Source organism: Olea europaea, chromosome 6 (genome assembly GCF_002742605.1).
Source record: "Olea europaea var. sylvestris chromosome 6, O_europaea_v1, whole genome shotgun sequence".
Taxonomy (NCBI): Eukaryota; Viridiplantae; Streptophyta; class Magnoliopsida; order Lamiales; family Oleaceae; genus Olea; species Olea europaea.
The window spans coordinates 17,457,152-17,522,306 of NC_036242.1; the positions used below are offsets into that span (position 1 = coordinate 17,457,152).

General features: G+C 32.3%; 3 protein-coding genes across 11 annotated transcripts; 2 read left to right on the top strand and 1 right to left on the bottom strand.

The window, feature by feature from the left end:
- Window positions 1-36,103: 36,103 nt before the first annotated feature.
- LOC111396029 lies at window positions 36,104-40,774 on the top strand. Of its 2 annotated transcripts, XM_023022277.1 has the most exons (5): window positions 36,104-36,599; window positions 37,104-37,167; window positions 38,943-39,107; window positions 39,981-40,046; window positions 40,169-40,774. In XM_023022277.1, exons 1-5 carry the CDS (start codon window positions 36,307-36,309, stop codon window positions 40,400-40,402), a joined length of 822 nt encoding a protein of 273 aa, XP_022878045.1. In that variant the 5' UTR covers window positions 36,104-36,306; the 3' UTR covers window positions 40,403-40,774. The 2 variants fall into 2 exon arrangements, with proteins under 2 accessions (XP_022878045.1, XP_022878046.1); XM_023022278.1 differs by lacking the exon at window positions 38,943-39,107.
- Window positions 40,775-49,095: 8,321 nt separating this feature from the next.
- LOC111396031 (equilibrative nucleotide transporter 3-like) lies at window positions 49,096-53,025 on the top strand. Of its 5 annotated transcripts, none has more exons than XM_023022279.1 (10): window positions 49,096-49,392; window positions 49,607-49,676; window positions 49,756-49,860; window positions 50,434-50,589; window positions 50,667-50,810; window positions 50,920-51,025; window positions 51,823-51,998; window positions 52,070-52,242; window positions 52,350-52,608; window positions 52,685-53,025. In XM_023022279.1, exons 2-10 carry the CDS (start codon window positions 49,629-49,631, stop codon window positions 52,793-52,795), a joined length of 1,278 nt encoding a protein of 425 aa, XP_022878047.1. In that variant the 5' UTR covers window positions 49,096-49,392; window positions 49,607-49,628; the 3' UTR covers window positions 52,796-53,025. The 5 variants fall into 5 exon arrangements, with proteins under 5 accessions (XP_022878047.1, XP_022878052.1, XP_022878048.1 ...); XM_023022284.1 differs by having other exon boundaries at window positions 49,097-49,392; window positions 52,088-52,242; XM_023022280.1 differs by lacking the exon at window positions 49,096-49,392 and adding an exon at window positions 49,399-49,502.
- A 753-nt stretch (window positions 53,026-53,778) lies between these two features.
- LOC111396032 (probable serine/threonine-protein kinase abkC) lies at window positions 53,779-59,359 on the bottom strand. Of its 4 annotated transcripts, none has more exons than XM_023022287.1 (6): window positions 59,227-59,359; window positions 58,999-59,096; window positions 56,774-58,109; window positions 55,786-56,055; window positions 55,070-55,225; window positions 53,779-54,143 (listed from the first exon to the last, which is right to left on the bottom strand). In XM_023022287.1, exons 2-6 carry the CDS (start codon window positions 59,004-59,006, stop codon window positions 54,024-54,026), a joined length of 1,890 nt encoding a protein of 629 aa, XP_022878055.1. In that variant the 5' UTR covers window positions 59,007-59,096; window positions 59,227-59,359; the 3' UTR covers window positions 53,779-54,023. The 4 variants fall into 4 exon arrangements, with proteins under 4 accessions (XP_022878055.1, XP_022878054.1, XP_022878053.1 ...); XM_023022286.1 differs by having other exon boundaries at window positions 59,195-59,350; XM_023022285.1 differs by having other exon boundaries at window positions 58,999-59,349.
- Window positions 59,360-65,155: the final 5,796 nt, after the last annotated feature.

The window sequence follows — 65,155 nt, forward strand, 5'->3', positions numbered from 1 at the left end:
CTGCTGCCAGAAATAGGGCAGCAGGTTGCTGCCAAACAAGGCCGCAACCTACTGCCATTTTATTTAATAAAATAAAAAAAATTTCAAAACCAAACAAAACCCAAGCCGACCCGGCTCGGCTCGGGCCGAGCCTAATTTTTTTGCCGAACTTTTGCTCGGCTTGGCTCGACTTGGGCCAGGAAAAAAGTTCGGATATTTTACCCGAGCCGAGCCTGAGCCTAGAATTTTGGCTCGGATCGTTGACATCCCTACCCAAAGGCGATACAAGATTGAGATTTAATGGCAATAATGAAATATTCAAGATCGCACCATGAAAACAAGATTAAAGTAAAATAGAAAAAGAGAAACTAAGCAAAGGAACGGTGAATTTTATTAAACCGACAATATGGAAAGAATAATACAGGAATAATATTGCTTTATCTAAACTGACAAAGGAGTCTCTAATTTATAGGCCACGTCCGTAAATCTAATGAAGTCATAAAAGGTAAGAAAATATACTAAAATTAGGTTAAACCGCGTAAAAGGAAAAAATCTTGGATGTAATTTGATTTCTTTCCAAATTCAAGCCAAATATGATCTTCCAAGATTTCAACCCAATTTTGAGGTATTAAACCTAATAAAAAGTACAAAAAAGATGGGCTCGTGGACATTGAGATAATCTTGATGGTCTCTTTTTTTTAAAGGTGATTTGTACTTGTAATTGTTTCTTGCTGTGCTTACATTGTGGCATTCTTGATAAAATTGTTACACCACCAACCTTGTACTTAGAGCCATTATAGATTGCAAATTCAAGTTTAATGTATCTGGTTGTGCTCAAATTTATTGTATGATTTAGATCCAAATTCTTACCTTGTTTACATTCCAATGTTTAGTCATTTTTCAATAGATTCGGTAAAGAGTTTAATGGACACTAGATGTCTTCAAAAAGTATTTAGCCCTTGTTTGATACCCATTTTTCTCTCTTTTTTTTAACTACACATTCTTCAATAAAATTATATTACACGCAAAACTAAAACTTTTTCTTATTTCTTAACCACACATTTTTCATCAATTAACTATTTCAAAATGTATTCTGACTGAAAAATGGGAAACAAACAGGTTTTAGTCTAATACTATCCAACACAAACAAGTCTTGATTTCAGATTACAAGAAAAAGAATACTAATGAATCAATTTTCTGCAAAGTGCATCATCAAGAATGGAGTTATTAGAGTAGCCTTCACCAGATCAAACAATAAGGGAACTAAAATGGCCATCAAAAAATTGATTGATCAATCATTCCGTACAGGGACCAAAATTCAAAATTAATATAAGATTTGGTTGGGATAAAGAAATAGGACTTGTCCCATCTTGTAAATGTGGAGGCAAAAGATTTTGCTCTCTTTTGCTTCCATTAATTGACTCTGTATTCCTCAACACTAAATAGGTCATGCCAATCCTGGTTGGTGTACATTCTGGTTGGTGTACATTGTTCATGAATCTCCCCATTATGGATTATAGATTCCTAAAATGATGTCTCAGTGGAGTTTTTTACATTCACTATAATGAACAAACAAGATACTAGAATCGATTTGATACCACTTATTATAATCCGAATCAGATCTGAAACCACTTTATAAAAAGTGAAACATCCCTGATACCAATTTGTTTAGAATTTGGCTAAATAATTAAAAAATGAGAAAATATGGGTAATATGAAAATAATAGATCACAAAGAAAACAAAATTTACATGGAAATCCAAATTCGAGAAAAACAAGAGCAAGGACGAGAATTCACTATAATCAATAATAAGGAGTTACAAAAGATCTCTATGGATCAATAATTAATTGAAAAATAGGTCAATGTTAATGTGTTTTACACCACATATTTATAACCAAAGAATTCCTAACATTAGGAATGTCAAAAGAGCCGAGCCGACGACGTGAAAATGGGGCTCGTGGGCGGCTCGGGCTCGTAAAATCACAAGCCAAGCGGGCCTCACCCAGCTCGGCTAGCCTAGCGAGCCTCGCCAGGGCGAGCTGCTCATGGCGGCTCGTGGCTCGTCATGAGCCCTTAATAAAGTGACCAAAACGAACACTTTTTTAAAAAAAAAAGTGACCATTTTTGTCACTTTTTCAGTGACCGTTTGGTCATTGAATTTTTTCGGTGACCATTCCGGTTACTGAAATTATTTTTATTTTATTTAATTCCCCCCCCCCCCCTCTATTATAAATACACCTTAACCCCCCTTTATTTTTTCATATCAATTACTCAATTTATTCCAAGTCTCTAACTCTCTCAACTCTCTTTTATTATATCAATTATAGAGTTTTTGCTCTCTTGTGCTGCAAAATATACAATATCAATTCAATTTTTACAGTTTATTAGTTACAATTTTAATTCATCCAATTCTCAATTCTCATAATCTCACTACATTTATATTCTTCTAGTTAAGATTTCATCATAAACAATCAAACAAATGGATCAATGCTCATTTGTTGAGAGCTTATTCAAACGAGATGTGGGCCACATCATGACGAACAGCCTAGGACACCGCAAAGTCAATTTTCAAATGAATTTGTCGGTCTAAATGACATACCAATAACTAAAGATATTCACATTCACAGTCAGGGAAGTCACAATCCAATTGATTTAGATGATATTAACGTTCTCGAAGCGGAACATGAGGATGAAGATGCTGAATTAAACATCCCAGATACGAGGGCAAAGCGAAAGGCAAAAAAATAAGCAAAATGTTGGGATCACTTTAAGTTGATTTCAACAGGAAAAGTCGTCGATGGCCTTGCAGAATGCAAATACTCTCAATAAAGATTGACATGGCAAAAAGGAATTTGTACCCCCCATCTCAACCGCCACTACAAAGCATGTGCGGCCAGACATGGACTTCTTTCAACTGGTCAAACACAATCGAGGTACGTTAGGGTAAGTCGAAACACTTTTCGTGCCGATATAATACAATATTTCAATAATTCAAAATAACAATTAATTATGAATTTGAAACAATATGGGAGTGTTATATCTTTAACTTCTGATATATAGAAAAGAGTTAATAAAAGAGCATATATAGCTGCAACCGCACACTATATAGACCCACTTTGGTGCATGCATAAGAAAATTATTACTTTTCGAATTATTGAGTTTCCTCACAATGCTAATAATATATATAATGTTATTATCAGTATTGTTAGAGAATATAATTGTGAGACTAAAATTCGGTCTTTTACTTTTGATAATGCTAGTATTAATAAGGTAGTCGTCGATAAATTGTGTAGGACACTCAACCTGATTTTGGTGGGTATTTGTTTCATATTCGTTATGTGTCATATCTTGAATTTAATTGTGCAAGATAGTTTAAAACATATAAAGGATGAACTTCAAAGGTTTAGGAATGCATTAGTATATATTACGATCTCTCCTAATATGAAACAAGCATTTGAAAATTTTTGTGCCGAACTAGGGGTGACGACTGCTAAAACATTTGTTAGCAACGTAGGCCATAGATGGAACTCTACTTACTTGCTATTAAAGTCATGTGAAGGTTTCGAAAATTTAATAACTGACTTTTATAACCATAGGCACGTTAGAAGTGATGACCATGGTATGTTAAATGAATCCGATTGGATTTTAGCTTTGAAAGTTAAATGATTTTTGACATCTTAACCAGCGTTTATTATCTCACAAACTGTATGGTGCTTGAACGTCTTTATATAATTGCAAGAACATTCCATAAATATAAAAATGATCCTGCTTTTAGTGAAATTATAATTGCTATGGAATTAAAGTTTAGAAAATATTGAGAAGAACTGCCTATGTTATTTCCTTTAGTATGCGCAATGGACCCCCGATATAATATTTCGGGAACTAAATACGTAATTGATCAAATCAATAAAGCTTTAATACTTAATAAACCTACTATCTATAAGAATTTAGAGCAAATATTATGTGGAATTTATTATTTATATGCGGAAGGAATATGTGTGAATGTTAGTTGGGTACCCTCTGCACCTACTCCTTCTGCTGAAATTGAAGAAGATGATGCTGAAATAATGAATTTATTTCAAGGCATTAATACATTTAGATATGATACAACTGTAATGTGTTCATCTAGTGTCATGTTATCTACATTTGCATCTCATCAAACATTGGCCAAAACTCAAAATGTGATGCCTGCCAAATTAATTGATTACTTCAATACAGACAAAACAATTAAAAAAAAGTTCAGAAGAAGTAATTGAATTCTAGCGAAAGTATGAAAGACGTTGGCCAATTGTTTCTGCAATTGCGAAAGATCTGCTGACACCTCTAGTTAGCACTGTTACTTCGGAGTCTGCTTTTAGTGCAGGTAAAAGGGTTTTGACCGATATCAGGAGCCGACTGAAAGAAGATATTTTGGAAGCGTTAATGTGCATGAAGGATTGACAGGACGCTCATTTTCGACTATAAGATAAATACGCTAAAATTACATGTCGTCAGGTAAGTGATATTTGATTTAATTATATTAATCAAAATTTCTTTATTTTTTAATTGTTAAATTTAATTTTTCTTTAAAAAATTGTACACGTTACAACAAGTTATTCGTGTACAATTTTTAACTCCACCTACTTAAAATTGATGTAACCGGTCCCAAGCTCGGATAAAGTACTTTAAAAAGAAATCAAAAATATATATTTTTGGTAAATGTATTTCAAAAAATAATTCGTTTTCATTATATAAATATTTTATACTTTATAAAAAATATTACAATATGATATAAATAAAAAATTATTTTCGTTAAATTTTTTGTATTTTTAACACTTTTTATTTTTTTTTAAGTGTTTTCTATTATTTCATTTATTTAACGAGCCACGAGCGCGAGCCGAGCTGCCACTACTACCTAACATACCTTAGAATTAATGCATGAAGAGTTTAATGTAATGTGAAGTCTCAATTTAATGAGTAAAACCAATGATAGAAAATTTGGGATGAAATGAGAGTCAAATTAACCATGGACTCCTTCAAGACATCTTCAAGTCGTCTACTAACTCCAAATATTCATCCAACAGTATTTCCAATCAAATACTCAACAAGAATTCGAGTCACAACCTAATTCTAACAAACTCGTCCTTAACACGAATTCCATTACAAGGAATAAAACTTAACTCATCAACTCCAACAAAATTTTCCAAATAAAAACACTTCATCAAATTATTCTACCTCTTCCACCATGCCCTTCTGGGCATACTTAGCAACTTCAAACAAATTCCAAGCCTTACTTACCAGCAGAATTACCTTGCACGACAAAACTTCTAATTACTCTTGAGTTTTCAAGCATGCTCAAATCATACGAGCAATATGATCAACAAAATCACAACTAACTCTAGCTGAGCTGCTAAAAAGATCTTCAATATCATTGTTCGAATCACCACGAACAACCCAATCACAACCAACTCAATCTAAGTTACTGCTTATCGAACCATAAGTTGCAATTGCATCCAACATGATTGTCGAACCTTCTAAGATATATAACTAATCCTTATATTGCTTCCCCTATAGTATCCAAATAAATATATAAATAATATGCCATAACAAAAAAATTGTTGCGATTCAAAAGCGGAACTCAAATTTCGTACTTATCGTCCCTAAATGAATCAACCTTGTTCAAACCTCGCTATAATAACCAATGTGGCCCTTCCAAGAGCCACAAAAACCTTGTCTTTGATACCACCTGTCATAAACAGATAAGATACCAGAATCACTCTGATACCACTTATTATAATTCAGATCATATCTGAAATCACTTTGTTGAAAGCGGAATATCTCTGATACCAATTTGTTGAGAATCTAGCCAAATAATTGGAAAAAAAAGTGGGCAATATGAAAATAATGAATCACAAAGAAAATAAGATTTACGTGAAAATTCAAATCCTTGTAGAGAAGGAGAATTTACTATAATAAATAATAAGGATTTACAAATGATCTCTTTGAACCAATAACTAATTGGTCAATTTCAATATGTGTTGTACACCACATATTTATAACCAAAGAATTCCTAACATATTAGAAGTAATACGCAGGGGCGGAGCCAAGAATTTTGTCCAGTGTGGACAAAATTTAGTCAATGTCGGACTTTTCAGTTATGGATTTAATGATATTACAATAATGCTAGAAATGACATAGTGACAACACTAATAAGATTATCATCTTCTTCCTTATTTTAGGATCTGTAGCAAGTTGTGCAACATCAAAAATCAATTTTATTCGATATCTCCTCATCAACATTTTCTACGAAATATTTTTTTTTAAAGAATCTCTCCATTGACATTTCACACTAAAATAAACCACAAGTGACAGTTAAATACTAATCGATAAGGAAATAATTACAATTTTTTACAAATTAGTAGAACACCAGAAAATCATAACTAATTGTTTGACTAATTGACAAAAATCAAGATTTTAAAAATCCATCACAAATATTACCAATATTCAATATTCACATAATTATAATCACTAATATTAAATAGAAAAATCACATGATCAAGAAATTTTTTACTGCAAATTTGAGGGCCCAAGGAAACGGGGGTTTTAAGAAAGAAATAAATTTTGAAAATATTTCAAAACGATGGTAGATTAAAGGAAATTTTTTAATTTCTTGTCGAGGGGAAAGAGTTAGAAAATATCACCGTGCACTTGGAGTTGGGGTAAATTAGTGTATCGATTGGACTATAAATAAAAGTAAAACCCAATACTTAAATGGAAAAAAAAAAGATAAAAAATTGGAGCTGGACGCTGAGCGGCTCCGCCACTAGTAATACGTGAAGAGGTTAATATAAGGTGAAGTTCCAATTCAAATAGTAAAACCAATAATGAGGAACTTGGTATGAAATAGGGTTCAAATTCACATTGGATTCCTTCAAGATATTTTTAAGTTTACCACCAACACCCAATACTCCTCCAACAGTACTTTTAATCAAATATTCAAAAAGAATTTGGATCACACGATTCACACCCCAATTCTAAAATTCGGTATATGTACTTTTGTATTAACCCACGAGACTCACGTCAACTATGTTAAGAAAAATGTTCCAAGTCATTTTGAAAATTTGGGGTTGAACGAGTATGATTGTCATAAATGCATTATGCATCTTGGAATTCTAGTCTACATTAGCTAGCCATGAACCTGACTTTTGACTCCCTTTATTCCGTTAGTGTAGTCTAAATCAGCTAGCCACGAATCCTACTTTATCCTCGGTATTTTTCTTACGTTGAAAATATGACCAATTAAACAATCATATAATAGATCATCAACCTGTGCACCTTTCACACGACCACATGATACTGATGCCGAATATATTTATGATTTATTCCAGAAACAATTATGTTGACTTTAATAGCATCTACAAAAAAAAAAGTGAAGAAAAATGTGTACAATAACAGCTCCAGTCTACATGATCTTTTTTGTATTCTAGTAACGAGTTGATTATAATTTATAACATACTTATACAAATCGTTACAAGTAAAATAAGATTAATGTTGAGGGCCCAAGTGGCACAGACAATCAAGAAAAACCAAAATTATTTAGTTTGAAAATTGTATTGGAGGGGGAGAGGAAGATGGACTTTCTTGTGTGGGCACGATCGATGTATTTTTTAAAACTCTCTCAGTATGAAGCGTTACTTTTACTGCTTTCCATATGGACTTGAGCAACATATTATACCAAACAATCCGAGTAAATGTACATCGTACTGCACCTAGAAAGTCAGCTTTGTTACCCTCATGGACCAGTCTTAAACTCTTTTACTTTCATTTTTTTATAGTTTTTCAAAAATAGCATTTTAAAGCAAAAGAATAATACATGAAAAATCTTCACATTGGCCTCGTTATCCAATTTACACCTCTGCATAGACTAATTCCTAGTAGCCTAGACAGCATTGTTGTTGAATATTTGCTTTTTCAAGACTTGATGTCCTAGCCAATATTTACGCAGGCTAACCTCCTTTTTTCTTGGTCCACATTCTGTATAATCTATTTTTGTACTAGAACTGCCCATCAGGGCATAACTCAGTGGTGCAAATGACAGGAGTGAGGTAGTCTCAGTCTAATTGGCAATCACAGTGTGAGGATTCGATTCTTGACTCTTTGTAATCACCAATGAATGGGCAAGCTCTTGTTCCCTGGTCTGCTAGGGTACATCCCATGATTTACCTTCCTCACGATTCTCCAGAAACAGGGTGGTGGTGGCCCTCAAGGTTGGAATTCAAACTTTTTTATTTTTGTACTAGAACTGATTTAGATTCTCCCACTACATGTTACATGTCTGATATACACAATGCTTTCTCTTCGTGTAGGTTAACATATGGACTAAATATTATTCCCATATCCAAAGCATACGAGGAATTTTATCCTATCCTATGGATTTATACATTTCATACTATTAGATATTCTTAACTCACGTTCTTAACACTCACACTTTTCAGCTTAATGCATGTGTACTCCTAATGTCATGGGACACCTTTTTTAAGACTCGTAAACTTCCGCGTTACAAACAACCTTCTATATTAAGCTATTTTTGCGAACTATTAGTGCTTACAATGGCACATAATTTTTAGTTACAAGGACAAAAATAAAATAAAATAAAATAAAAAATATATATATGAGAATGAAATAGAAAATTTTTATTGGTCTCTCGAATTATAGAAATTGATTATGGAGTCAATGTTGGAAATATGATAGTTAAAGGGTTGTTTTGAAATGAATAATAAATAACCAAAATGACAAAGTTTAATCCGCAGGAACATAATTAAATACAATAGAATTATGATATATGTAAACAACAAAAAGAAAGGAAACAAGAATTGAATAAAAAGAATCCAAGGCAAGTGATAATCATTCTTTCCTTGAGACAATATTGCTCCGCAACGGTGCTCAAGGATTATGACACTTGTCTTTCAGAATACAACGGATATAACTTGTGATAGAAGCACTTTAAATCACATATTTGAGCGAACTTTTTGACAGAATTTTCCTCTCCACAAGGAAGATGATATGGATGGTTTGGAGATGAATCTGCAAGAGATTCAATGCAATGCTTAATGCAAGAGTGAAATGGGATATGGACGTACAAAGGGTCCTATTTATAGAGGATGAAGGGTTGTTAGTGAAATGTTGCGTATCAAATCTCGCAACTTTATGAACAGAAGCATCACTTGCTGTTGCTGAGCTCTCGCTCAAGTACTAATGTCAAAATTTTAACAGTACCTTTTTCGCTTACTTATCGCTAGCCTGTCGCTCGAGCGGTAGGCGAGCAACGGAGTTAGACAAAAATCCAAGCCAGTTTTTTCTCTACTTTTCTTTTAATTTTGGATTGCAATTTCTCATTCATCTAGAATTAGTTTCGAGATTCTAAATATACCAAGATGATTTACTTGACGAATAGACCAAGTTAATTTATTTATATTTGTAATTTGACTATCGGATCAAGGTCGAATATTTAGCCGAAGTTGACACTAAAGTCCATTTTTTCCAATTTTGTACTTAATCAAATTTTGTCAAATTTAAACCAATTTTCAACGGTTAACACATTGGATAAACTTTATAATACGATAATAGCTTACTACAGAAGTATTGGAGCACTCACAATTTCCTTAATGATTAAAAGAAAACTCAAGCAGCCCTAGAAGATATGAAAAGGTCGACGAAACATGTCATTTCAAACATCATTCATTTTTGAAACAAAATACCTCACCACTAAACATCTTCAAATTTCTTGAGAGCCAATGCCATATTGATGAACATTGATGTTTGGTTGCAACTCGAGATTCCCACCCTTGATACGTGTTCATGTATTTTCCAACCTTTATCTATAAATAAATAAAATTGTGTTTAATAGGATTGTTGGAATTTTTGGTTCATGGGTGTGAATTGAAAAAGTCTCCAATTGGTGCAATGACTAGTTGCGACTCTTCTATGTAAATGATGCATCTAAAAGAGTTATTTCAAATGGATGCGACCTTCTGATAAGGTACGACCTAAACCATCAATTTTGAAAATGGTGCGATCTAGTGATTGAAATTAATTTATGAAAAAGATATGATCATTCGAAGAAACACATTAAAATCTATAAATAGGACCAACCTAATTCCGTTCTAACACTCCAAATGATTTCTAATTCTTTCTTTCTCTAAATTCTGTCAAAATAATTTCCACATTATAAGTTAAGTTTCGTGTTCAAGTGTTGATTCGCTCGACAAAATTAATTTTGTGTTATATTAATTTTAAAAGAAACGTTGTATCTTGGTCCATTTGATTCTATTAGCACCCATGCAAGGAGCGAAATCTATCTTAAGGAAATTTGCAGTCAAATATTTTACTTCATTTCATCTCCTTCGTATTTCTGCATTTTCTACGTTTGAGTAAATCGTGACATGTTCATTCTGATGTACGTACCATGACTCATATTTTCGATTTGTGGAATATAAATTATGGATTAAATTGTTCAACACTCTTAAGACGAATTTCATTTTACATATCATAAATATTAGTTCATGTGCCTGTAATAATCGAGTATTGTGGAACACGTGGAATTTAATTGAATAATTGTGGATGTATTAATTTCTTTGTGCATAGATGGATTTATCATATTTTAATGCACTAATCAAGTTCACATTTTGAGTTTTGAAATGATCTACAATCTATGTGCTGATTCTAATCTGAGGCATTACTGAATTTGTAATAATCCAGTACTGGAAATTTTAACAAGGCAAACAATTTTACAGTAACACTAAAGTAATGATTGCATTGTATTAATTTCATTCCTGTTCTAAATGATTTATATTACGGCATTCATAACTTTTAGTTTGAGTCTGTTCAATTAAATTTTTTTATATATGCCATATTAACTAGTTGTGTTCCTTCATGTTATAATTGCTCCAATTCAAATTGGTCAACTGTTGTGCTTTGCTTAAATTGGGACTCCAACTTATTGGATTTGTGTATACTTTTTGGTATATTAAATGAAAGTAGGAAAGTTCGTGACTTTTCTTAATAAAGTCTAATTGTATCTATTTGTTTGCTAACATATCTTAGTTTTGCAAGCGTTATGAGAAATTATGCAAATAAATTTCTTTTGAATACGTCAAATTCCAATTCAAAATCCAAGTAAGGAATATAAAGTGGTTGAACATGTGGTTAGGGATGGCAAATTGAACCGTTAAAATCGAAAATCGCGGTTAACCGAACTGAATGGGGTGAAAAAAACCAAACCGATGGCGTAATAGGCGGATATGGTATTTGATTTTAATGAACCAATTCGTGGCGGTGAGTGTATAGTATTTATGCCGTCGAACCAAAACCGAACCGATTACCCGCTTAAAAAAATAAAAATAAAAATAAAAAAATCATTCTTTTATTAGGGACGGTAAGGTTTATTGAGGAGGAAGTTGACAAAGACGTACATTTTTTATTTAAATCTTATTTAAAATCATTCTGGATTAGGTAGTATCGTTGTATTCTCTATTTACATTTCTTATTTACTATATAGGAATCAATTTTGAGTGCTAACCTATGCTAATAAGAGTTGTAGGGAAGAATGAAGATTTTGAGTGCTAACCTATACTAATAAGAGTTGTAGAGAAGAATGAAGATTGAATATGAGTTAAGGTTGAAGTTTTTTAATTATTGAGCATGAATCAAGTAACTGCAATGCACAAGAATCAAGAATAAAGAAAAATCTTAGTATTGTTATATTCATAATATTGTTTGTTAAATTTGTATTTTGCAATTGGAATTTGGGACAATGTTGGCATTTTCGTTTGAATACTGTGTTTTTGTTTTCATTGAATCTCTTTTCATAAATTATTTTATATCAATTTGACGGATGAACCTATAAAAAATAATTTATTTTCGTGATTATTAATCAAACCAAATCGAGTCAAACCAAGATACGAATCGAATCGAACTAAACCGATTTACGTGATTATGGTGCGGTTATGGTATGGCAAAAAATTTGACGGTTCGGTGATGTTTTTGGCCGAACCAATCCGAAACCGAACTGTTGCCATCCCTACATGTGGTCAAGTTCGGTCTCAAAAAGAGATGGCCCCACTTTGGTCAAAGGCCAAATTAGAAGATACGAGTAACATTGTGTTCAAGGGGAAGCATGACCCTAAACAACACGAGTTTTAGTGCCTTAAACGCCACAGGGTAGAGTTCTTCTAGAAGATACCGGTTTCTAAAGTCATGGCTGTACCCATTGGTTGCATTGTATGAGACTATGTTACCTACTTGTTAGCTTCCCAGATGGATTCTTCAGGGCATATGAAATGTCATATTTTAGTCTTGATAAAGAGTAATTCCTCAGCTTGAAAATTGGATCTGGGTCCTCAGCTTGAAAATTGGATTTGGGTCTATGTGATGACTATTATCAAATTTGTTGACCTAATTAAAGTTAGGCCAGTCATGGTACTTAATAGGATTGCAGTATCCTTGAATAGAAGTACATAGTCTTTCGCAAGACATTGACATTCCTAATCAATTTATATGTTGAATAGAGGTGAAATAAAATTGTTTATTTGATAGATAAACATGATTCACGATATATTTTTTGCATAATATTCTTAATTAAAGTTTGATACATCCCAGGTTTGTCAGGAGTGGCATCGTTTTCTTCAAATTAGAATATTGAGGTATTCGAGAACATTTGAAATGATGAACTACATTGTAATGAATCTCTTGTTAAATTTAATATGCACATGATGTTGAAAACTAGATATTCAATGCAGTGATTCAAAATCTATTAGTAAACATGCTTTACTATTGTGAGTGTAGTTGTTTTGTGAAAATCCTCAATACGATATGAGAATAGAAACAAATTTGAGTTTTCAATTAAGTTAGAAGGAAGTATAATTGTTTCAAAGTTAGAAGGAAGTAAAATTGTTTTTTGACTATTTGTGTATGTTATATCATATGGTCGAAATAGCTAGCTACAAATGAAATGGCACATAATGTTGTGTGTAATAGTAGGCCTCAACATACATACCGTAGACATAATACTATTTAGCAATTAGTCTCGAAATACAACAATACTGATTTTATTGAAGAATAACCTATCAAATCCGTTCATAAATGAGTTATTGAGAGAGAATAGACTCTGCATTGAAGGAAATGAATGTAAAGCCCAAACTATTGGGTCTGCTTAATGGAAATGTAACTTGGAGATTGGAGATCCCGTGGACTAGGTCCAATAGAAAAACTAGTTATGATTTGCAGTTTTAACTCCTCCCCATTTTTATGATGCAAATAAGTGGTGCCTACAAAAGACTCGTTAAAATAAGATATGCTTTTAATGATGACTTTATCTTGTAAATAGTGCAAATGGATTATTGTATGGTACTATTAATAAAACATCACCTATGTAAGTGTGAACTTGGATAGTTCTATGAGAATTTTACTTAGGCGAATTCTCTAGGCGCACTTCCAGGACCAAGAAGGTTTAGGGCCGAAATAATGAATATGATAGAGAACCAAAGTTTAATATGAGAGATAATATATTTAATCTATTATCTAGTCTTTCAATAATAGTCGATAGTTCAAAATGTTGCGTTCACTGATTAGCCAAGTGAGTCCGATATATTTTTACTAAGAAATGTTCAAAGCAAAAGCTACCGATTCTAATGCATTATATTTTAGTTGTACTCTTCTTCGTCTTCCTTGTTCTAAGTTGACTTCTTCTATTCATATGGGGATTGTTGGAATTTTTGGGATATTCATAGGTGTGAATTGAAAAGGTCTCGAATTTGTGCGATGATTAGTCTTGACTCTTCGATATAAATGTCACATATAAAAGAGTTATTTCGATTGGATGTGACCTTTTGATAAGGTCTAATCTAGACCATCAATTTTGAAATGATGCGATCTAGTGGTTGAAATTAATTTGTGCCAAAAGATGTGACCATTCGAAGTAACATATAAAAATCTATAAATAGGACCCCTCATAATTTCATTTTAACAGTACTCCAGATCAATTTCAAATAATTGATTTCTATTTTATTCTCTCACTAAATTCCGTCAAAATAATTTCCATATTATTGTTGAGTTTCTTGTTTGATATTATTAGTATTCGATATCTTCCACGCTAAAATAGTGCCTTCATGTGTTGATTCGCTCAATAAAATTAATGTTGTGCTACATTAATTTTGGAAGAACTATTTATATCTTGGGAGATGGACGTCCATTTGATCCTGTTAGCACCTGTGCAAGGGCGAAATCCGTCTTAAGAAGATATGTATTCGCATACCTCGCTTCATTTTGTTTCATTCAAATTTCTGCATTTTCTATGTTTGAGTAATTCATGTTATTTCTTATGTACATACCATGGCTCGTATTTTTGATTTGCGGAATATAAATTATAAATCAAATTATCCAACAAGAATTATTCGTACTTGATCAAGATCGACTATTTAAACAATAAATGTCCCCACTAAATAATTATTTTCACTACAAGAAAAAAATACTTTTTGCAACATATAAACAGCAACATTCACTAATTGCATGTTGTTAAAAGAGGTCTATTGCAACATTCAATAAATGTATGTTGCCATTGGTTGACTAAATTAAGATTTAACAACGTTCTTTGAGTGAATGATGCTAATACACCCTTTTGCAACGTTCAAAGACCGTTGCTTCATTTTTTATTTTTTTGGTAATGTGCGTTGACCGTGGCTATAGATGTTTTAGCAACATTCTCTGAACGTTGTCGTTAATTAATTTTGGCAATGGGCAATTCACGTTGCCATTATAGATTTTAGCAATGTTCGAATGTACGTTGCTGTTAATCAATTTTAGCAACGTTCAAAGAACGTTTGAACGTTGTCGTTAACAAGTTTTTGCAACAGGCAATGCACGTTGCTGTATATGTTTTAGCAACGTTCGTATGAACGTTGCCATTATATGTTTTAGCAACGTTCATATGAATGTTGCGGTTAACTCTCTTTGGCAACGTTCCTTGAATGTTGTCGTTAATTTTTTAGTAGTATTCAACGTTAAATACTAATAAAACATACAAAGCCCAAACCAAAGGGATCTGACCCCACCCGATTAGTTTGGAAAAAACTCAAATACAGCCCTAATTTCTTCCCCCTCTCTCACTCTCACTCCCGCCACCGTGATTTCTTCACCCTCTCTCTCATCTTCGATCTACGAGGCAACAAGCACGGCATTCTCTTGCTCTCGCCACCAGAATTCCTCTTTCTCTTGTCTCTTTGAGCCGTTGCTGCGGTGCCACCTTCCTTCTATCGACACAATCAACAATGCAACCGAAACGAGACCACAATAGGTAGTAGGGGAATCTTTTAAGAAGGCGTAGACCACTTAGCACTGAATCGTGAGCTCTTTGAACTAGTGAAGTTGATTTGACAATCGGTAAAAGAAGAAGTTGATTTGACCGGCAGAAGAAGGTGAATCCCTTTCATTTCTCATTTTTATTTATTTATTTAGCACGAATATGATAGACCCTGAAGGAACAGGAGGCCAAACCCTAGATACTTAGCTATGATGACTACAGAATGTGGAAGACCAATGGGTGCTTGACTTTTGGCTCACAAGTGGGCGAGTTGCTGTTGAGTTTGTTTAGGAGTTTGCTAAGTTTATTTAGGAAGTAACCGTTGGTTTGACGACTATAAATAAGTTTGCAGACATGTAGATTAGGAGTAACTAAAAATTGATTGTGTTTGTGGTGATATCTCCTACACAAATTGGAGACTTCATTGCAATTTAAATATTTTCAGCTTGAGTTTTTTCTTTTGTAGCTTTGATTTCTGATCATCAAAACTGGTTCTGGAGTCATTTATAATAAGGTGTCTGGCAGATGTTTTTATACCTACTGAGGTTTGGTGGCAGAGTCATTTATAATAAGGTTTAGATACAAATAAACAAGCATAGAGAGGAGACAGAGTAGCAGTTTAAACAAGAACTGAGATTTGGTGGTAGCATGGTAGAGTTAACAACTAACAAATCAAAAGTTCATTCTCAGAAGACATTCACAACCACTAAAATAGAACCAACTAGCAAGTATGGAAATAATAGTGCCATTAAAATAGAACCAAAAAATACATCTTTAAGCAGATTGCGCATGCTCGTATCAAAAGGAAATAGTACACGAACACATCGAACTCCTAGAGAATACAAGCTACTAATATGGAATATTATGAAGGTGCAAAAACAATGACACTCTAAGTGACAACTTAACCAATATCCCAGATTACTAAACTTCTTTAACTCTTAGATAATTATAATTTAGCACAATCTGGTCTTGAATAAATTTACTTGGGCCAGAGTTGCACTACTTTTAATAATTAAAGATAAAGAAATCAACCAGACAAATAGGAAGATTTCTCCATCCAGTAAGCTTAAACTAATCTAATTTTCATAGATATTACTCATTCTAGACTTTAGAAAAGAACAAAAATCAAAATTATGTGCAAGGATATTTTACACCATTTCACTATTTCTGTTCTATTAATGGATTCAAATTAGGAACCTTGGTTCCATATCTTTAGCTATGCCATACCAGACATGGGATATTCAACAGAAATTCCACCCATATATTCCCAAGTGAATTCTGTTCTATTCAAAATCACTTACTAGATTATTAACATTATTGTTTCTGCTTTTCCTAATCCCCTGAAGGTCTCACTCATCAATTGCTGCTATATTCTTTCTTTCTTGCAATTACATGAAGCCGAACTGAGTTCTAAAATAGAGTTCTCTTGTGCCTGTGTCTTCTTGGATCTCGTCTATGTATAAGGATTGGGCTGGAACTCGTTTGAAGCTTTGGTTATAAAATCATTTACACAACTTTTGGACATTTTGATAGTTCTTTTTGTTGTAAACCATTTTTCTTTGGTTAGATAGTGTATATCTTTGATTTGGATTACTTATTATGTTTTGATGAAGTAATAGTATATGGGATCATGCTTATTGACTTAAATGAAGTACTTTTAATTTTTTGTTGTCTTAAAGCACTTGTGTGTAGATTGTTGTAAATAGGTTTTTAATTCATAGGTTTGAAATGAAAGAAAAAATGTGAAAAAATTGATCACAAAAATAAAAATGACATTTGTTGTCAAAAATTCGTTTGCAACGTTTGTTGCACGTTGCGAAAAGCCTCATTTGCAACGTTCAATGAATGTTGCAAAAGCCTCATTCGCAACGTTCAATGAACGTTGCCAAAATCATCAATTGCAACGTTCAATGAATGCTATCAAAACTCTTTGCCCTACGGCAACGTTGAAACCCACAACAGACGTCTAAACGTTGCAATGGTCTATGACGTTTTCTGACCGTTGCAAAAGGTGATTTTTGGTGTAGTGTTTATTTCCATTTGTGAGTTTGTATCCTCTTAAGCAATATCTAGTTATCTATACCAGGGCATATTTCTGTCCAAGCCTCTTTTATTCAATCCAAAACTTATTTGCCATTGATTGAATGCTAGATTTTCGTTCTAAAATTGGGCAAACTAAAAAGTATTTCTAAATTAGATGTGACTTTGAATATGTTATTTTTTTGTTTCTATACCTTACTTAATATTTGGACAATGAATTTTTTCTTTTTTAATACAGAAATCAAACATGGTAACTTAAAATTGTTACACCATCATCTCACAATTGACACCGCCATGATCTAAGTATTCTCCATAAGTTGTATATTCATGATCCATGATCATTACAATAATTCAATATGATCTTGAGGAATTTGTTGTTATTTTTGCTTGCATATTTTTTTTTTCCAATGATTTGAAGAAATTTGCTGACATATCCCTTTCGAAATGGAGAGTAAAATCTAGACAACATCTTGGCAAAACTGTGATTCCTTCACGATTTTTATGAGCAAAATTATTTTGATATTAATTGAAAAGATGGATTGGTGTACGAAATTCTCTCTTATCATCGCCCTTCAAGCATAGTAAGAGTGACATTGTTAGCAGATTCTGATGTTTTATTGGAAGAGCGAGACCTATTCCACCTCTTCGTAAATTCAGGATTCTGCGGCACTAGTAGGTCAAAGATTTCACAGCTAAGTGTCGACGGAACAGTTGATATGGAGGGTCTATTTACCAAATGTTCTTGAACACGCAACAATCCCATGTGTATGCATCTCATAATATTCTCCAATGAGCTTGGACTTGATATTCTCAGATCAATCAAATCCAGAACATTGTCTTTGTTCCATAATTTCCATGACTGGATAAGATTAAGAAGAATATCAAAGTTAGAAAGGTAGATATTACAGTGGACAATTTTATAAGTGAAGAAAAGTTTGCTTATTACATATCTTACAATCTCCAATACTAATATGCCAAAATTGAAAACATTGGATCTTTTTAAAAAACTAAAACCCATCGCATATTCTGGAGCCATGTATCTATTGTAACAGGATTGTGTCACTAAACAGCACTAGTATTGACAATCCACAATCTAAATTGAATGAAATTAACAAGCACTTACCAATTGTTAGAAACAAACAAGATACCAAAATAAGCCTGATACCAATTTGTTGAAAACAATGCCAAATAATAAAGACGACAAAATAAGAAAAATATAAAAAATAATGGATCACACAAGAACACAAGATTTATGTGGAAGAATGGGAGAATTTCAATATATAAAGAAACTAAAATAATGTTTACAAGATTTGACACTCACAATATAAATCTAAATAATTCTCTCATGTTTCTAATGTGTATAACAATGATATAATTGTTATGTTATGTCATTTAAGAGTCTACACCACATGGAGTATATATAGGAACTCATTACAAGTGTTTTGGATAAAATACAACTCAAAAAACGAGTCAGAATAGAAAAAGGGTTCCTGCCCATATAACACTGCCACTAGGTGGGTGGCAACTCCGTCACTTGAGTGAAACTACTCTCAGCTCTGTTTTTCACCCTCGATGATCAAGTGCCAAAGGTAGCGGCCAACTAGCAAAATTGCAACAACTTTTTCTCCCCCAAGACTTAAAAATCAAGTTTTCAATTATTCAAAATCCTTTTACCAATCAAACTTCCAATTCTTGATGAACTTTGATCCCTTTTCAATCGGAGTTCCAACTTAAGAAGACTACGGATCCTTTTTATTAATTTACCAACCTAATCCTAATCCCAATAAAAATTCAGGTCATACTCTATATGTATAATTAAATGAATCAATAATTTTACCTTTAATTAACCAATCACATAATAGCATATAGACAGATGTTCTAGCACTAGTGATATTAGATAATATTACTCATTTTTAAAAATTAAAACTATTAGTCTTTTGGAATCAAATTTTAAGGGTCAACTCTTCAGAATAAAGAGTATTTAACTTTTAAAAAGTCTTTGAAAGATGCTCTTAATTCTTTACCTATAGAAAGCTTGTTGTCCGTGCCACTTGCAGAAACAAGAAATGGAAGAGGAAGAGCTTGAATTGGTTGTTTTTTATCCAACCTAAACTCAACCCAATATGATCGATTTAATCGAAAATCACACCAATCCAACTCAATTACTAGTTTAAACTCAACCCAACCCAACCCAACCTAAATCGATCGAGCTTGGGTTGGTCTTCTTTCGAAACCTGCAACCCTGTGGATTGTTAACAAGTAATAAATTTAGTGAGTTGAGATTATAGTCCCACCTGGATTAAATTCAATTCAAGTTCACTAGTTTCGCATGGAATTCAAATTAAGTAAACACAAAGGGAATTTAATTTTGTGATTATTCTAAATTAATCTAAGAAAATGGTAAAATTAGAGTTTTTATCAAATATAGATGATTGTATTGGATCTAGAATCCGCCTACTGCTATCTATTTCAATTATTGATTCATAATCTAATTCTGTTTATGCGTGCTTGACAATTGATAAAGTTATGTTATATAATTTCATTTCTCAAGACAAATTAAATCTATCCTAAGCATGATCCGGGTCTATTCCTAGGCCAAGTTTCAATTATTAGAACGCATTAAAATTTGGATTATCTGTATGATTGCACACATGATAAATGTTATTCCTAACATCTATCGCACATATGTTAATTTTGCTATGTTTAGAATTTTTTGTGAGTCTCACAACATTATAACAAGCAAGTAATTATCTAATTAGTGGCCAATCAATTAAATAGTGCAATGAGTATGAAAAATTAATCAAGAAACATAATAATTAAATGAAATTACTAGTCTTGAATAAAAATAAATAAACAATAGGGTTCATCTCATCCATTACATGAAAAGAATTAACCTAACATGTTATTTAATAAATCATACAAAAAGATTTGAAAAAACATCGCCCGAAATTGAAAACTATGATCGGAAAGTGACAGATCAACTTCTTCTTCATTAATCTTCAACCCGTACTTTGAATCTTTAATCTCTCATGTTAATCGACTTTGAATCCCATGCTAGCCTCTTTCTTGCGGTGAAAAATATGTATATTATGTGCTTCCCCTTTCTAGCCATCCCTTGTAGCTTAAATAGTAGGTTATTTGATTTTAAGAGTTCAGGTTTAAAAAAAAAAAAAAGCGTTGTGCCATTTAGGCCCAAAAATGGCCCCCACGTGCACCGTATAATTCATTGTGTGCAGGTCATTCACTAATTTTTCTCTCGATAAATGGATCGTACGGTGTTGCACACGCGATAATTAGATTATGCTCACGTATCGTTATGAAATTTTTTCTTTTGATGCATTTTGGTCCTTTAATTTCATTCTTCATTCATTTTAGCTCCTTTCGGTATCTTCTTGGTCCTCCACTTTCTCCAATCATTGATATTAGGTCCAAATCAACTATCAGCAGCACTTTGCAATTCCCAAACTTTGGATTTAGTTCATTTTGGCTAATTTTTCGCTGCTTCTATCTACTTCTATCATCTTTCATCAAGATACACCTAAGAAATGTAATATATAAAAATTAAGCCTCAGTTTATTTAAAATAATAATAATTGTTCTAATTTAATGATTAAGGAAAGTGTACAAAATACACTTATCAAACACCCCCAAATTTGAACAATTGTTTGTCATCAAACAATTTAAAACTTAACTACATAAAATTTTCACAAATAACTTGATTGAATAACCTGCCTTTAGCCTCAGGATTAGACTTTCAGAGTTGAAACTATAAACTATTTCAAAATCATAATGCTAAGTCATCTCTACATATCCAATTCAAAATTGATGTGTGTGTGTGTGTGAGGATTCATGTGAATTGTTGGAATGCGGAAGCGGAATTAGTCAGAAATTAAAAATTTCTTTAATTCAAAAACAAGATCTTCTAGATGTTCACACGCATATTATATCAAAAATAATGAATTCGAATTTTTACCTAAATTCGACGATCAATTCTTAAATTAATTCTGAATCACGGATTTCCAGCCTTTTAGATCACGAACTTCCAGCTTTTTAATTCCAAGAACTTGATGCTTTCAACCTCCAAGTCTTCTGTGGCATTCTCCAAAGTCAAGACTACACCGGTGGGTGGGCACCTTCTTTTAATTAAATCAAGAAACCAATTCTTGAACCGGACAGTTGAAAATTCAAGAAAAACAATTTTCTCTCTCTATTTTTCTCTCTCCAAAAATTGAACACCATGGGATTATGAATGTTGTACAATTCTATTCCATAGGATGTCTAGGATCCATATAATCTTTATATATAGAGATCAAAGAGTTCCAATCCTTATACAACAATAATTCCACATTCAAATAGGAGTTCTAGTCCAAATCCAGTTAGTTTACATTTAATTACATGTGTAGTTCTCGAACTTTAATTACAATTATAATTAAGTTTACAATTTTCGTAGTAATTACAACTAAGTACAAAACTTTATTATAATTAGAATTAAGCCCAAAACTATTATAATTACCGTAATTAAGTTCCAATACTTCATGGAGCTACCACAGGGACTTGATCGGACATATATTTTCCAAGCTCCAATAATTAGATCCTGTCCAGTCGACCTTAGACCATTTAATCTAATTATTAGTCTTTGCTTTTTCCACTAAAAGCAAAAGACTGAACTCTCGGAATATATAAGATCACAGGAGCCAATAAATCTGTAATACTTTTCTCTGACCTGCTGTATATGTATTTTATCCCCGTCTGAGATTCGATAATTAGGTACGAGCATAAATGACCATTTTGCCCCTCTAATTATTCTCACTAACTTAAGTTTTATTTTCTTCAACGGTCCTGTAAACTAATCACAGATGTCGAAGTTTAGCCGCCGCTAAACATTGAGCTCAGATTTTAACCGTTCAACAGAAAATATTTAAGTAGTCACTCTACCCATTTTTCAGGGTGACGGTTCCCAACATGAATTCATGTTCTCTTCTTCGTTCATTCTCAAGTTCCCAACTCATCGAGATATTTGACCAATCAAATTGATCTCACCCATTGATGAATCAAAGAACAATTAAAATCACGAAAAGATATGCATAATCCTGTCAAGGGATTTACATAAAATACACAGCGATCTAGTGAAATTTAATTCTCCGCACGGTCATGCTATAGAGAATTAAATTCGACACACGGTCCGTTCAATACACTCTAAGTGTACTAGTGTCAGCTTTAACTATGTCTGTGATAAGGACAAATCACTAACCTGAATAGTAAATTGGTCAACACTACAATCTTCTAGTACAAGGTGCCAACCCTTATACATAGATTGTGAACAAATTATTTATGATCAAAATATAAGTTATGTCACACTATACTTCTCAACGCAAGTACCCAACTTATATTATTTCAAGCGATCATAGGTACTTTAATTTGCATGCTCAACAAATAAATAAAACTACAATTTATTTATTATAAATGATTATTTTATACACACCCTCTTCAGCCACTACGTTTAAACATCCTCCATTCATAAAGTTTGGTTATATTTCTCTCTCCATTTTTGTATTCAAAATTATTCTTCTTATTTCAATGATTTTTTAAATTGAAATGTAAAATTGTAATGTTGGGTGATTTTTTCATTTATTTTTCACTGTTCTTTATGTAATTTTTTGTGATTTAACATGATCCTGACTTTAATTCTCTATTACTATTTTTTTTTTAACACTTTGTCACTTTCACAATGTTGCTGGAATTTTCTCTCGTGTCTCCTAATTTCACTTTTTTGTCGGATATTCAACAATAGATTGAAGTCATTTAGTCCAAAATGGATTGCAAGAATGATTAAGTTTCTGTATACAAACATTCAATTTATACTTCCCATAGGTTCTATTCTACATCACATTTAGTTAATTTACAAAACCTTCTCTATGGATCTAGGTACTTGACTGGGTTTAGTTTTCATTGTGCTCAGGGGTTCTGAGAAAAGGAATAAAAAAGTCTAGACGTTCACTTTTATGTATGATGTAGTTGTTTAACTTGTGTTTCATTCCTAAAAGCTTAATCTCACTGGTTGGTGTGCTATTGCAGGCAACCAAAAATAAAACCTATACTCATAAAAATATATGTAGTAGTACAAGTAAGGATCGTTCTCACGAAGAGTGTCTAATCTAACTTCATGCTAAGTAAACAATGATGGAGGTTCTAATCATAACGCAACCAATTTAAAAAAAAAATAACTAATGAGCAATGCAAATTAATGAATCGAAATAAATCAAAAGGATAAACTTTGATCGAAGTTAACATCCACCGTCCTATCTCTCCTTAGTTGCAATTAATTAGAAAACTATTGATTCAATTAACCCCTCATCAAAGCATAAATTATCATCAAATATTAGTATTCCTTTAGGGCATTCTGCAAGAAATGAACTGTTGAAGCTTGAATTTTGGCTGTAAATTTGTTCATTGCATGAACTTATTTTTGTAAAGTTGTCAACAGGGAAATCATCAGAATCATTTAAAAGATAATTTTGTATGGACTGAAGAAGGACCATGTCCGAATCTGAAATGGGTTTTGCATACATTTTTTAGGATTCCTAATTTTTCCTTACACACAATTGGTGTCAAATTAAGGATCTTAGTTCACTGTCAAAACCTAAAAAGTTTCTGGTTTTATATATGCATGACAGAAAACCCTACGTATTCATCTAGTGATTTCCATGAAGGTCCCTTAACGACGTATTAATTAATTGCTATTAGATTTCACGTGAAAATTATGCTAATTCTTTAATAATCGAATAGTAATGTTGACTGCAAGAAATTGACATAATTTGTGGTTAAAAAATAAACTATTCTTTTCTTTATTGGGTAGATAAGAAATGCAGCATCCAGGCAATAGGGCATGATATAAATAATCGCACTGTCTTGACTCATCGTTGACAAATGGAAAACTTTACTGTTTTTTTAGTTATTTATGGGTACAAGGGGCATTAAATAAATAAAAGAATTTGATGGACTATATTAAAATACAAATTGTTTCCTTATTTTCATGTAATTTTATTAGAAATATATTATTTCCTTATTTCACATTAGTTTCATATTTACGGTATAATATGTACCTACAAAATAATGGTCTCGTCTTTCAGTTTAGTTCAAGACAAAATTATTGTGTTGTAATTTTCTCTCCATATCGTCGTTATACTAAAATATCGTTTCCTTTACTTAACTCTCTTTGATTTTTTTACTTTAAATCTTGTTTCATCTATGTGATCTTCGTTACTTCATATTGCTCCATTAAATCTCAATTCTTACAACCCTTTGGCGTTAACATTATTTTCTGTTAAAAGTGTCACATATACAATGTTTAAATCTTCAATATGCAATATGATTCTTCATTTTTTATCAGGTTCGACATGTTCCAGACCTGAAAAAGAATCTCATCTTGCTGAGTTCCCTAAATGCAAAAGGGTATAATTTCTTTGGTGGAGTGGAGTCTTGAAGGTTCGAAGAGGTGTTCGTGTTGTACTGGATGGACAGAAAAAGTTAAAGTTGTACATCTTACAGGAAAGCGTAGAACCAGTTAAGAGACATCTGGATAAATTTAGTACTGTGGTGGATATTTAGTTCTAGATCGATTCAAAACATTGTTCAAGAGAGTATTGGTGATTTCTCTTTGCCACAAGTTTAAGCGAAAACTTTGTGTTCAGTTGCTAGGGTTGGACTCATGGAAAATAGCTACAGTGGTGTCAATGATATCTGTAATGCTTTTGAGATCACTGAAGGTGAAAATCATAGCAAGGAGCCTTCTGATCAGGCATTTGGTGTAGTTTCTACTAGAGGGTATGCTTCGACCCTGTTTGGTCAACAATAATTTCTTAGTGGAATTTTGAGAACTTGAGAATTGGGTTCGGATGTTGCTTGTAGATGTGGGGTAGATGAAGATTTTTTTGTAATGGAGAGTTTTTGTTACTATTTTAAAGAGTTCGATTATGTCAATGCAATTGGACATACTTTTCCAGGTGGAGAAATTTTGGAGATTCATTCGTTACACCGGAATTTGGGTCAAGGTGGAGATTGTTGGGTTTATTACCTAAATTAGGAAAAAAAATCCTTATTTTCACGTGGTAAAAACTGTTTCCTCATTTTCACTTGATTTTATTGAAAATATATTAATTTTCTTATTTCACATTATTTTCATCTTTATGGTATGGTATATACTTATAAATAGTGGCCTCTTCTTTCAGCTTAGTTCACACTAAAATTGTTATGTTGTATTTTTCTCTCCATATCGTTGTTTTAATAAAGCATTATTTCCTCTCCTTAACTCTCTTTGATTTCTTTACTTTAAATTTTGTTTTATCTTTATGATCTTGTTACATATTTCATACAATGTCATTAATCTCAATATTTGTGTCGCCTTTGGGATCAAAAACCAGTGTCTTTGACAATGTTTTCCACTTCTCTAATACACAGTGTTTTGTCTACAATTTGTTCTATCTGTGGCAGCAAAACTACAACATATTATTGCAACCTTGGCATTAGGGAGTGCACGAATAGGTGGGGGTTTTGCTGGACCAAGAATTAAACCAAGAGATGAGCTATTTTGGTCTAATATGCCATAATTATTATTATTATCCTTAAGGCTAAAACATGGTGGATTTTGTACTCGTTCTTCTTATTTTTCTTTCTTTCTTCCTCCTAGGTGGGGGTAGGTTGGTAAGCAGCTCATGAATTTGATTATATCATATATGAAGCTTTGACATAGTTGTCCTTTTAATGCAATGGCAATTTGGGTATAATTCCTTATTCGTAAAGAAGCACTTGCTTTATTATCTACGAATAATTTTAGGGTATGCATAAATTTTAAATTGTAACATGAATTCCTTCTATATATTCTGCAGAAATAAAATTATGTTGGAGTATCATAATCAATAGCTTGAGACTGCAGTTTATTTAGCGTAGGTTTGCGGGATAGTTTTTATGGATTATGCTACTTGTACATAATACGGTGTCAGTATCCGAAGTCCCCCTTCATGTGAAGGGATGGACATCGATAAGAATACCCTAATGTACACGTAGTATCACCCAGTTTTTATGCCGTTAGAGCACCTTGCCACTCTATATATGAGCACATTATTTACATATATTGCACAAAATGAGTGAAAATACATGTAAGTTTATTTTTGTGATATGAAGGAAGTTGATTATTTTTTGGATAGCTAAAGATCAAAAGAAGCAAATTTGTTGATATATTGCTCGATTATTTTGTAATATTTAAATCAATTATTTTTGAATTGTAGTCTATCCTTTTGACATATTGTATCACTTTTTGAGTAGGTCATTGTTGTTCTTAGTAATTATTTAGATAAACTCTATTTTTTGACATATTGCATTGAACTTCACTCAATACTTTTTATTTATCAATACCATGAAATATATGATTATATATGAGTTGATAACTATAATTTAGATCTTTAATTATTATAGTTTCGTTGGTAATCAAATAAATAAACAATATAAAAAAATGAAATTGACATTTACGACGTGCATAAGGATGTCATAAAGAAGTTATTAATTGTGTTCATCAGTGCATGCCTTCAAAAGATACATCATTTTATGGCATGCGTACTCGTAAAAGGAAGCAACTTTTCATGACATGCACATGAACGTCATAAGGTTCAATTAATGATGCTTGTTCAGCTCTTTTACGACATGCTATGCATGTCGTAAAATATATCATTATTTACGGTATTGCTTTATATGGCATTTAGTTATACACCATAAAACACTTTTTACAGCATATAATGCATGCTATGAAAAAACAAACTTTGTTGTATTTAGATCTTAGTAATTGCAATTTGACACCAGGTTTTAAATACCTTGTAGACTTAATCACTCGAGTTATAAATGCTACGAAGAGACGTTTCACAATGAGACACATTTTTTCTTTCTTTTTATTTTTATTTTTTATGCAATGATTGGTGCAATGTCCCTTATTAAACACTCATTATCAAAAAAAAGACTCATAACATAATATTTTCACCTAATTTTCATCTTATTTGCCTTAGACAATTCACATAAAATTTAGCATACACGAAATCCACATTTATCTCAGTGTCTCTTACAATAATTCAATCACTTCCAAACTATTCTAAATTTGGTTTAAGGATGTATAATTTAGTGGTTGTTTGAATTTAACTTCTAAGGTCCACTACATTTTTTTCAATCTATTCGAATTTTGAATCAAATTATTCCTTCATAATGCCAAACATAATTCTTATGTTTAAAAAATATCAAGATTTACGTGAATAAGTGTAAATCAACTTTAACATGCAACTTTTCTACAATTTATAGTCTAACCTAAAAATATAACAAGTAATATATAAAAATTAAAAGCAAAGAAGAGAACTAAGTATTCCCCTGATATATATTTGAGGTTGGTGGATAGATTGGCATGAAAGTTTTAGCTCACTTGCTACGTCTTTTCCCTTGTCCAGTGTATTCAAGTGTCATGTTTCTTCAAAATAATTAGAAAAATAATCATAACATGGAACTATGGGGATGAAGATATCCTATACTACTAAAAACAATAAAATTTACTAAGCTACTAAAAGTAATGAAATTTACTAAACCTATATTCTAGAAACAAAATATAAATAAAACTTGACTTTGTTTTTTGGCTATTTATGGTAGCTTGAAAACATAATTTTTTCAGCCTTGCAATGGCTATACTAGCAGTTATTCTTCAATTCATCTTTAAGCTTTCAGATTACAAGATTTTCATTGGTTGTCCTGCTCAATAATTCCACATTTTTCCTTCTTGTTCTTGTTTCTTTCCCAATGTTCTATCTTTTGGCATTCTTCAATGTCAAGTGGTTGCTTGAGTGTAGCATTCATTGTGAAGTTTTGTTTGTTTTTTCTTCCACCTTAAGATTAATTCACCTTTCTCGAAATCCATTAATGCTTGTGCAATGGTCTTCCAAAATTAATGGCATGTGTTGAGCATCTACATCAAGGACGATGAAATCAACGATAAAGAAATTATCTTCAACTTTGATGAGTATATCCTCTATCACTCCATAAAGATGCTTGAATGTCCCGTCAGCCAGCTATAGAATTATTGATATTGCTTTTAGATCATCCAATCCTAATTTTCTGTAGATAGACAGTGGCACCAGATTAATACTTGCTCCAGAATCGATTAAAGCATTTAAATTACGTGAATTTCTAATAGAGCAAAGTACAGTAAAACTCTCTAGATCATTTAGTTTAGAAGGAAGCATTTGCTTTATGATTATGCTGTGCTTTTTAGTCAATACTACTATTTCATCTTCTAATAGCTTTCTCTTTTTGGTCAACGTCTTCTTCAAAAATTTAGCAAAATTTGAAATTCGTAGAATGGTATTAACGAAAGGAATATTGATGTAAAGTTGTTTGAGCGCATTCAAGAACTTTTTGAATTGTTTGTCCAGTTTATTATTCTGCAACCTTTGAAGGAACGAGAATAAAAGTGTGTGTTTATTGACGAGAACGATTGCCTTAACCTACAAATTGTCTGATTATTCTTCTTGATTAACATTTGATGATTCTTCAGACTGACCCACTTGTTCCTTGTCCATGGTAGGCACTTGATTCTCCTTGGTCCTTTTCTTCTTCATAGTGATTTTTGACTACTGAATTCTATTTCTTGTTGTGATGCCCTAAACTCATTCCTCTTCAAGCCGTTTTTTAAGGCTTTGAGGGAATGAAATAAGCGGTATATAAGCTCGAACAAGGATAGCAGGCTTGATTGATTTTACCTCGATAATTGCACAATGCATAGTTTCAATTCGTAATACCTGCTCACTTATCTTTTTTGTATCGTTTGGCAATATACTTTGTGTTCTATTACCTAATGTAGCTGCTATTTGTCCCACTTAGTTTCCAAATTTTTAATTGCTACCTGCTGGTTTTAGATTGCTGCCTCAATTTTCGTGATGTACTTAGCTAGTAGATCATCCAAAGATGACACGTTCTCCAGTTCCTGCTAAAATTCTTGTAGGTTGCCCTAAATTTGATATCCCTATTCCTGATTATTAACCTATGAAAAGTTCGGATACTGGCTCCAACCTGGATTATAGGTGTTGGAGTAAGGATTATTTTGTTGTCTCTAAAAGTTCTGTGTATAACTGACCTCCTCATACCATAAACATGTGTGAAGGCTAAAGGACAGCTTGCAATTGTATAATCTGTCACATAGCCCACGTATACTAGTGTTGGTTGGTGCACCATGCTCGCATTTTGAGTTAGTTTGTTCAACTTTTTTGTTAGTACTTCTAGCTGAGCAGTCATTACATCTATATTGTAAACCCTCGTTGTTTTCCTTAGCACTTCCTTGTCTATATACCACATGGACTAATTTTTTACAATTCTCTCAAAAAGGTCTAAAACATTGTCTAATGGAATGTCCAAGATTAACCCTCCTACTGAAGCATCAACTATGTTGCAGAATTCAGGTCTCAGTCCAAAATAGAATATGTAGATCTTCGAGTGTTTAGGAATGTTCAGATTGGGGCACATTCTGAAATAATCTTCGAATTTTTCCCATACTTCTGGATAGTTCTTGAGGTCTCTTTGCTTAAAAAAATGAACTTCATTTCTGATCTGATGAATTTCAAAGTGAATTTCTGTACCCTGTCATTCCATGAAACAATTTTCACAGGATTTAGTGAATTTAGTCATGCTCATGTGCCTTCTTTTAATGTGTAAGGGAATAGGCATAATCAAAAAACATCAACAGACATGTATTCATGACTGATCGTATCACAAAGTATCAAGAATGCCTGAACATGTTCATGAGGATTTTTAGTTGATCTTTCAAAGGACCTGATGTCCTGTTAAGTTTGAAATAAATTAATGACATTTGGTTGAATGTGGAAATTGCCTGCCGAAAGGTAGATATGTAATAGTAGGTTGCACAAGAGCTGAGACGGGATTCACATAATTCCTAAGAGCTTCTCCACGATTGCCAGGTGTTTCTAACAAATCTTGTTGTTTTGGCAAATCTGATGGTAACTGAATTTGATTTTGATTTTGATTTTGATTTATTACCATTTTTCTAGTTTCTCTCTATTCTATTCTTCATTGTTTGAAAGTTCTTTCGATTTTGGGATCCAATTATAGGAGCTCGATTTCTCTAAAATCTTGTATTAACTGCCATAAAACAAGAAAAGAGAAATTAGGTGTGTAATTAATATCCTAAAACAATGTAAAAGAACATTCAAATTTTGTATAAACTAATAAATCCAAATTAAATACTTTATTTCTCGACAAACAACGTTAAAAACTTGTCCATTCGAAAATCGCAAGCGTACAAGATCATTGACAAGTAATAGATTTAGTGAGTTAAGAATAACGTCCCACATGGAATAAATTCAATTCAAGTTTTCTTGCTTCATATGAAATTCAAATTATGTAAAATAAAAGAGAATTTGATTTTATGATTATTCTAAATTAATTTAAGAAAGTGATAAAATTATGGTTTTTATCAAATATGAATGATCATATTGGATCTAGAAACTGCCTATTACTATCTATTTCAATTCTTGATTTATAATGTAGATCCCTTTATGCGTTCTTGACAATTGATAAAACTATGATATACAATTTTCTTTTTTAAGACAAATTAAATATATCATAATCAGGACCCAAGTCCATTCCTAGCCCGAATTTGAATTATTAGAATTTATTAAAGTTTAGATTATTTGTATGATTGCACACATGATAAATTTTATTCTTAACATCTATTGCAGATATGTTAATTTTACCATATTCTAAACCTATTGGAGTCTTTCAACACTACGACAAGTAACTAATTATCTAATTGGTGGCCAATCAATTAAATAATACAATGGGTACGCAAAATTAATCAAGAAATACAAGAATTAAATTAAACTACAAGTTTTGAATTAAAATAAATAAACAATAGGGTTCATCTCATGCAATGCAAGAAAAGAATTAGACTAGCATGTTATTTAATAAATCACACAAAAAGGTTTGAAAAACATCACCCACAATTGAAAACAATAATTGGAAAGTGAAAAAATCAATTTCTTCTTCATTAATCTTCACCCTAGACTTTGAATGTTCAATCTCTCGTGTTAATCGCCTTTGAATCCCGTGCTAGCCTCCTTTTTGTGGTGAAAATTATTTATATTATGTTCTTTCCTGTTCTAGCCATCCCTTGTTACTTAAATAGCAAATTAAATTCAATTTCCATAAAAGTTTGGGTAAAAAAAAAGGATACTGGACCTTTTAGGCCCAGAAATGGTCCATTCGCGCACACTGTACAATTCATTGTGCACACGCTGTTCACTAATTTTGTTCTCAATAAATGGATCGTAGGGTGTCGCATACATGCGAGAATTGGCCAATTTGGCCTACACGTGGGCACATTTATGGAAATTTTCCTTTCGTTTATTTTGGTCCCTCAATTTTGTTCTTCATTCATTTTAGCTCCTTTTGATATCTTCTTGATCTTCTATCTTCCAATTCCATTTAATTGACTCCACGCCATCTCCAATAATTGATATTAGGTCCAAATCAACTATCAACACTTTGCAATTTAGTCCCTAAACTTTGGATTCATGCCCTTTTGACCAATTTTTCGCTTCTTTTGGCAACTTCTATCTTTTTCATCGAAATGCACCTAACACACGTAATATATAAAAGTAACATTAATTGCTCTAATTTAATAACTGCGATAAGTGTACAAATTACACTTATCAGTTGGGTTGGTCGGTTTTGGTTTGAGTCCAATTCAAGTTGGATTAGATCATTTTTTGTTATTTGAACAATTTTTAAAGTTTGAAGTCACTTAAAAATCTCCATTGTTTTTAATCTATATAAAAAATTCTTTTTGAAAACTAATTCATAAATAAATTTGAAACTATGGAACATTTACTTTTTATAATCTTTTTGAGATTTATTCATTTCATTATCACATCCTTAATTTTCAATTTATCATCAAATTATTTTGTATTTGTACACAGTATTCATACTAATTAGCCAATAAAAAAAAAGATGATGTTTGTACATTTTAAGTTCTATTCTTGTCTCTACTATTGTGTTTATTTAGATTTTTCCATTTTAGGTACTATACTTTTTAATTCATCGAATTGTGTAGGATTGGATTGAATTTGATTTTAAATCATAACTCGAGACCCGACCCAACCCGACCCAGCCTCAAATTTGATTTTCCAACCCCACCCAAACAATTGAACTTTTGGTCAGTTCGAACGGTTTGGGTTGTGTTTAACTCTGCTTGATTCATTTGATCCACAAAACTGTAGTGCAGTACCATGGTACAATGATAAGAACCATAATGAGAATATTCGATTTCATTGGACTAATAATGTAAAGGCCAACACTTGACATGAACAAGAAGGCATTTGTACTGTAAAAGTAGTTTGGCTGCCTTATCTCCCGGGATGGACGCAGACTTTTTGAGTTGGGGGCACAGTCAGATCTTGTATAGATCAAATACTTTGTTCTTGATTTTTGAATAATTCAGACTTGGCTCAAGAAACTGTAGAATTAAGTTTAAAAACACATTATTTCATTAATATTTTGTTAATCAATTTCATCCATTTAATTTTGAATAGTCCTTTTATTAATATTTTACCAATCACAAGAAAATGCATATTTACATTTATAGAATTAATATTATATTTGATACAAACAATTAATTCAAGTAATAAAAAGAAAAAAATATATATATAACCAATATTCACTACTAATATTGAATCAAATAAACACAATCTATTATATATAAGTCAAATTAGGTTTAATCATTTAAAACTCATTCTATATACATCATTTAATAGGAGAAAATGCAAATTTAGGTTCAAAATATGATTTGGAAAAAAAGAAAATATTATAATTTGTAGAAAAATTATAGACAAATTTTGAAAAATTAGAAAAGTTAAGGTTTTTATAAAATGCGTGAGTGAGAGAGTCACAAGAGTGTAAGAAAAATGGAAAAGTTCGAATCTATTGTGATTTTGTCCATGTTTGATGGAGATTAAAATAATATTTCTAGTAAATTTTGATAAAAATTGAAAAATTATTAATCCCATAAAATATGTTATTAAAATTAATCGTTAATTTTTATTTATATTAAAATTTAGTTTTTAATTCATATCAATCAGGGCTTCATTATAAAAATTAAAAAATAAATAAAAAACTCAAAACCCCAAAATTCCCCTTGTGTCCGCCCCTGCTATCTCACACCTGAAGCTCCTGTGAAAGTAGAGGCCCCATCCATAGACAATGAGCATGTTTGGGAGTGATTTTGAGAATTGATTTTTTGACCGTTAAGAGAAAAGTGTGGTCCACCTGTAAGAGAAGAAGTCAAATATGACGGCTGTAATAGTGAAATAACGGTCAAAAAATCAATTTTTTGGATGAAAAAATCGAGCCCAAACAGGCCCAATATATGTTTGACTAGAAAGGAAAAACTCAAGCTGAAGACATTTTCCCTACTTATATCCCAGAAGAAATCAAATTCTCTCGATATGGACTTTATCTGACCTAGCTGCAAGGTCATGTTAACAAACACAATCTCGTTTCCTTGACTTTGTGGGCATTTTATTTTGCAATGAAGACGTAATATTAGATATGATTGCATAGTAAATATATTCTCTTCTCAGACTTTGAAATTGGTATCTCCTATCTGTTATACTTACATGTGTTGTTTGTGTTAATGAATAATTTTGAGTATAAGATATTTTGGTAAATCCATGTTTTTCCTCTCTATATTGTTCAATGTTGATTCATATTTCTAGCAATCAAAATTAAAACATACATCCTTCGTCTTATAAAGATATGCTTGATTTCATTTTTCGTCCGTCCGAAATTGTAGGTTACTTTTGGTATATATATTTTTTCCTAGTATACTCAGATCTAATGTGCCTTATTATCAACAAATACGAGATACTTCTATTTAAATAATTATTTTATATAGAAATATATTATGAAAGAATAACGTTATTCAACAACAATAGTGTCAAGCACCAGTTTAGGTGATGAGTGCATAACATTAAATTATATATTTATTTAAGAGTGTGTTTGGCTCTCATTCTTTCCAATTTTTTTCACTCATTTTTATAATCTGTTGTCCCCACGTCTGAAATTGTTGCATCAATCTGATCTTGACGGTTGCTTTTTTAACTTTTCCATGGAGTGGTCCACATACAATTCACCCAATGTTGCAAAATTGCCACTGGCATGTTATTTATAGGCCATGCTTGTATAGAGGTTAAATTCCATGGAAAATGGAAATTATTTTCCAATTTTCACTTTTTATGGTGTTTGATAAACTTTACTTTCCATGAAAATTAAATTCTTGAATATGGTGGGAATTGATTTTCGCTTGACGTCTTTTTTTTTCTTTTCTTTTTTTTTTTTTTTTTAATAGAAACAAATTCTAAGAATTATTGTAAAAAAATATTTTCATTTAATTGACAATTTTCATGTAAAACAAAGTCAAACGAACGTCAAAAGATAGATGATTTTCTTCCATTTTTTTTTTTAGTTTTGGCAATGAAAATAAATTTCATCTCCAATACCAGTAAATTACATCCGTTTAATTGACAATTTTCATATAAAATAAAATCAAACGAGCACAAAAAACACTTTTATTTTAACAATTTTCAAGTGAAAAATTATATCAATCAAACACAATAATTTACAATTCCCAGTAAAACAACTTTCAGACAATTTAATTTCCTGAAATTCTTTTTCTTTCCACCCAAATTCCATATTTGCAATCAAATGGACCCTTGTAGAAAATGGTGTCAATAGGCTTGGCTTGGTGAGGGTAAATTATTCCAATCAATTTCCAACAGTTCAATGGGCAAATTGAAATCTGACACACAACTGTTCAACTTTTGCATTTTTATTAATTATTCACTGTGGATTAATCAGATTTGGACAAAAAAACTCATTAAAATGAGCTCCAAAAGGGGATAATTGCAACGTTCGTAATTCATTTAATTGAACATATGAAATTTAGTATTCATGAGAAAAAATATAAGGAAAAAAATCATATTTTCAATTATATTTTTTAATCTGCATAAAAATGAAAGCAAATCTATCCTCGTGGTTCCAGAAATTATCTTCTCTTTTCCAATGTGCCAAGAGCTGAGACTTAAACGGAACAAATACCTTTTAGCACGTGGATTGGTTGAGAATGGATTACACTTATTTGATACCTATCCAAACCACAATCCTAAAAAGAGTCCACACATACATTATATTATAGATGCATACAAAACCCACCCACTGCTTCACAAATATTCCTTTAATATCTTATCAATTATACTGTCTAATAATTAATGCGCTCAGTGTTCATATAGCTGGCTCATAGTCATCCTCCATCCTATCATTTTCTCATTAACAAATGACAATACATTATTGAGAATAATATTCAGCCTTTTTGGCATTTTTTAACCGTTAAAATAGTAATCAACTGTGCACATCCAAGAGCCAATATTCATTTATATGTACACGTGGCGCAAGATGGATCATCATTATTAGCCCAGGTTTTTATTTTAAGGACCACGCTATATGTACTCAGACGTTGACGCGCTTGATTACACGCCCCCTATAGCATGGGGTCGGTGCCCAAGTTTTTTTGTAAGGGTCATGCTATATGTACTCCAATATTAACACGCTTGATTACACGGCCTCCCTTTTTGTGAGGGGCGTGTTTGAGTAAGAAGAACAAAATTCTTTACGTAATTACTCGCGCCAACCAAAATCCAACTCACTTTTCTCTTTCCCTTTCTCCCTAACAAACCTCCATCGTTATCTTATTATACCCTTTCTCCTTTCTCCCTCATAAAATCTCTAGACAGATTACATAAATTGAATACCTGCATACAAATTAAAGGAAATATATATTATATACAAAAGGGTTCTTTTGATTGAAATGACGACGGTTTTGGAGAAGAGAGAGGCCGCAGCCGCCGAGGAGGAGGAGGAGGAGGAGGAAAGGTTGTTGATGGAGGGAGTGGCCGTATTGGATTTTGATATGTTGTGCTCCACGGTTGCCATGCAGGCCCAAAAGGGGACTTGGGGAAAATTGAATGAAAGCAACGAAGATGAGGAAGAAGCCATTTTATTTAAGAATAATGAGAACGGAGGCGGAGTGTTTAGGATGTGGGAAGGTGAACTTATCTACGATTGCTTCGATCATCGCCAAATCGCTCTGCAATCCACATGGTATTGACTTCATTTATTATCTTCTTGCAAACCAATTCATTTTCGCTGTTTTTAAACTTTATTTATTAATTTGTTGAAATGTCTAATCTTTTTTGGTTTGGGTATTCTGGGTTTTTTAATTTGGTCCATCTATTTCATAAAGAGTAAAATTTAACCGATTGTCGAATGCCTAATCGGCTATTATTGCTTTATTAAGATTTCTTTCCTTTTTAATTTATAGTAAATTGGTTTTAACCAGTAATTAATGTGTAGAAAAGATTTTTAAGTTTTTTGTGTGGATTTAGATATTCGGAATGTCTTTAAGTTTTTATAGAATTGCTATCTATGAGTTATGTTATCTTGCGTTTTCACTACTGCATATCTGCATGTTTAAAGAAAAGATGTACTTATTTTGGGAATTTATCAGTTGTTGCAAGTTTACTTTTCGGATTAAAGATGTTATCTTTTATCAAGCATTCGGATTAAGCTTGGGACAGTGTGTAATTAGCTTGTTATGTGTTGCAGCTGTCCATGTTATAGATTTGGAAGGAACATGAAACGAGCTGGTTTTGGTTCTTGCTTTCTTCAGGTATATACTCTTTCGTTTTAAGCATAAAGCGCTCATGTTCTCTATTGTTTGATAATATGTCAATTAGAGTTTGGATTATCGTCCCACGGAGACTACCTAGTCCGAATATATCTCACTAGGGAAAGTAAAATGAATCAAAAGATCAAATATGATGGTGAAAGCGTTCCGAGTAACGATTTCACCATAGTTATCGCCTATAATCTTGCCTCACAAGTTCAATTCTGTCTTCGTGCTTATTCCAATGCACTAATTAAGTCAACTTACGTCTCAAGTTTAAATTTATTCTATCTAGTTGAGTCAACTCACTATATCTTTACGTTACTCCGAATATGCCTCAACTAGAAGTGTTAAATCACCTAAGAATTCAATTAAAGAGCATTACAATAATAAAAATGTATCTCTACCTTTTACCCAATTGTCATATTTTACCACGTGATCAAAGCTTAAAACCAACCTCTCGGTTTATACAACCACAAATCATGAATTAGTGATCAAGTAATTGAAGTACGAAGAAAATAAATAAATTCAATACATAAAATAGTTAACTCCGTAAATCTTGAGGATTGTTCGTCTCAACTTGTGATTTAGTTAACATCATAGAGGAAGAAAGACACAAAGATATTGAAATACATCTCCAGATTTAAAGGATAAATGAGAAAAAAAAATGAATTTCTTGCACCTAGAGTCCTCCTTGTAAAAATGTTGAAACCCTAGCATTCATGTTCTCTCTTCTCTTGTATGTTATCCTTTGGTCCTCTATTGTCTCCCTTAATTTAATTTGACCTAAAATAGGTCTTTATATAGTTCCCAAATTACCTTGAAAGTCATGCGCTCGAAAGGACCTAATTACCCCAGATTAAAATTTGTAAACAAGACTTAAATCTCAAGCCGTTCCATAATAAGCAAACCGCGGCTGAATTACAGCCAAAAAAATCTTGCCAAAATTTCATACAGGTGCCATATTTGACCACAGGTGGACTGTGGTTTGCATACCACGGTCACACCCCTGCAATTTTCATATTTTTACATTTTGATCCCTACTTCAAGTTTTACAGTTTTGGTCATTTTTCATCAAAATCTTACATATTGCTCTCGCAACATCCAAAAGCATCCACATTGGTCCCCTAGCCTCCCTAATAATCCAAATTGGTCCTTCTCAACTCTCAGAAGTCTGCACATCAATCCCCAAACTGTCTTTAAGTTGAATTCCACTCTCAAAACTTTTGAATCTCCTCTGATTAAGCTCCAAATCTTCCAAGTACGTCCAAAATCTTTGTTTTTGTGATGAAAATATTAAACCAAATTGAGCAGTTACAAATACATATTTAGTTTTATAAGTGTAAAACACACTTGTCATTCACTTAAGGCACTTGTTCTATTAACATTTTTCTTCTTGGTGCTTTTCATTAAATAAATCCTCTAACACATAGATGCTGATGTGACTATTTTTGTTTCTAGATCAGTATGTGTCCAAGTGCATGCATTAATTGTACAAGTTTGTGCACTAAGTTACGAATATGTTTGATTGTCTTGGACAAATAATCTTGTTTTGCTCCCTATATCCTTAGCTGTGACTGAATTTATCCACAGTTGAGACAATTGCCTTGTTTTTTAATGGATGGCTAAGATAGGGAAGTTGCAGTGTATCTTATCTGGTTAAAGAAATGAAATTTGTTTGGTAGCTAATTCTTCATCCTTTTTTTATGTGCTTGGGTTAGCAGTTTTGGTATCAATTTCTTTCATTGCTGGTGTTCTTCAACGTACTGATTATGCAGGGATTTTTTTACTTGATTCTTCTTGTCATTGCCCTCTCCAACCTGCTAGCATTCATTATCACCAGGCGAAGCTGGTTTTTATATTTGGCCATTGCTTTCACTTTGTCAGTCGGAACTTACGTGGGATTTTACCGCTCTCAGATTAAGAAAAAATTCAACATAAAAGTAAGTTATCCAGTGTAAAACTGCCTTAAATTATTTAATACAAAAGTTGTTAATATGTTTTTAATTTAGAGGGTATATTTCCTTTACCCAGCAGCTCACATGTTACATTGAGAGGTGGGCCTAAATGGCCAACAAACAGATGAATATGTTTGCTTACTACCAACTAAGAGAAATAGAAATCATGTGATAAGAAGTGTTTTGAGTTGAATTTACGTGGAATTATTCAGAGGGTAATCATTGTTTGCCAAGCAATTGGTATCATTTGGTGCATCGGTTGATGTATTGGGGATGACAGATGGGGCTTAAGTGTTTAGTTGATTTTGGAGGTCTAGGGATGATAGAGGAGATGGAATTAGCAAAAGGACCTGATGAGTGACTAGAGAAGGGAGGAGTGGAGGAAAATGCCTACGAAGTTGAAAAGGAAATGGCTATGCTGTGTAGTCTATCAGGTTATCTTTATCTGATAATCAGATCCCCTTCTACTTGTTTATATAGATGGTTAAATTGCTGTTTCGGATAAAATACTAGATATCAAAACTCGTTAGTATTGACAGCTAAGAGCAGAAGGCAGAGCAAGGCCATGTAAGATTTCGAGCACAAATAACCATTCAATATGCACAGAAGCTTTTCTTGCTTCTCAATTTTCTAGCTAGTAGCCTCAAAATATGTTTGTTCCACTTGGTTGGGTTGGGGTGATCTATAGTTTAGTCAAAGAACAGCTAGCAGAATGCCTTTTTTTTTTTTGTTTTTCCGCCACTTACATGCTCATGTGAAGCATGATCTTTGTTGAATTGGTACTTATTTGAAACTTCTGTATGCCAATGAATTTGCTGCTTCAGTGTCTGACTAATAATCAAACTTGTGTTTATGCAGGGTAGTGATAGTTCTTTGGATGACTGTGTTTACCATCTGATTTGCCCATGCTGCACTTTATCTCAGGTCCGTCCTCTTTGAATTGATTTTTTTCTTTTTTGACAATTCTAGTGTGATTTGTTCTTCATACATACGTAACTTTATGTCTTCTTAATGGTTGCCAATTACGCTTTTATATATTGAATCAGGAGTCCAGAACTCTGGAGATGAACAACGTCCAAGATGGCACATGGCACGGTAGAGGTGATACAGTATGTGTCGGAAGCTTCTCTGAGGGTAACAAGGCATTATTCGAGTTTAGTCCACCTTTTGCCATCTCAACACAGTCTCCTGAATGCCATACGATGCAGAAAACTTCAATCAATCATTTGTCTACTTCCATAGTTGTGGATTCTTCTCCTTTGGTCCCATCATCTGATTAATGGTTCATTTTTTCGATAAGTAACCTCCATATGCTTCCTCCAGAAGGCCAAAGGGTTTTCCAGGATTTGCTTTGATTGTGCTGAATAAGTTGCATTGCTGCTTGACAATGGAGGATTCTTTCTTCCAACGTTATTTGAAGGACTGAACGAGTAATTCTGAAGTGGTTCCAGTCACTGTTGTAGTCTGCTTGGAAGAGCACCATTCTCGTGTCTGTAGGTGAATAGAAAGGAAATGTATATATAATTATTCAACACATAAATAGAACTTGTTCATGGATTGATTAGTGAATGGAAGGTGTTTTTGTGATTGAGGAGTTTGTGTGTGCAATTCTTGTCTTCTTGGTATAAGATTGCGAGAATGGAGCTTGGTGATTTGATTGTGAGTGTCTATGGATTGAACGAATAGAGCTTTTTAGAGGGGGCGTTCAGGTTTGCTGCATTGGCCATTTGACCTGGAAATCGATTGTTAATTTTATGTGTAACACGACAGGATAGATTACAATAGAAAATTGAAATGAGTTGGTAATTCCTCTTATAAAATTATTTCTGCACCTTAAATTACAAAAAATAAATAAATAAATAAATAAATAAATAAAATAATAAAAAAGGGACTCTCGAGACTGAATGTAAAGATTGTAGATATATCAGTATGTTTTTAAAAATATATAATATTGAAACTTGATATCTCATTATAAGGAAATTACAAACATTTTATATGTTAATACATTTTAATATCCCATATAAAATTTATACTTAACAAGCAATAGATGAAATACTGTTGGGAGTGTTTGAGCCCATATTTGGCTGAGAATTTTCAAAACTCATTGTAAACTAAATACTTTTTCAAATAATTTAGGGTGCGTTTGGTTTGCATTTTCGTTTTTTATTTTAAGTTTTGAATTTATTTTTAATTTTTTGTTTTGAGGAACTATTTTTGATTTACAGAACATGTGATTAGTTTGTCATTTTGAAAAATTGTTTCTCAAACCAGAAAACTAGAAAATGCGTTTAGTTTAAAATTTTTAGAAATTGTTTTATAACATTTATTCAATTAATTTGATTATTTAATAAAACATAATAATTTTATGTTAATATATTACCAGATAATATATATTTTAAATTTGGTAAATTGATTATTTTTTCTTGCTACAAAAATAAAATAATAAATTTATATTTAATAAAACTTAATTATTTTATACTAATATATTACTAGATAATACATATTTTAAATTTGGTGAATTGACTATTTTCTCTTGCTACAAAAATAAAATAATAAATTTATAGACCAAAAATAGAAACAGTTGTAAAGAAAATAGCTAGTCCGTTCTTCATCCTTTTGTATGTATTTTGTTGTCACTTGGACAGTAAAAAAAGGAATAATAGTTCTTCCAAATTTTGATTAACGAAAAAAATAATAATAATGGAAATTGAAAAATATTTTGTGGGTTTTAAAATTATTATGCTTCATTAAATTATATCAGATTATAACAATTTATTTTAAAAGTACACCTAAGCATCCTCTGGGTAAAAAAATAATAATAAACAAATAAATAAATTGGCATGTTTTGGGTGTTTTCTGTGTTTTGAGTTTTGAAAACACTAAAAAGAAATATTTTGAACTTTCAGTTATAAATTTTTCCTTGCTTTCGAAAATGCATTTTTGAAAATGACAAACCAAACAAGTTTTGGGGATTTTCGAAAACTAAAAATAGAAAATGACTTGAAAACGGGAAACCAAACACAACCTTAACTTTTCATTTTCAAAAAACATCGCTTTCAAAAATTTATTCTCAAAAAAATTACATCAAATCTTGTTAATCTATTATATATTAAATATCACATCAAGTAAAAATTGTTTTTCGGATGATTTTAACCCCATTACAGTTCAATTATTTCAATAATGCATTTACTTTCGTTTTTCAATATGAAATAAATATTACAAAATCATAGTCATATATGAATTTCATTTATAAATTTTCAATTAATTAATATTCACATTAATTTAGATTTAATGAATTTTGACCTATATGAATTTAGAGTTATTATAGATGAATTTATTTCTACTTATGTATCTAAAAATTTTAATGGATGTTTAAATTCATATACTAACAATCAATTCTTATGTAACAAATGTAGTATAAAAAATTGCTCATTTGTATTATTTAATCATAACAAAAAATTCATAGAAGTTGAGTTTTGAGAGTATAATTTTCTTCTCTTAAATATCTATCCTAGATTTTATTTCTTTAGTTCGTTTAAGACTTTTAAAATTTTTCCAACAAATTGATAAAGCACGTTCAACTCTGACTAGTAATATTAAATATAAATATAGACAATATCTTGATCGGTCCTCGACCCTAGGCTCTAATTTTGTGGCCCCTAGGGCTGATCTCTCAATTTCACAGGCCTGAATAGGGCCAAAGAGGGTATGGGCTCACTGGGTCGCCAAACCTATATATTTTCAGAAAATTAAAACATAGGGCATTTTCCTAAGAGAAATTAGCATTTCTCTTTTCCTAATTGTTAATGCCTGACAGGATGCTTTTATTTCTAAAATGTAGTGCAGGTGGCCAAACATTTCATTTTTTTATGGAAAATTACTGAAAGCCCTACGAATACAAGTATACTATTAAAAAATAAAGATGACTAATTTTCATTTCACAAATCAAATAATAATGAAAATTAATTAAATTAATTAATACATAATTAAATCGCACCCATATATCTCACCCCACACGCCCACACCACCCCCAACCCACTTTATTACATCACTTAACTTGCCCCCAGGACATATCTCCCAGTGGCAAAGGGGAGGGCGAATAGGGCTCAGCGCGGCAGTGTGCAGAGTTCGATTCCCCGCAAGGTGGAATTGGCTTTATTGCAAGCGGGAGTTACCATACGGGTTAACAGCCTTGGCCTATCTATGTGCTCTCCACCCTGACTCTTGGGAGGCACATCCTGCGATTTACCTCCTCCACGATGGCCCAGGGCAGGGTCGGTGGGGGTCCTTAAGGTTAGGGTTCAACCTTTTATTACATCACTTAACTTGAAATATTTCCAAATCAATCACTGTCGGCCACTCCACCACACCCCATCTCCACCACATAAATTTGAATCTTCCCAAATCAATTCACTAAACAAATAATCTCTCTAAATATACATATACATGTACAAACACAAATATGTACATATGAATCTCTCTCTCACTCTCTTTCTCTCTCTATAAACCTCTCTCTCTATCTCTCATATTTAGAACTTGTTCGGTAGTTATTCTGAGAATTAATTTTTTGGCCGTTAGAAAAAAAAGTGGATCCTACCTGTGAGTGAAAAAGTCAAAAATGACGGCTGACTTAAAGAAGTAAAGATCAAAAAAATGATATTTTGGAGGTGAAAAATCATAACTAAACGAGGGCTAAAGGAAATAGGGGTTCAAGAAATAGATCCTCTATTACAGTTGAGTTCACCACAGGTTTTCGATTTTACTCGACTGAATAAGAGCTCATGGTGCAAATATCTATGATGGAAAATCGTCGATCACCATTTTTCTTTACAAATCGTCGGAGAGATTGATTTTCCTAATACGTATTTTATCCCGCAATAACATATTTCTTTGTTTAAATGAATTTTTAGTATTTCATTTCTGATTTCTAGCTAGGGCTACAACTTCGGACTATTTCACTTAGATTTGAATCGGAGGTAGAGGGTATGATGGATATAAGGTGGAGGTGGAAGTGATGATGATGGTGATTGTTGTTGTGAATTTAAGGATAAGGCCACCATACATATGGTTGTAATAGCATCTTCCCTCTTTTCTCACTTGCTCCCTCTCCTCTGATCATTGTGTGGCTCTTCATTTGCATCATCCGCCCTATGGATCCAACCACTCGTTATTTTCTGTAACGCCCCAAATTCTTGGAACTCGAAGCGTTAAAAAAATCAATCTTATTTTGCCCCCTTTGATATTAACCAAAATAAATTGTAAATGAGAAAAATTTTGGAGTTTAAAATATATAAAAATAATATGAGATATTTTTCCTTATAGACTTACACAATTAAGGTGTATTTTGATTTTGGAAAACATTCGGAGGAAAATTAGTAAATCTCAATTTGCACAATAGTGGAAAGAAAAATATATTTCGCCTAGCAAATGTCAACTAAAAATTATGAAATTTTAACAAAGATTATTACATTCAAATATGTACAAAATATAAAAATTGGGGGTCTCGACGATAATGTTTGAAGCACGAAAATATTTTTCAACTATGCTGGACAGAAATTTTGAAACTGACCCGATGCAGTTTACTAAAATAGATATAACTTTTTCTCTAGGTTATGTTTTAAAGTAATTCTTAAGACCACTATTAGAAGACACATAGGTCTTTCAAACCTCATTGATTTCACTCCAAAAGATGTACTATAGCCCAATTTATGCCATTCTTAATTAAGTAGGAGGATGAAATCTGAAAATTCAATTTAGTAATAAATAAACTTCATGCATAGTCAATCCAATACTTTTAAATTATAGGTGACATGCAGCGTATTTAAAAATTAAAAAAAAAACTATATGAGATAGACATGTAAGCATTCTTAAAAGTGTCATCTAAGTATTCATAATAGATTTACACAAATTTAAAATTTTACTAGAAATTCGAAAGTTTTTCAAATCACCGAGCACTTGTCACTATGCCAAACCATAGTCATGCCTCGATTTAACCTATAAAATTTTAGTACGGATGAGTACCACAAATAATACTCGGTAGGAAGGCACTAAAGTAAATGGTAAAAATATATATTTTCATAAATGCAAATTTTGGTCAATTGTGTCACCGTCAATTTGCACAACGAACCGGTGATCAGTCAGTCCACTTACTCTTGGGTTTTTGTTATCCTCCTTTAAGTATCATAAATCATCTCATCATATCTTATTTGAACTACCAAAATGGTGCTTCCATTATAAGTAACACAATAACGTAAATGCAAATCGAAAACGAATAATTCTTACGTCATTTACAAAAGCAATGAACACACCCTATCTTGAATACTTGGAGTTTGAATACCCTTTTTGTGTCCAAAATAAAATGCTGCGTACTCTAAAATTCTCCTTCGGATAATTTTCAAATTCAAAGTGCCTTTAGTCTATTGAAAAAGGGTAAGTGGAAATTATGTGTGTATAAGTGTGGTTTGTGAGACAAAGATGTCTAAAGAAGTTGAAATTTGAATTATTATTATTATTATTATTATTATTATTATTATTATTATTATTATTATTATTATTCTTTCAAATGATGGGTACAAGGGTTATTCTTGGGGTATATGGAGAACACATAATGGACACCCAGCGCCCTTCTAATGGGGGGAGCCGGGTTTCCGTTATAGACACTCTTATGTTTGGGGTTATCTATTCCAAGAATAATTCTGGGTACAATTAGCATTTCAATTTCAACAATTACATGTATTTGAAGCAATCTTATGACTCCTTCAATAAAAGGGACGGTTTCTTGGCAAATGGCAAATGTGGAAGTTAAAATGGTAAGTGGAGTAGTTAATGAATTAAAATGGAAGTTGTAATTTGATCTTCAAATAGATGAACAGGGACGATTGTGTTTTCTTTCTTTCTTTCTTTCCTTTTTTTTTTCGTGTTTTATTGGGCGGTTAAAAAAAATGGGAAGTTGCAAAGTATAATGTAAGCGGGGGATTATGGCTAGTGGATGGTATGAGATGCCTTAGTGGGGGAAAAATTGTGAGTGAGAAGAGATCAATGTAGTGAGAATGAAATTGGGGTTTGTCTGGTACAATAAAATCGGTTTACCTAATTTCAAATTTTAAGGATTTAATAGAGATAGCAATTAATATAGAGTGTATCGTCAAAATAATATAACCCAATCAAAAAAAAAAAAAAAAAAAATTATCGTTTAAGAGAAATTTTAACACCTTGCAATTTTTTTAAAAACAAGTATGTAAAATTTTACTATCGTGACCAAAGCTTTAATTTGAACTCTTAAGGAAGGATCGTAGTGACATAACAATATAACTCAAACTATGTTCGAGTTCTACAAGAAAATTTTATTTTAAAACGAAATACGACACTTTTTTTTTGTCGCTATATTTTCAACTACATCATCTTCCATCGGTAAGTTCTATTTCGGTAAGTTCTATTGATCCTAATAGGATCCATTCACCACTGTATACAAATTAAATTGATAAAAGTGGAGGAAATTCAATGAATATCACTAGAAAACTGTAATATGAAGAGGCGCAACAACTCAACTTTTGACTATTTAAGAAACAAAAGAACGATAAAAAAAATTAGACCACTTGATTATTTGAAATTTGAATTATAAAGTTGGCCTTGAGTTGAAAACAATAAAATGATATTTTGAGCTCAATTAATTAGTTGGCAAATGAAATAGGAAAATTATATATTTATGCTCAATTAATTAGTTGACAAATTCATTTAGTGCTTATTTGGTAGGAATTTTGATAATTGATTTTTTAATCGTTAAAGATAAAGTGGATCATACCTATGAGAGAAGAATTCAAAAATGATGATTGAAATAGTGAAATAATGGTAAAAAAAATTGATTTTAATTGACTTAAAATCTGTACCAAACAAGTACTTACTAAAAACTAAAATAATTTGACTTATTTTCAACTACACAATATTTCATAAAATAAGATTACACGTAAATCGAAATCTTTTCATTATTTTTCAACCATACATTATTCAGAAAAACACTATTTCAAACATTAAAATTTGAAAAAAAAAAAAATGGGGGGCCAACGAGGATTATCAACCAATATTTTGTGATGCATGAATAAAGATTGAACACGAATTTGAATCTTCATAATACAATTTTAGTTTTAAAAGTTAGAAATGGGATTTAGTATAAAGATTTTTCATATATGTTGAGTAAACTGCATAAAACAATTATCGAATACTAAACTAATCCACTTTTAGAAATTGAGGAATCTTTTATTAAAGTACGACATCATCGCTGGTATCTTCTATTCGGATTTTCTCCCTACTAGCATATGCCTAGATTATGACCCTTAATTTATAAAGAACGTGACCATTTTTTCAACGTTTTCCAATTCAAATGTAATTATATTAACGAAATTAATCTATAAAAGAAAAAGACCATTTTTTCATCTTCATCATTTTCCAATTCATATATTTAGCCTTTGTTTGAGCCCTTTTTTTTTTTTTTTAAAAGTGCATTTTTCAACAGTATTTTAATATCATTTCAACCACTCATTTTTCAATAAAATAATATTACATGTAAATCCAAAATTTTTCCTTATTTTTTAATCACACATTTTCATCAATATACTATTCAAAAAATCATTCTTTCCTCCAAAATGGGGCTCAAACAAAGGCTTATTATAACTAGTTAGAGTTAGAAAGTGCATTGCATGTTCTTTAGAAATACTTTATAAGTACTATACAAATAATATTTGATATGATAGACCTTGATTTTGATCTGTTACAACATAAATAGAATAGAGAAGAAAGTAAAATTTAAGAGAAGAAAGTTGCATTCTCAAAAAGTCAACTTCTATGATTGAAATTTTTTGTGACGATGAAATGGTACAAATGAACAATTTTTTTAATACTACATTTGGTACATAAGAATTAATTGTTAATGCATGAATTTTGCTAATTCTTGAATTTAAACATTCATTAAAATTCCTAGTTATATGAACATAAATATATTTATCCATAATAACTCTAGATTCATGTTAATCAAGATTCATCAAGTAAAGATTTATTGAATCTGAATTAATGTGAATGTTAATTAATTAATAATTAATACTACGAAATTCAAACATGACCAAGAATTTTGTAGTATCTATTAAAAGAAAAGGATTAAAATCGTCAAAAAATAATTCTCGCTTAATGTGATATTTAATATATTATAAATAAATATACAAATCCATTTACGAAAGAACATGACCATTTTTAGGGATGGCAATAAAATCCGTCTCGCTCGCCCGCCCTGAATGGATCAAAAAATCCCGTCCTAAACGGGTTGGCAGAGCGAGGATGCCCCGCCCCGTGAAGGGAAAAATTAAAAAACACATTAAAAATAATTTTATTTCTAAACAATTTACATGTTAAAAATTAATTTTGAATTTGTATTTTATTCTCTAATAATAACATAATTCAAAATTTTGAAAATGTAAAAAAAAATTAAACGGGACAAAAAGTTGCCCCGTCCCCGCCCCCGCCCCGCCCCGCGCTACCCCATCTAAGGCCGGACGGTGCGGGGTTTGGGGTAAATGAATCCGCCTCGTTGCCATAACTAACCATTTTTTCATCATTTTCTAATTCAAATATTATTATAATACGTGAAATTAATTTATAAAGAACATGATATAAATATGGAAAAGAATAAAGTCAAACAACCCTCGAGGATGATCGTACCGATGATCGTGCACTTACATGAATGCATGGATCCCGTGTGAATAAAATAATGCTCGATCCCATGTGTGTGTATGGAGTCATTCCCAATGTGAAACCAAGGTTAGTATAGTATGGTTGTATAGAAAATGACTAGTAATTTAAAAAGAAAAATCGTGTCTTTGACTATGATACTCTTGTTAATCAACGGGCAATTTAATATTTTATTATTTTCTCGAAAAACATGCAAATCAATAATTATATCAGTTTATAAATTCACTGGTGGTCTGTTTCCAGTTCAATCCTTCTTTTTTTTCGGGCATTTTATTCCGCAACTGATAATTAATAGGGTAACTTTTTAATCTCTTGATCACATATCGGTCTTTAAAGATTTTCTACAGATCGCCCGGCATGCATCAAGATTTTCAGATTTGGAAAGTCAATCAATCATATTGTGTGTACCGTCCGCGTTAGGTGAATCTAAAAGGAATCTGCAAAGAGACTGTGAATCTCTTTTTCATCAATACTTTATTTTCAAAGTAGCATTATTCTTCATACTTAGCCGTCAACAGCCACTCCTAGAACAAAAGTAAGCCCATGTCTTAATCTTGATAAGGTTTCATTTTCTTGTGTATATTACGTGATCTTCTTGATTGTTGAATCTGGATTTTCAATTTCTTCAAGAGAATAAGTATATTTGTGGGTATTTTGCCTACTGTTTTCAAGATTTGGCATTTTTACTGTTATAGATTTTTATTTTCTTCTGTAATATGCCTATTGAATTTATTCTGCACGTTATGCAGTTTGAATAGAGGAGGAGCCACCATGACTAATCTTGATTCAACTGGAGTGCCAAGTCCAAGCAGGCTTGAGGTTCTTGTAATTCTTTTTCTTCTGTTTAATCTTATTTGAGAAATTGAAATTCTGACAGGAAAATCAATTGTTGTATCAGGGAAAATACAAGGCAATGGTGGTTTGTTTTTTTCTTGGATTGGGATCCCTTGTCTCATGGAACAGTATGCTGACAATAGGAGATTACTACTATAATTTGTTCCCAGTAAGCACTTATATCCATCTTTTTCCTGCTTAGAATAATTTACTAATAAAACCAGAAAAAAAAATGGTTATTTTTTTAAAATTAAGTTACACAATTCTCATCTCGTTTCTGTACTGTCTCTGTATAAGGACTAAAAATAGTGTTTCATTGATTTGAGATGGTTCAGGTTAAATCGCACTCCTAAGAAGTAAAATTATGTTGTTGTCGTTGTTACTAATGGTGCAATGGTTGAACAGAATGATTTTACGTGTAGTCGATAAAAATCTGTGTTTGGTGGAATTTTGAAATGTTTATTACATACGACAGATTGATAATCGAATAACAGCAATAAATAACTTCCTATCACTAGGGAAAAACAATGAAAAATAGTCCACCTGTAGATAATTGAGTTCAATGACAAATTTCTCCCTTTATGAGCATGTTCCAAAGTTAAAACTGAATACCAGTTAATTGTTTTCTGCAGCAATAACTGAAAATAGAGTTGCAAATTCTTTGCATGCCCATTATTTCAGTGTAAAATGTTTATGTCATCAAATTTGAAGAATTCGTCATCTTTTTTCTACCTATGTGTAGAATTACCATCCTGCACGGGTCCTCACTCTGGTTTATCAACCATTTGCGCTTGGGACAATGGCATTACTCGCATACAACGAGGCAAAGATTGATACAAGGAAACGGAACGTGATGGGTTATATTCTTTTCTTCTTAAGCACTTTGGGACTTCTTGTTGTAAGTTCCAACTCTGAGCAATTTTGCACCGTGTTTTCATTTACTTTTCCTATTTATAATAACTTTTCTCGTTGCAGTTGGACCTAGGCACGTCAGGAAAAGGGGGAATTGGAAATTATATTGGCATTTGTGTTTTCGTTGCTGCTTTTGGAGTAGCAGATGCTCATGTTCAAGGCGGAATGGTCGGAGATCTATCTTTCATGTGTCCTGAATTTGTCCAGGTATATTTTTTTACTATGTAAAACTTTTCTGTCTGTATTACACTTCTGAACATTTAGATTATTTAAACCTGATCTTTAGATTTATCATCTCCATTACCTGATCTTGCAGTCATTTTTTGCTGGTTTGGCTGCATCCGGGGCTCTCACTTCTGCCTTACGTCTAATAACAAAAGCAGCTTTCGATAAGTCTAGTAATGGCCTCCGTAAAGGAGTTAGTAAGTATTTTTTCTCATACCACGAAGAATCTTTCTAACTTCTACAAATGTGGAAATTATGTGTTTTGAGTTCTAGAGATGAAGTCTCATGGTGGTATACAAATTTATAAGCAGAAGCATGTATTTCACTTAGATTTATCAAATGAGAACAAGATGGTAATACAACTAATTTATAATATTTTAACTCTGAGCAATTTTGCACCGTGTTTTCATTTACTTTTCCTATTGATAATAACTTTTCTTGTTGCAGTTGGACCTAGGCACGTCAGGAAAAGGGGGAATTGGAAATTATATTGGCATTTGTGTTTTCGTTGCTGCTTTTGGTGTAGCTGATGCTCATGTTCAAGGTGGCATGGTCGGAGATCTATCTTTCATGTGTCCTGAATTTGTCCAGGTATATTTTTTGACTATGTAAAACTTTTTCTGTCTGTATTACACTTCTGAACATTTAGATTATTTAAACCTGATCTTTAGATTTATCATCTCCATTACCTGATCTTGCAGTCATTCTTTGCTGGTTTGGCTGCATCCGGGGCTCTCACTTCTGCCTTACGTCTAATAACAAAAGCAGCTTTCGATAAGTCTAGTAATGGCCTTCGTAAAGGAGTTAGTAAGTATTTTTTCTCATACCACGAAGAATCTTTCTAACTTCTACAAATGTGGAAATTATGTGTTTTGAGTTCTAGAGATGAAGTCTCATAGTGGTATACAAATTTATAAGCAGAAGCATGTATTTCACTTAGATTTATCAAATGAGAACAAGATGGTAATACAACTAATTTATAATATTTTTGCAGTGTTGTTTCTCGCCATCTCCACATTCTTTGAATTTCTATGTATTTTCTTGTACGCGTTTGTCTTCGCCAAGCTACCAATTGTGAAGTACTATCGCACAAAAGCAGCTTCAGAAGGATCAAAAACAGTTAATGCCGACCTTGCTGCTGCTGGCATTAATACTGAAGAAACTGCAGCTGTAAGAAATGTTCTTTAACAAGAAAAAAGTTCATTTGTCAATGAATTATTTGTTTCAAACTTTAAGAATAGCTTTTATTATCGATGCAGGCTGACATTGCCAAACATGAGAGGCTGAGCAACAAACAACTTTTATTTCAGAATTTTGATTATGCATTGGACCTCTACCTTATATATGTTCTCACATTATCAATTTTTCCTGGGTTCTTGTTTGAAAACACTGGATCCCACCAGTTGGGCTCTTGGTAAGTGCTCTTATAATAAGATGCTTCAGAACAAATTTACAAGAACGCGATTCTTATAATTTCTATCAATATTGTGATTCGTAATGGTAAATTCTTTGTATGTGAAGGTATCCGGTTGTCCTGATAGCAATGTACAACTTGTTGGATCTTATAGGACGATACACTCCACTTATAAAAAGTATCAAGCTAGAATCCCGAAAGGGCCTATTGATAGCTTCATTATCGCGTTTCTTGCTCATTCCCGCTTTCTACTTCACCGCAAAGTACGGTGATCAGGGATATATGATACTGCTTGTATCCTTCTTAGGACTAACAAATGGTCACCTCACTGTCTGTGTCCTCACAGCAGCTCCTAAAGGTTATAAGGTAAGTTTAAGAAACATTATTATATTTACATTCTTACATTCATGGCCATAATATGTTTGGGGACTTGTATTGGCAGGCACCAGAGCAGAATGCATTGGGTAATTTGCTAGTACTATTTCTTCTTGGTGGCATTTTTTCGGGCGTTGCTCTAGATTGGCTGTGGATTATTGGTAATGGAAAGTTTTAAGAGAGCAACATAGTGTTTTCTGGATAAAGGAATATGCTTGGTGCAAGTTTGGTCGAAAAGATTTTATGCTACGTGACAGTATTAAAGAAGAAAAAAAATTAAAATCTATTTATTGTAATATCCAGAGTAACAAACACGTCCTTACTGATTTAAGTTTTTATGCACTGTAACTTGTGAAATTATTTGGGTGGTAAATAGAATTTTAATACATCAGAATGATGATTCTTATACGCAAGTGTTTGTTCACTTATTCGATTTGGAGATCCCCTTCGACTATTTTCATTTGACTAAATTCCGACAAATCAAAAGCTGAGAAAGTTGACCAGTATAGTTGTCGTCCGGATACTGATTAACATGTCTGTTCAGACATTGTTACCAAAAGGGAAATGAGTTTTTAAATTGTTGACTATAAAGGTGCCTTTGATTGAAAGCTTTTCCATAGAAAATGATCATTTTTGACACGATTCTGGCTTTTGGATGTTCGATTGTCGTTTTTTTTCACCGTAAATATTTTTCAACAAAATGTTTTCCTCAAAAATAAGAAAAATTAGGCATATTAGGCATATTTTCTAATAAAGTTAAAATTCTTGGTGGTAAAAGATCATTTTTAATGGAAAATTTTCCTATAAAACATGCCCTAAATGATACGATGAAGAGGAGAGAATAAGAGTCATTCCAATTCAGTTGCAAGTATTTAAGTACTCATTAGTTAAGAAATTTGGAGCGCGAAACACAAACTACACCCCTCTCCTCGAGTTGTAGTTGACAACAAATCAATCACTATCTCACTTTGTTTGACAGACGAAAATTATCCCAAGAAAGAAAAAAGACTATTTTCCATTCCTTCCATGCTACAAATACGAAAGTATCCACACAAGCACCGCATTGTCTCAAGCGACGGATACAATATAGATGTGAAAAATTTTGTCGTCGAGAAAAGAAAAAGAAAGGGCTGTTAGAAAGGAATAAAACAATTACCGGGGTGCTTTAATTTATTAAATTGTGCTTCATAGATTGTGAACCATCAAGATAAAGGAGTATCAGAACAAAAACAATGAACAAATACACACTATCTGTCATTACAAAATTGTGACAACTGACATATCGAAAACTAGCGAAAAACAAATTGTGTCAAGACAAAAATATTTGTGTGGCTGATGTATAGTTAATGTGTTCTACATTCACAAAATTGTTAGAAAGTAATTGCTGAGGAGCCTAAGCCTCTTCTTTACGGGGCCATGAGTCCTTCGATCGTGTAAGAAAGTGACTTTGCCCAGTCTGCTTTGAGGAGCAGTGTCTGTAGTGTATGCATCATGTCGTAATCTGGATCAAGCTTCCGCTGCCAACCCTACAAAAAAAAAAAATAATAATAATAATAAATAAAAAATAAAAAATAAATTCACAAGGATTGAATCCATGAATACTAAGGGTCCGTTTTATTGCAAAAATGGAATTTGGGTGAAAAGAAAACGTATTACAAGGAATTGAATTGCCTAAAACTTATTTTATTGAGAATTGTCAAATAAATATGTTTGATTAGTAAAATTTTTCACCTGAAAAATGTTAAAATTTTGGATCTTTTGAACATTTGGCTTTGTTTTTCATGAAAATTATCAATTAAAAGAATAGAATTGTTCTAATTGTTAAAAAGAATAATAATAATAAATAAAGAAAAAAAGATGGAAAACCCAATTCCCACGTTTTCCACCAATTAATGAAAAATAGGTCATGTGGGGGTGGGGGGAATGAATTCTATGAAAAATTCTCCCAATCAAATAACCAAAAAGGTGAAAAATAGAAAAATTCCATGGAAAATTTTCCATATCAAACAGGGCCTAAAAGAAAATGACTGATTCAGTGGCAATGAATCCTCAATAAAATACATGCACACAAGGCAATATCTTCGAAAACTTATTACAACTTAGCTGTCTAGCAGATAAAATTTTGAATCACCAACCCCAGAATGACAAGGTAAAAGAGAAGGAAGACGCAACCAATACCAAACATATTCAACTACTCCTAAGTAAATAATTAGGAAATAAATAACTTTTTCTATTGGTCAAAATTGAAATAGTGTATTTATTTGATAGTAATAGTTACTTTAAAAGATTAAGTAAATTTTCTAATTTAAAAGTACGTTATCCAAACATTGTTTAGTGACAACAGTTTCATTGCATTCAAGAACTAAGCTCATAACTATTCAGAGAATGAAGCAAAGATTATATTTTAATTTTTAATTCATGGAGTAGTCCGAGTGAAAATGTAGAGGGGTACCTCAAGCACCAAAACTGTCACCATCACTGTGCAAACATTGCCATCAACGTTTACTCTATGACGCCTAGCTTGTTCCAGTAATTGCTGCATGCAGTCAGCAGGATGGACAAAATCCCCCTCTGGAGTACCCCAAAAATCAAATGACACTTTCACTTCCTGTTAAAGGAAAGGAATTAAAATGCAGAACTCGTCTCCATATTCAATCATAAAATAGATAAATTTCCAAGTAAAAACACAAAACTTGAATTCCCAACCACCCCACCCAACAAAAAAATAATAATAATAAATAGAAAATAGAAAAATAGAAACCCAATTTCTTCCTCAATGAAAAGAGAACAGCTTCCTCCTTGCCAGAGTTTCAGTTAAAATCACATTTTCGAGTTATTTACTCATTTAAAACAACTATGCGGCCACAGACTGCATAGTAGGGTGCTGATGCAATTAAAGACTGATAATAACAGCAAGGCGCCAACAGTTCAGCTCTTCGGCATTCTTAATAATGTTACAAAGTTCATCACCATGAAGTTCATTGGTTGTTAGTGTGTAACTTAAGATCAGGGTTAATTGATGGATGCTAGTGTATTAGAAGCATAAAGAACAAACACAAGAGGCTGGAACTGTAGGGCCATGAAAACTGGTTCCAAATTGCAAGGATGGCAGAGAAACTCAAAGAACCTCATAGAAGTGTCAGATACCATTAGGTACTTAAAATTCACCTGAATAAAGGCCTCTGGCTCAGGGCAGTTCTGTTTCTTCGATAATCTTAGTGTGCACTCTGCTGCTGTTTTGCCATCTCTACGGGCAACAGCCTTAAAGAATTCTAGTAAATTTATCCGGTCACTCTTAGAGAGTTCAGCAGTCATGCCTACATCAAGGAAAATAACATGAGGCTTGGTTTTGAAAAGCCGTTTACGAGATGGTTTGCTTTGAGCTACACGGACAAGGATGTTTCCAGGATGCATGTCAGCATGAACAAAGTTGTCTACCTGACAAGGAAAGAGAACTAATCAGAAAACGGAACTATCCATTTATTTTTCATTTTCACGGGTACTTCATTACCTTAGCGCATATAATTTTATCTTATATAATAGTGGGAATGTGAAACCCGGGTGTGATACGGAATCTCTTCATTTATATAATACATTAATGCAGCAGTTCATCTCCAGAAACAAAGATCATGTTTGTTTCCCAACAACATGCATAGAGAAAAGTTTTTTATTCCTAGATCACTAAATCTACCCTTTCAAATACGGATAAACAGACCAAAAAATTACCCAACCTTAACCTCCAAGATAACAAGCATTATGTTCAGCAATCCGTAAACAATACCCCTTTGTCATTAAGAATCAACAGATTTACTTCACTAAAACTAAGTTTCAAGTTGAAGAATTCAGATCTCTTCTTAGCGTTCCAACAATAAGTAGAGTACAGCTACAGAAATACGAAGCAGAGATATTTCCAATTTTTAGCTTAATTGTTGAATGCCACAAGCAACATTTACAAAATGGAGACAACATGCCCAACGAAATCACAGAAAATAACCAATCCAACTGAATTAACAGCATTCATCACATGCAAAAAGAGACTGCAGTTTCAGCAATATCGTAGGCGCCATAGAAAAAGCAGTACGCATTGTACAAATTACCAACTTATAAAGCATAAGATAGATCACAAGCACGAAGAAAAATAGATCATATATGGTACCAGAAGCATCTTCAGCAGTGCATGGGTCCCAATGTGGGCTAGCGAACTTTTGATTCGTTCATTCCCCTCAAGATCATCAACATAGCGGGAAACACATTCGCCATCCTCAAACGTTTCTACCAAAACGGCAGGATGGACCAGCGGATATACGGGCTTGGGGAAAGAGACGTCTTTCCATCTGCGAAAATTGTATATAAAGCGGCTCAAGTGGGCAGCTTCTCGTGCAAGATCAACCTGAGACATCATGAAAACTGCAAACTGCTGGACACTTTCATCCAATCTCAACCAATTCAGAGCAGGAATGTATCTTGATATTTTTGCTGCTATGTTAATTATTTCAAAATCCCTTTTAATTGACTCGCCAACTCCTGGGTGTCTCACCTTCACAGCAACTAGCATCGGTTTCATCTCACGACCATGGTATCGAGACCGCAGAGAAGCTCGATGCACTTGAGCTATACTTCCAGATGCCACAGGTTCTTCCTCAAAGTTGTCAAAAATTTCGGAAATCTTACGACAAAAAGCTCTTTCAATTGTCTTTTTCGTGTAGGAAAAGCTATGTTCAGGTGCTTTTGTGTGAAGCTTTGAAAGTTCAGTGCACAAGTCTCTAGGAAAGAGATCTGGTCGTGTAGCTGCCCACTGGCCCCATTTTATGAATGCTGGACCAGCTCTTTCTAGTGTTTGATGAACAACCTTGAGCCATAATTTCCTGAAACGAGGTCCAAAACTATCTGCAAACGGGGCCATCATAATGCTTGGTGTGAACAAAAATGACAAATACAAAGCTCTCAGCAACAAGAAAATGCCATCGAATATTGATAGGATCAACGAAGTCAAGAAAAGATGCCCATCCTGTGCATTTGTGTACAAAGTATTCCTCGGCGGAAAGATATCTGCATCTGGCACAACTTGTGCCCATGCTAAATGGTTTCCACATGTTACTGCAAATATACCAGGAACAAGCACATAAGAATGACTCAACGCCAAGCTAACTGCCTGAGCAATCTTGTTTGCAGGTATATAAGATTGGCCATGATGTAAAGACCTCCGTGTCAACCTCTTCCAAGCAACTTGAGCACGATGGACTATAGTATTACTTGCTGGAATGGATGAATAACTCCTAATGAAACCATTGAAGACACCATTTCTTGTTTCACGTGTAGCATTCCAAGTATGTCTCCTACCAGAGAACATAAATTGCAAGTAAAATCTGTATTGAGGAGAACATAATCCAGGTCTGACAAGGGCTCCATATTTAGACCCTTTTGAGTAGATGTGACACTGGTTCGCGCGCAAAGATTGTGAAACTCTCTTAATATTACCGAATGTCAAGAATCTGCAACCCCATAAGCAGGCCAATAATACACACATAAGAGCTTTTACTTTCTGAATAATTGAAAGCAAAGTACATACAGCCTAACCTCATTTCCATTTTAATTTGTACTAATGTACACAAAAACTATTTAATAATGATAACAAAAGAGCATGCTTCAAATCAATAACAGTTGTATTTAGTTATCGGATGAATGCAGTTCAATCTATTGACAAAAGTAAAAGTTGACCATCTTAACATAACCATATTGTCACTATGCTTTCTATGTGATAAACCTATATTGAAATCTTGTCCAGTTCTAATGACCATGCAGCAACACCAAAAGCTGCTTCCTTCAAAACTCATATTATTTAAACCAGAGTACATAAAATAGTGATGTATTGGTGAGTCAAAACCATGATCTAATAATCAAATGTTCTCATTAATTATTCATGTTATTAGTAGTTGGACTTGAGAGGTTCTGCCCTTGGTACACGCTATAGCCCCAGGAGGCAAAGAGATGACATTGAAGTGCCAAACCTTTCTGCCACTTAGACCTGAGATCCGGGTGTGATAGTAAAACTTTGTATCAGTTGAGCTGACCCATCCACTCATCATCATTTGAATACGGATCAATATCTAGAAGCACTAAACGAAGCCCATCAGAACAAGTCTAGTACATGCCCAGAGTTCATACCAACATAAAAAAGGCATGAGAATAATGTTACCCAAATCGATTAATTACAGGTTATACCTCTAAAGAAAAGCTCGTGTTTAATGTACAACAACGCAGCGTGGAAAAATAAACACTACAATGGAATCTCCAAATTATTAGGAAAAGGTAAAAGCAAACAAATCAAGAACCCTTAAAAATAATTAATAAACAGAGGTAAAAGGGAAAGCTTCCACAGACCTCGACATGGCGAAAATTGGGTTTGACGGAAAATGAAGATTAACGTGCAGAGGAGGCTTGCTGTGTCACCGACGAGCATTTTTTACGTATTCCGTCAACTAAAGAAAATTGAATCATACGGATCATGCAATTCACAATTAAAAAATAAGCAAACAATTGATAATATAGAGACGATGAAGATTTGTTATATCAAAACCTAGCCATAGGCGGAGAAAGATGAAAACGAACCAACGATAGGAAAGAAAAGAAAAGAAAAGAAGGGTTGCGTTGTGTGGTTCAAGAATTTGCTTCTCTTTGTGCCACGCCAGACTTACGCTTTCTTCAATTTTTTATTTTTCTTAAGCCAACTTCTTAAAGGAAACATCTTGCAAAATAATAGTAAACCCTTGTTTGAACCCCAATTTATAAAAAGCTCATAGGAGTTTGATTTGTCATTTGGAGACCAATTTTTGAAAATGCTTAAAACGTATTTGATATATTATTTTTAAAAATATGATTTTAAAAACAAGAAAATTTTATAATACAAAACTCAAAACAACTTTCTCACATTTCAAATAACTCAAAACAAGGAAAATGAACTTAAAAATTTTTCAAATTAAAATAATTAATAAAATTACACAACACTTATCCAAATATAAATACCCCTCTCCCTCTTCCATTTTCCTCCCAAATGTCATAAATTTATTTCTAAAGTTTTTAAACTAAACGCGTTTTCTAATTTTTTGGTTTGAAAAACAGTTTTTCAGAATGACAAATCAAACACATTTTCTATAACCTTAAAATAATCTCTCAAAATAGAAAACATTAAATGGATTCAAAACAAAAAACAGAAACAAAAAAAAAATGTTTCTAAATTCATTTTCAGTATAATATTATTTAATAAAATAATTTTATACGTCCATCGAGTTTTTTTCTTATTTTCAATCACACATTTTAAAAATAAAATACTATCCTAAAATTAATTTTTTTTCCCAAAAATGGGGCTCAAACAAGGTCTAACTTTGAGGATCCCTTGATCAAATTAGTACATTTGGATAAAATATGCAGATAAAATTTGTGATTTTATAAATGTATAGTTGAAATTGAAGTTATTTCGATAAAAAAGTGAACTTCAACTTGTTAAAAGTTGATTAAACTTTAACAAAGTTTTGTAAAGACACATTTAACATGTTGATCTATTAATTAGTAAAAAGAATATTGAATTTGTTAAAAAATAGAAAAACTGGCTAAAAATCAATTTCTTTCTAAAATCTTTTGATTCTTACTTTTATGTCAAGTCCCATTTGAGTCTCATTCTTTAAAAAATATTTTCAATCGCACATTTTTTTTCTTAAATAATTTTATCCATAAATTTTTTTAAAAAAAAGTTTTAATCCTACACTTTAGCAAAAATAAAAAATAATATTTTTGACAAAATCTATTCTAAAAAGTGGGGCTCAAGCAAGGGTCAAATGTTCTTATTTTCCAAATCTTGTTCTAAGTATGTTCTTTTAGAAAGAGTCACATAATTATTTTAGTGTCAACATTGTTTTGTGTCATTTGTGAAACTAAAAGTACTTTCTTCCACAGTGATCCGACGTAGAAAACAAAGCACTCTTTCATAATGTTCCGATTAAATGGACAGAGACATGGATGGACATGTTGATGCACCATAACTCGCCAACGTGGACGATTCAAGTCCCGTTACGTTGTCGGTTGGGAAAATACTGGGCCCAAAGGCCTTCAAAAGACGGCCCAAATGAACATCATGCAAGGAAATCAAATGACTATAGCAACGCAACAATATTGAGGAAAATTTCACAAGATGATAACTATTGTCCATTCTAAACGTAAGAATAAAAGTTTCAAATTTAAAAAATCAGATATTCTCTAAAATTTATTTATAATTTCATTAATTAATTATATATTTTATTAATTAAATATATTAAAGACACAAATCTATTCAATTTGGTCATAGATTTATAATTTAATTAGCCATATATTATTTTTCAATTACAAATCAAAATTTGTTATTGTTACAAATTATTTTACGGTTACAATTCAAAAATTTTATAAGTCACAATTTGTTCATTAGTCACAGATCCAAAATTTATACGTCACAATTTATTTATGGGTCACAAATAACAAATATTATAGGTTACAACTTATTAGTAGGTAATAAATTATTATTTCACAAATTATATCTTGGCCACAATTTATCTTTTTTATTGATCACATATTATTTATTGATCACAGATTAACTAATTTAATGATCATAATCAACCAAATAATATGTGATCACTATCAACACTTGTGACACCCACTACCTCCAACAGCACCACTGTCACGACCACCACCATTTGTTTCAAACAAATCAACATATCCACCTTAACAGACCACACAACCAACATCTCACCTTCACCACCGCACCCACTACCACAACCACCACCGTCTACCATCGCCATTGCCATCCAAAATCTCTTGCACTTGATTAGTCTCCACCAACGAAGAAACTCAAACCACAAAACCATTGCACATGGGAGCTTTGAACACCCGACACGGCACACCAACCTTAACGATCACATCCGTCACTGCCAGCTATCACCACAACAGCTACCAACAACTACAAACACCTATTATCTTCTTCGGCTCCAATCTGCAACAACCACCACCAGATCGCATCTTCATTGATATTTTTCTAGAAAATTTCTAATGAAGTGGAAATAATACTTTATTTTTTTAAGTATATTACAAAAGTTGCCTCATTAAAAATATTGTAAGGAAAATTCAATGTGACAAAATTTTGGTCAAAGAAAATATATTATAATGCGCATTTGCTCCCCCTTATAATAATATCATTTAAATTATATGCTTCATTTATATTAAACTCCTTCAGAATAACATTAATAGTCCTGCCAATTGAATTAATTGAAATTGCATTTCAAATTTCAAGCATCGTCAAGATAAAAACTTTGACTACATTCATCATGATCTTACAAGATTTATTATGACGAGAGTCATGCAATATATTACTTTGTTTTCCCATTCACTTTTCGATTAAGTATATACATATTTATATGACAACTAGTGAACTGAACATATGTTGCATGTTAGTTTGTTAATGTTAAAAATAAGAGTATCTAAATTTGAAAGAAATTCATTAGTAAATTTCAAAAATATTTATATATTAGTTCAATTTGACTTACTTTTCGTCTCTTTTCTTTTCATATATTTTTTTTTTATTCTTAATACGAACATTTTTGTATTTACTGTATTTAACTTCTAGTTTCAATTCTTTATTTATTTAAGTTTTTTATATTTTGTATCCAATGTTATTAAATTTACAGCTGTAATAAGCTGACGATTGTTAATGCTTATATAATTTTATTATATAGGACATAATTGATGATTTCTACTCCATAAGATCAAATTAGTTAAATGTCGTTTTATTGATGAATCACTCAACTAAACAATGAACTGATTCATACATTTAGAATGTTTTCAGATTTGGAACATTAAATAGTTTTATTTGAATAAATGACACTAATATATACATTCAAAAACAACCTAGTATATGTCACATAATAATCGCATGCCAAAATTGACAACAAACATAAAGAGACAAATATCAAGCAAGATATATAGCAGTCAAAATTCACCTACAATCTCTCGCAAAGCGAATGGGTTGCTTGTGTCCTAGAGCAGTCCAGAAGTGTTCATTGGTAACAGCCATGATGTTAGCATCTGAGTGTGAATAAAATTGTCTTCAAAATCAATGGCATCCATTCTCTCTAATGAATTGGATTGCAGCTTTAGTGTACAGAGCAGCAAGGATCCTCAAGTTATCCCGTGAGCTAACATATCGAGTCATCACGGTCAAATTTGAACGATCTACCAAAATATCTCCCAATAGCTACAAGAAGGAGTAAAACAAACTGAGTTAAAAGATATGGTGTCCATTAAAAATACAAATCCTACATCACTGATCCACCACATTGTAGTTGAATCCCCTTTTTTTCCTCTCTTTTCCTCCCACATTATTCTTTCTTTTATTATTTATATTACTGTTGAGTGGTTTGGTGTTGTTTCGGTGGTGGGGTGTGGGGATGTGGGTGAAGGTTCGTATCATGGGCCAAAGGTAATAATCCCAAAAAGAGAGCACAAAATGCCTTGCCTTGACAGCTAGCCTTCTAGTAATATAATTTGTAGAATTGAGAAGCTTTGAGTGATACTAATGTAGGACCATCTGGAACAATTAATAGAAAACGAAACAGATATATAAAGAAGAGGAGATTATAAAGGAAGAACGGTAAAAGAAGAAGAATCAACATAAGAATTGGAAGAAAGATAGAGAAGGAGAGAAATTTCGCTACAATCCATTTATTCATTTATCAACTGTCTGAAATACATAACGAATCAAGTATAAATGGTAAAATCAAACCCTGAAAAGAGTGGGCTTGAGTCAAATTCATTGTACAAGTCCAATAACATAAACAGAAGAATAGGAAAAGGTTACAAGTTGAGCTAAACCACGACCACAAGTAACAAACTGTTGATATCCAGTGCTAAATTATGAATTTAGAATTTAAGCACATAAATAGAGTTTTGCATCATTATTTCAAAAACAAATGGTCACAACAAAAGCAGAATTATTTGTAACCTTCTTTAAATGAAAAGAGAGATCAGAAATAAGAGCATCTTCAAGAGATTTTTTTTTTTTTTTAAGAAAAAACATCTTGTATATAATATCGAGCATCTTTATATTTAAAGAGTAAAATTTTTGAAAATCTTTATTTCTCGATTTCATAAATGTTTTTCACTAATATATGTATATGTTTTCAAATGTCAATTGTCAATAAATTCAAATATGTTTTGAATAATCTAAGAAATGGAACATCGAAATTTTCAATTTATATAAGGTTTGTTTGAGCCCCATTTTTTGGGAGAATAGATTTTGTAGTAATGATTTTTTAGAGAACGTGTGGTTAAAAAATAAGGAAAAAATTGGAATTACGTGTAAAATTATTTTATTTGAAGAATGTGTAATTGAAAATGAATTAGGGGAAAAATGAGTTTTCAAAGGATGCAGCTCAAACAGAGCTTAATGCAATCATTATAAAGTATAGACGGAGAGTTACTTTCTATTTAAAAAGTTAAAAAAGAGTTTATTGGTGTGTAATTAAAGAATTGACTCTCTAAAATAGAGAATAACTTATACTGACTATCTAAAATAGAGAGTATCTTATATTAAAGTAATCTCTTGGAGATTCTCCAAGAATTTAATAGTGAAACAAGGGACATGCATAAAACATTGGAATGAAGAAGATGGTGTCTTAACATGTGTGCAATAGTGAACAAGTAAAGGTGCTTATCGACATTCGACCCAGTTCACTTAAATACAAGCCACCTACACAGTCGTAATTTTTAGAAAGAAATTCAGCTACCATTGATTTATGCCTTGTCAACAGTTCCTGAAACAAAGCAGAAGAAAATGTAAGTTAAATTATGATATTTCCAGCTCAATGTCGGGCAAACATTATAATGCAAAAGATAGAGTAGAAAATCAATATATACGAGTAAATATCCCATATTTGCTCAGCTATGACAAGTAAAGGCAGAATTATATGTTCAAAATTTCACAATGCAGTGGCTTTTTATGGATTAAGATGACAGATACGTGAGTGACAGCAATAACAGAACTTAGTGTAAGCAATAAATCCATTCTTCAAATAATGTAGTGTACACATGTACAAGAAATTGAAGCCCTTTCTTGATTTTAATTTTTCAGAGAAGTGATTTGTGAAAAGTGATTTTTTTGAAGGTGTGGTTGAAAATTTGTTCGAGGAAAAGTCATTTGAACAAATCAAAATCAAACAAGGGCTAATATTCCCTTTCTTTAAGGACTTAGGATGTCTCGAGGTACATGGTCAATTTGTGGTATATTCGTGAATTTTCTAAATAGTCACTCTTACAAGATATTTCACAAAACTAAAGCATTTAAGTTGTTGTGATTATAGAAAAGAGGAAAACCTGTGCTGTATCCTGTGGATATATGACATTAATAAAAAGAAGTGGAGTCACCCAAAGAGACTTTTAAATCGAAAATGACACTAATAAGAATCTCAGAGAGACAACAAAACTAATAAAAACCTCTCCTACACACCCACCCCCCCCCCCC

Excerpts from the sequence above, each read along its gene's own strand:
- LOC111396029 (XM_023022277.1), top strand. The coding sequence starts at position 36,307 with ATGACGACGGTTTTGGAGAAGAGAGAGGCCGCAGCCGCCGAGGAGGAG. Across the intron at positions 36,600-37,103 it reads ATCGCTCTGCAATCCACATG|CTGTCCATGTTATAGATTTG; the intron begins GTATTGACTTCA and ends TATGTGTTGCAG. Across the intron at positions 37,168-38,942 it reads TTGGTTCTTGCTTTCTTCAG|GGATTTTTTTACTTGATTCT; the intron begins GTATATACTCTT and ends CTGATTATGCAG.
- LOC111396031 (XM_023022279.1), top strand. The coding sequence starts at position 49,629 with ATGACTAATCTTGATTCAACTGGAGTGCCAAGTCCAAGCAGGCTTGAG. Across the intron at positions 50,590-50,666 it reads GCACTTTGGGACTTCTTGTT|TTGGACCTAGGCACGTCAGG; the intron begins GTAAGTTCCAAC and ends TTCTCGTTGCAG. Across the intron at positions 51,999-52,069 it reads ATACTGAAGAAACTGCAGCT|CTTTTATTATCGATGCAGGC; the intron begins GTAAGAAATGTT and ends CTTTAAGAATAG.
- LOC111396032 (XM_023022287.1), bottom strand. Across the intron at positions 55,226-55,785 it reads AGCCAGAGGCCTTTATTCAG|GAAGTGAAAGTGTCATTTGA; the intron begins GTGAATTTTAAG and ends TTCCTTTAACAG. Across the intron at positions 54,144-55,069 it reads TGACAGTTTTGGTGCTTGAG|GGTTGGCAGCGGAAGCTTGA; the intron begins GTACCCCTCTAC and ends TTTTTTTTGTAG.